Source organism: Natator depressus, chromosome 15, assembly GCF_965152275.1.
Source record: "Natator depressus isolate rNatDep1 chromosome 15, rNatDep2.hap1, whole genome shotgun sequence".
NCBI lineage: Eukaryota > Metazoa > Chordata > Testudines > Cheloniidae > Natator > Natator depressus.
Genome location: NC_134248.1, coordinates 649,859 through 720,485, shown reverse-complemented (window position 1 = coordinate 720,485; position 70,627 = coordinate 649,859). Strand labels below are relative to the sequence as shown.

Sequence of the window (70,627 nt, the reverse complement as noted above, 5' to 3'; positions counted from 1 at the left end):
GGCCGCTTTCAAAGCACAGGCTGGAGAATTTTCTATCAACCCAAGCAAGTTTGTATTGGTTTTTGAGGGATGTCTTAGTAGCTACAAGCCAGAGTGGGATGATTGTAATGTCCTTCTGCGAACATTATTGACTGAGGTTGAACGAGAACACGTCATAGCTAAAGCAAGGGAGGAAGCAAAGAGGCGATATGACCAGGACCGTAACAATATCCTGACCCCAGATGATCAGGTTTCTATAAAGGATCCTAGGTGGGACCCAAATGACAATCAGGCTGTGACCCACCTCACCTCCTATAAGGAGCTGCTACTGTACGGACTCCGTCACGCAGCTGTCAGACAGAATAATTGGACTAAACCACATGAGGTAGTGCAGGACCCAAAGGAAAACCCTGGAGCCTTTTTACAGAGACACGATCCGACAGTATACCAATGCAGATCCTAATGATCCACAAACTGAGGCAATTATTAAAGGAGTATTTACAAGCAGGGCAGCCCCCGACATTAAGAGAAAGCTACAGAAAAAGGAGGATTTGATGGGTATGACCATGGCACAGATTTTAGAAGCAGCAAATCAAGTGTATAGTTTAAGAGAAGTGGAGAAGGAGAAGAAGCAGGTGAGATTGATGGTAGCGGCGGTGCAGGCAGGCATGAAGGGAAGTGAACGAGAAGGAAGGGGCCGTGGACACGGACGTCCAGGCCCGCGGGAGAGACGACTGGGGCGCAATCCGTGTGCCCTGTGTCGGCAAGCGGGACACTGGAAGAATGAGTGCCCAAACAAGAAGGAAAGGGGGGGGGGTACCTCTATGATGGAGATAGAAGAACAGGAATAGGGGTGTCAGGGGAGACGGATCATCCTACCCCCGGAACCCCAAGTAAAAATGCGGGTGGAAAATGAAGAAATAGATTTTTTAGTGGACTCTGGAGCGGTGCGAACTGCTGTAAATCAACCCCTTCAGTTGCCAGTAGCAGACTCCCTCACTGTGACAGGAGCCACAGGCAAAGATACCAAGTGCCTAGTGTATGCCCCAGCAGAATGTGCTTTGGGAAACAGAACCATATCCCATAAGCTGGTATACCTCCCTGAATGCCCAACACCGTTGCTGGGACGGGACCTGCTGTGTCGCCTTGGTGCCACCCTGCATTTTACTCAAGATGAAATAACCCTTACCTTACCCCCTGAAAATGCATGGATTTTGGCCCTTGCAGTTGAACCCTCGGCTATGCAAGCCCCAGAATGGGACCGGTGGGAAGTCCAATTGTATCCCCTTGTGTGGGCATCAGGGATCCCAGGAAAAGCTACTCACCAAACCCCCATTCATGTCCAGCTCATCCCGGGAAAGGCCCGGTGTGGGTAGAGCAATATCCAATCAAGAAGGAAGCCAGAGAGGGGTTACAGGAAACCATAGATCGATTTCTGATGTATGGTATTCTCCGGGAATGTCAGTCAGCCTGAAACACTCCCATTTTACCCGTACAGAAACCTGATGGCATGTACTGGCTGGTACAAGACCTAAGGGCAGTTAATGAACGGGTTAAGCCTCTGCACCCTCTTGTCCCTAACCCATATACCCTATTGTCTTCTATATGGGGACAGTATACCCATTTTTCAGTTCTTGATTTAAAAGATGCTTTTTTTGCCATCCCAGTTGACACCTCATCACAGGAGATTTTCTCCTTCGAATGGGAGGACTGGAACAGAGTTAAAAAGCAACTTTGCTGGACAGTGTTAGCCCAGGGGTTTAAAAATTCCTCCACCCTCTTTGGCCAGGCTCTGGCCAGGGACCTAGAGGAGTGGGATAATGATGAAGCCCTCCTTTTGCAATACGTACATGATCTGTTAATTGCCACTGTGGGCTTAACCCCTTGCCTTAAAGCCACCGTGAGTCTCCTGAATTTTGTGGGACTCCGAGGATATCGGGTAGCACGAAGTAAGGCTCAGATTGCTCTCCCGCAGGTACAGTACCTTGGGTTCTACATATGGCAGGGGGAACGCCAGCTTTCAAATGAGAGGAAGGAAGCCATATGCCAAGTTCCTATCCCGAGCGGCAAGCTCAGAGCATTTCTGGGGATGGCAGGCTTCTGTAGGATATGGATCCCAGAGTTTGGACTATGGGCTAGACCCCTGTATGACTGTGTAAAAGGAGCAGACCATGACCCCTTTCATTGGACCCCAGAGGCTGACAGGACATTTAAAATCCTAAAAAGAAAGCTGATGGAAGCCCCTGCTCTAGGTCTGCCAGATCTCTCCAAGCCATTTCAGTTGTATGTACATGAACGAAAGGGGGTGGCCCTGGGAGTACTCACACAGCTGTTAGGAGCATGGAAACGTCTGGTGGCATACTTTTCTAAACAACTGGACCAAGTAGCCAAGGGCTGGCCAGCATGCCTGCGGGCAGTGGCAGCCACCGCCCTGACCCTGGCAGAAGCAGAAAAACTGACACTAGGGGGAACAATACAGGTTTTTACACCACACATGGTACGCGCTTTACTGGATGTTAAGGGCGGCCTCTGGCTCACACAAGCGCGTATAGCAAGATACCAAGCAAAGCTCTTAGAGAACCCTGAGGTCATGCTGCAGCCTTGTCCATCCCTTAACCCTGCCACCCTCTTACCAGAAACTGAGAAACAGGAACATGACTGTTTGGAGATCATAGATGCCCAATATTCTAGCCGTCCGGACTTGAAGGATGTGCCCCTCCCAAATGCAGATTATGAGTGGTACACTGATGGTAGCAGCATGGTGATAAATGGGCAAAGAAGGGCGGGTTATGCTATTGTGACCCTCAATGACACCGTGGAAGCCCACATTCTCTGGCTTCTAGAGGCTGTGCAACTCCCTTCGGAAGTGGCGGTGGTACACTGTAAGGCCCATCAGAGGGAGGATCAAGATGTGACCAGGGGTAATGTCAGGGCAGATGGAGAGGCGAAAATGCTGCCACCCTGATGTCCCCTCAGACTGAGAACACCTATATGCATGCCCTTATCCCATCAGTGGGGGAGCTCCCGACCCCTCAGTATTCTGGAGAGGAGAAACAGCTAGCTGACAAACTTGGTCTCCAGGAAAAGGAGGGATGGCTTCATTCCCCAGAAGGGAAAGTCCTCTTACCAAAGGGCCTAATTCTGCCAGTATTACAGAAATTACATCAAACCACTCATGCTGGCAGAGAGGCACTTATCCAACTAATGGGAAAGTACTTCATAACCTCCAGACTCCAACCCCTGGCTGCCCAGGTACAAGCAGACTGCTTAGTCTGTCAAAGGAATAACCCCCGACCAGGACACCCAGTACCACCAGCGGCCCTGGAACCCACTCCAGGCCCCAGACAGGTGTGGCAAATAGACTTTACTGAGTTTCCCCGGACCCAAGGGTTCAAGTATCTCCTTGTCATAGTGGATAGATTCAGCGGATGGCCAGAAGCCTTTCCATGTCGCAATTGCACTGCCAGGACAGTGGCTCTCAAGTTTGTTAAGGAGATTATTCCTCGCTTTGGACTTCCCCAGTGGATGGAATCTGACAATGGAACACACTTCACGTCAAAAATCGTCCAAAGCATCTCAGACGCCTTACAGATTCCCTGGAAACTCCATACACCCTGGAGACCGCAAGCCAGTGGGGTAGTGGAGCGGACCAATCAGACCCTTAAGCGACATCTCTCGAAAGTATGCCAGGAGGCCTCCCTACGGTGGCCTGATGCCCTGCCCCTAGTTCTGCTCCTCATCCGTGCTCTTCACAGGTATACTAAGGATTCCCAGCCTCTACCCTTGGATTCACCCATCCACTCCCTGCAGCCTGGTGATTCAGTGCTCGTATGTACCTGGAAAGACGAGCCTCTCCAGGAAAAGTGGAAGGGACCCTATACCGTCCTGGCCCGACTCTCACATGAGTTAGGGGAAGTACGTCAGGGGATGCTACAGAACAGACTGGCTGTGGACTAGTTGCTTCTACGCCTTGGTCACCTATGCCAGGAGTTTGCAGGCATGTGTTGCTTTAATATGACAGATGCAGGGCCGTCCGTAGAAGCTGATTTACAACGCCTAAAGCAGCTGGTAAAGGGCATTCATCAGCAAACTGGGGAGGATTGGCTAGGCTCTTTATTTCCTGGTTGGGGCCTTTCCCCGTGGCTAAGGGGGTTGTTTAGCCTATTATTTAAGGTTTTTTCCCCTGTATTAATCATGTTACGTTCACTGTGTTGTATGTGGTCCTGTGGTGGTTCCACTGGTTCTTAGAGGGGTCACACAACCCATTGCCAGACAGATCACCCTGCCCCAGAGCATGCCCTGATTGGTCACATCTGCTCTCGGGGCGGTCCTACGGAGCGTGAAACCCGTCCTGATTGGTAGAGGGCGGTGGGGGGAATTCTTAGCGGGGGTCACACAACCCTCTTCCAGCTCGGTCACCCTGCCCCAGAGCATGCCCTGATCGGTCACATCTGCTCTCGGGGCGGTCCTACGGAGCGTGAAACCCGTCCTGATTGGTAGAGGGCGGTGGGGGGAATTCTTTGAGGGGTCACATGAAACCCTTTGCTTCTGGTCATGTGTCCGTCTTGACCCTGGAAGTAAAACCCCCAGGGGGCGGGTCTTAGAGTGACAGATGGACATAGCCTTGGGGGTCAGGGAGAGGCACCTTTGTTTGATTAATGGTAGGCCCCTTATACTACTCCTGCAGAGTTCCTACCAGCCGTTGGGATGGATCAGCATGCCGGCCTGTTGGCCTGGCTGTAAGAGAGAGGTGCCATGCATGGGAAAAAGTAACCAACGGAGGCAGCCTCCTCCTGCTCCCTGATACGCCTGCTTTTCACGCTGCACCAACAGTCATAATACCGAGGGAGGCCCATAGGCCAGATGCTTCCCATCGAGTTCTAGAATAGGGTGCCGGAGACTAGAGGTTCCAAGGTTCTAGGGTGCCGGGCTGGACCATGACTGCAATCATCAGTCATGGTCCAGCCCGGCCAACACTCCTGCATGCTGGGACCCGTAGTCTCTGGAGGCAGCTCCTCCTGATTAAAGATGAGGACGACTACCATCTCCTCCAGTTCAGGACAGTTAGGTGTTGCCCTTGGGCTCCCACCATATTGTTAAATCCTCAGTTTAGTAGTGTTTGGGCCAAATCCCACTCTGAGTTACACCAGTATCAATCTGGAGACACTTCACTGAATCAGCTGAGTTACTCCAAATTTGCACTGGTGTAACCAAGAGCAGGAAGCAGCCCACACTGCTTACCATGACCCTGCCCATGACAGTAGTAATTCCTCAGCTGCCTCAGGCTCTTCACTATAAGCAATGGTTTGATTTGTGGTGTGTAAATGAAGGCCCCAAACTGAGCATTTATCTGGGGCTCCTAGAAATCTTAGACACCCCACTTGCCCCCAGCAGGACACTGGAACTGAGTTCCCTAGGATTTATGCAGCAAATGGGTCTTCTCCTTTGTCTCTGGACTCAGAAGACAATGCAGGCATCTATCAGGCTCATCATGTGAAATATGAGCGATCCTGGACCAAGTGTTCAACTAGAGAGGTTTCTACATAGCAAACCAATAAATATTCACGGGCCATTAACCCCAAAGTCCCCGTTGCTGGGTTCCAAGGGACATTTGCTGAGATTAGTGGCATTTATCCCCATTCCCCAACATACTGATCTTTCTCTTTCTTCCCCAACCCTCTTGAAAGGCAAATCAAACATAGTGAACGAGGCGCAGGCCCTGGGAGATGGGAAGGTTCAAAAGGAGACTGAACAGGATCCTGGGCGCTGTTAAATATCTCACTGACACACACACAGAAAGCTCCTCCAACAGGAGGAGGGAGACGAATGATGAATCTGAAAGGAGGAAGGCTTCCCTCGCCAGCCAAGGCTTGGCAGCTGCTCTAGAGGCCTGAGCTTCGCCCGTTTTCAAAGGTCGGATTCCAAGCAAGTAAATATTTCATTAAAACCATGAACACAGGACCTGGGGAACGCCTTCAGATTTCACCCTGAGCCCTTGCACAGGGAAGGGCTATGGTGCAGTTGTGAGGGGCAGAGGTACAGTCTGATAATCTGGACCTCCACTCCCTAAATCACTACACAAACCAGGCCCTTACACCCTTCTGCTTTACATGAAGACTGGCCAAGAGAGAGTGCGGTCGCGTTTTCCATTCAAGTGGGCAGCATCACTCACTCAGACCTGGCCTCTGCCCAGGTCTGGCCTGTGAGTGTCACTTGCTCATTTCAAATTAATTCACACAGCACAGCGTGCTCCTGGCTGGAGTTTCCTTTCCCATCCCCTGTGGGGAGATTTCTCTTTTTTTCTCACAGCTTTCCTGTGCCTCAGATTTTAAAGAGAAAGTGACCCTGATCAGACGCACACCCCAACCCAACTGAATCTTTCGCTTGAACGCAATAGCCTGTTGGTATAATTGTATCTCTCATCACCAAGGCACAGAAGTTACTTCATGGTGTCTTTCACAGACAGATCCCCAAATGCTCACTCCCTATTAAAATGCTCTGCCCTACTGGGGCGGAAGGTGGCAGCTATTTAGCAGTGCACACCCACACTACACCAGTTACGGGCAAGAAGCACAGAAATAGCCAACTGATATTGGCGGGGGAATGTAGGGAGGCAGAATGTAATGACCTAAACTGAAATTTTGCTAGGACACTAGCACAGTGGTTTTCAACCTTTTTTTCATTTGCGGACCCCTGTGGACATCATAAACATAGTCTGCGGACCCCCAAGGGTCCACGGACCACAGGTTGAAAACCACTGCTCTAGGGTTCAAGTATCAGAGGGGTAGCCGTGTTAGTCTGTATCCACAAAAACAACGAGGAGTCCGGTGGCACCTTAAAGACTAACAGATATATTTGGGCATAAGCTTTCGTGGGTAAAAATCCCACTTCTTCAGATGCATGGAGTGACATTTGATACATTTCCCTTTGGTAACAGAGAGAATGATTGCCTCCACTAGGGTGACCGGAACACCCGGTCGAAAAGGGATCCTGGTGGCTCCAGTCAGCACCACTGACCGGGCCATTGACTGTCCGGAAACAGCCGGCATGTCCTGTGAAAGTAGAATGAATTATATTGAAATTATAATTCATTAAAGAAATGCTACTTGAAGGGCTTGTTGAAATATAGTTGTCAGGAAGAGAAACATTAAGGAGTGTGAGACAATGGGTCCTCAAACTAATTAACTTAGAGCTCCTACTGAGCTAGGAGATTGGTAAACGTTAGTATGCAAATAAGATATGTATGTATATTTGTCAGTTTCTGCTTCCTTTTGTCTCTTATGTTAAATTGGCTTTGGCTTAGCTGTATAAATAGGTTATCTTGGGCCTCAGAGAGGGGCTCACATCTGGGTGCATTAGCAAGGCGCTTTGCTAATAAACAGAGTGGTCTGACAAATTATGTGAGTCCTGAATCTGACTTTGACAGTCCCCATTCCAGCTCCTATGTGTAGGGGCAGCCAGGGGGCTCTGCACTCTGCCCCCGCCCCAAGCACTGCCCCCGCATCCCCCATTGGCCAGGAACCACAGCCAAGGGAGCTGTGGGGGTGGCACCTGCAAACAGGGCAGCATGCCCCAAGCACCTGACCACTCCTCCGTGTAGGAGCCATAGGGGGGACATGCCACTGCTTCTGGAAGCTGCTTGAGGTAAGCGCCGCCCAGAGCCTGCACCCTGGATCTCCTCCTGTGCCCCAATCCCCTGCCCCAACCCTGATCCCCCTCCCACCCTCTGAACCCCTCAGCCCCAGCCCAGAGCCCCCTCCTGCACCCCAAATCCCTCATCCGCAGCCCCACATTAGAGCCCACACCCGCAACCAAAGCCCTCACTCCCCCCCACACCCCAACCCCCTGCTCAAGCCCTGATCCCTCTCCCTCCCTCCCATCCCCTCAATCCCAGCCCAGAGAAGCCTCCTGCACTCAAGCCCCTCAACCCCCACATGCCCCAACCCCCTTCCCCAGCCCAGAGCCCCCTCCCACACTCCAGACCTCTCAGCCCCAGCCCAGAGCCCCCTCCTGCAGCCCCAAATCCTTCATCTCTGGCCCCACAACAGAGCCCCACCCCAAGGTGGAGCCCTTACTCCGCCCCCTGCACACCAACCCCCTGCCCCAGCCCTGATCCTCCTCCCGCCTTCTGAACCCCTCAGCCCCAGTTCAGAGCCCCCTCCTGCACCCCAAATACCTCAGTCCCAGCCCCACACCAGGTCCCGCACCCCCTCTTGCATCCCAACCCACTGCCTCAGCCTGGAGCCCCCTCCTACACTCTGAACTCCTCATTTTTGGTCCCCCCCAGAGCCTGCCTCCCCCCCAGTGGAGCCCTCACCCCCTCCCGCACCCCAGCCCCCTGGGCCAGCCCGATGAAAATAAGCGAGCGAGTGAGGGTGGGGAGATCAAGCGACAGAAGGGGGGCGGGGATGGAGTGAGTGGGGCGGCGGGGCCTCAGAGAAGGGATGGGGCATGGGCGGGATCTCGGAGGAGGGGCGTGGCAAGGGGCATGGCAAGGGTGTTCAGTTTTGTGCAAGTAGAAAGTTGGCAACCCTAGCCTCCACTGCAGGAATCCCTTGGTGAAATACAATGGCCTGCACTGTGCAGGACATCGGATTACAGTGGTTCTTCTGGATCTTAAAAATCTATGGGCCTGCTTCTCATATACAGCAAGGCCCCTTTCCACCAGTTTGGCACAGAGAAGTGGGGACTTTAGTGTAAAGCATTTCAGGCCCTTTGAATCTATCCGTACAGTCGCCTTTCCTGCTCTAGAAAATTTCAAAATGTATTTTTTAATTTTATTTTATTCTATTTTTTCATATTTATATTATATCATTTGTACAGTATGGCATAGCATGTCAGTGCTAGCTGTGCGTAACTATGGCTGACAGGCCAAAATATAACACAATAGCTGTGACAGGCTTATTCTTATTTTTGTTTTTAAAATCATTAAGTGGCTAAGAATTTCTCAAAGTGCCACATAGTTTAATTACAATACAGACAGGAGACACTTTGATCTAGAAAAGCAGAGAAGATGTTTCCATCAGAACTAAGTAGCAAGCTGCCCTTACTGATTTTAAAAATAAAAGAATATTTCAGCTATCATATTATGCTGTGGCAGGAACAGACGTGCATATCATGCACTAACATTGTCGACATGTCATAAAGTAATGTAAGAAATAATACAAATAATATAAAAATGAAAAATAAAATAAAATTCAAGGAAAATTTGAATTAAAAAAATGATTTTGAAATGTCCTCGCTCCCCCTAGCCCCGGAAATGTCATCAAAATCAGTAAAATTTTGGAAAAAATTTGGTTTTGTTGAAATAGCTTTTTCTGACCAAAAAACTCTTTCAATGAAAATTTTCCAACCAGCTCTATCAGTATACTGTTCTGTGCCTCGGTTTCCCCATATGCAAAATGGGGTTAATATGCCCTGTGTGCACAGTGCTATGAGAGTGAGAAAGACAGAGAGAGCGAAAGACAGATGCTAACATCAGAGGGGACCACTGTGATCATCTAGTCTGACCTCCTGCATAACACAGGCCAGAGAACTGCCCCCAAATAATTCCCAGAGAAGAGCTTTTAGAAAACATCCCATCATGATTTAAAAATGTCATTGATGGAAACTCCACCATGCCCCGGGTCAGTTGTTCCAGTGGTTAACGACCCTCACTGTTGAAAAAAATAGCAAGCACGAGCGCTAGCTTAGGGGATTTCTGCGTAATTTAAAGAGATGAGCCAAAATCAGGGAACATCTCTCTTAGCCCCAGCCAGACACATCCTTCACTTAACTTTGAGAATTCAGCTAAAGTGGGATCTGAATCTTAATGATCCCTGGTTTGCCCAGCTCTCATTCAAATGCTCCCCATGACCGGTCCGGTGGGGGTTTGGGGCTAAGAAGACCAGTATCCAAACCACACCCAGTTTAAAACTGTGCCAAATAGGCCCTTTACTGAACATTTCCCAGTGCGTTTGGACTCAGGCCCTGCTGGACGGCACCAGAGACCTGTTCCATGCCTTTTCCCAAACTGCCTGGCTGTCTCCGTGGTTGAACTGAGATGAGCCCAATCAGCTAGCCCACATATCTTAAGGCATTAGTGGCAACAAATTTTACTTCAAGATCTGGAGCCTGCACTGATTGTGCCACCCTAGTTCTGGGGGTGTTTGGATCTGGGGTTCTGAACCAGGCCCATCTTCAGTTCAACCTTTTCCAATCCTATTGTCTGATTTGTTCCTTCCCAGAATATCTCAGGCTCTGTTTGGGGTTCATTAGACAGGGCTGTTGCAATCCTTCTCTGTGCCTTGGTTCTTTGGAGGACTCATGATTGCCATTCTTTTTGTTTTTCCTAATGGCCTTCCTGATACGGTTACGCCAAGCCAGACGCATGTTGCAAATCTAGCAGCTCACGTTTGGGCATTCCTCGACAGGAGAGGGATCTCGGACTCATTTTCTGGCCATGGCCTCTTGGGCTGATGCCAGGACTGCTCCCCTCCCCCACAGGACTGCAGTGGCGGTGTTTACGTAGCACATGGCCTTGCTCTTGTTATCTCGCCCCTCTTTCACAGTGAAAAGTGTCTAGGTTATCATCGCTGTTCACTGGGTAGTGAAGCACCAGGCTGGGATTAGTCTGTCATTAGAGCTTTGCATTGATATAGAACAAGCACGGTGACTGGGCAGCTGAAATGAACCCGACACTGACCGTCCATGCCAATTGCATGCCATCGCCCAGCTTCGGACCCTGCTGTTCTTTCACTCCAGAGCTCCGTTTGTGTGTCCTTTGCCGCTGCCCCAGCACTCCCCAGCTCCTACTGCCCCAGCGAGTGAGGCAGTCCCAGGTCTCTCATTATTCAGCTCCTACTGAGAGAGTTCTTTCTGATTATTACCATACAACGGGTACAACACTGACCATGTTGGTGCAAGCTGCCCCTGTCTCGCCCTGCTGGTCCAAAGTGCCTTAATGCTCACCCAAGGGCATCCTTGCCAGGAGTGAGAGGGGAATTGACTCTTCCTGGTCCTTCCTACCCTGAGCTGCTACACTGAGGGTACCAACTGGCATCAGGGCCAATTGTGGTGGGGTCTTCCGTGATGTTGCCACCTGTCCATGGGGCCGTGGATTGGGACCTGTTAGACTCCTTTCACGAGTCACTGCGTTGCCACCAGATGGTAGTGACTGTCAGTCACTAACCTCAGCTGGACTCCATAGAATCCAGGCAATGACACACTAGGACAGGGCCAGTCATGCCAGCCGTCCTCCAAATGTGCTGTGAGCTGGACATTCAGAGGTGAAAGGGTTTGTAGCTCATCCATCCCCCCGATGCCTAACGTCCGGGAGTAACACGTGGGTTGGATTAGGAACAATGGGCACCACTGAACAGTAACCATCTACTGCAGCTCAGAAAAGTCCCTTCACTACAGGCCACATTCTAAACCCAGGTGACACTGGGCTGCGATTCCCCGCCACAGAACTGTCATTTTCGAGGGGTGAAAGGGTAATGCCACCGAACTTGCCTGAGGTCTCTGCAGCCTGGTCCCTCCTCACATGTCTGTGCATTTGCTTTGAAAAATGGCCCAAACCCTCAATTGGTGTAAATCCTCCCAACTATCTACATCCTGAACCTTATGCTCCATGAAATGTCCCAGCAGGCCAAGGGAAGTGGTTCAGGCTCTGCCTACTTTCCACCATTGGGGAGATCCCAGGTGAGCCAGATTCCCACCATCCCACTCTGGATTAGGGATTAAACTGGATGCGAATGGACTCCATTAAAACCACTGCAGCAGAAAACGTGACAAGGGGATAGAGGAGGAAACAGTCCATGTACAAAGGAGACTTTCCTGGACGGACAGGAGCTGTTCTCTCTCTGCTGTGGCTGCTCGGTTTGAGTTGTGTTCCTGGGGTTATGTGCTAATTTCATTTCCGCCCCCTCATAATCCCAATATACCAGACCATTTGGGCAAGTTTCTCCGTAGATTCGGCCACAATGCTTCTTCCCCTGTCCCCACCCCCGGGTTCCTGGAGTCCATTGTATAAGGGTCACATCCTGTTCCTCCTGAGGCTCTGTCACCTCCAGTTAATTTGTCACGGATGGAGCAAGGATGTGCGATGCTGCTAGGGCCAGCACTGCAGGTCTCAACTGGATCCATATCTGCTTCTGGGATAAATATTTACAGAGCGGAGAGCGAGAGCTACCATCATGATGGCCAATAGGAAACCACATTGTGTAAATAACATTGGCAAGTTTGGGTCTGTTGGACTGTTATTTTGGGGAGAGTAAATTAAGTGCTCATAAAATTGACAGATTGGCCATGCTAGCCAGAGATGGGAATAGGGCAGGAAGGGTTCCCCCCACACCTCGGATGATGGACCTCAGTCCTGACCTGGCCGCACCCTGCCATTCATCCTGGGAACCCCTTACATCTTTGATAACACACCCAAGTTATGAGCACGCCTTACTATTTCAGTCCTTAGCAGAAACTGTATGCAATGTTATAGCCATGTCGGTCCCAGAACCAGAATAAGAGAGAGACGAGGTGGGTGAGATAATAGTTTTTATTGGAGAAACGTCTGTTGGTGAGAGAGACAAGCTCTGTGTAAGCTTGAAAGCTCGTCTCTCTCACCAACAGACGTTGCTCCCAGCGATGAGCTGCCAAAATCTTAACAACGGGTTCCCTCCTCAGCCCACGAGGGGGTCGTTGCCCACCCCCGCCGCCCAGGACTCCTGCCCCATCCAACCCCCCCACATTCCTTGACGCCCCCCCCCCAGGACCCCTGCCCCATCCACCCCCCTTCCCTGTCCCCTGACTGCCCCCAGAACAGGGCAGGAGGGTCTCGTGGGCCACGGAAGTGGGTGCCCACCCCACCCCTCAGAGCCAGAGGGACCTGCCGGGGGGGCGAGGTGGGGAGTCCCGGTGGTGCTTACTTGGGGCAGCTCCCAGGAAGCATCCGGCGGGTCCCTCTGGCTCCTAGGGGCGGGGGAGCGTAGCTGGGGGGAGCAGCCGCTCCCCCCACTGATCACATCAAAAGTGGCACCTTAGGCACTGACTCTCTGGGTGCTCCAGGGCTGGAGCACCCACGGGGAGAATTTGGTAGGTGCAGAGCCCCCACCAGCAGCTCCCCACCCTGCGCCTGGCCCCAGCTCACCTTCGCTCCGCCTCCGCCCCTGAACGCGCCACCCCACCCTGCTTCTCTGCCCGCCCCCCCGGCTTCCCACGAATCAGCTGTTCGGTGGGAAGCCGGGGAGGGCTGAGAAGCAGGCGACGGCTTCACACTCAGGCCGAGGGTGGCGGAGGCGAGCTGGGGAGGGGAGTGGTTCCCCTGCTGGCCCCCCTCCCCGGGTTACCTGCTGCGGCGCGGGTGGCCCTCCTCACGCCCCCCTCCCCCGAGCTCACCTCTGCCTCCCTGGGCCTGAGCGGGAAGCCAGCGCCTGCTTCTCAGCCCCCAGGCTTCCCGCGCGAACGGCTGATTCCTGGGAAGCCGGGGGGTGCGGAGAAGCAGAGCGGGGCGGCGCGTTCAGGGGAGGAGGTGGCGGTGAGCTGGGGCCGGGGGTGGGGCCGGGAGCTGCCGGTGGGGGCTCTGCTCCCACCAAATTTTCCCCTTGGGTGCTCCAGGCCTGGAGCACCCATGGAGTCGGCGCCTAAGGTGCCACTTTGGGCCGGTTAAATTTAGAAGCCCTTTTAGAACCTGTTCTCCCTCATCAAATAACCGGTTCTAAAAGGGCTTCTAAATTTAACAAGCGGTTCTCGCGAACCGGCTCCCGCTCACCACTGGTTGCTCCAGTAAAAGCTATCGCCTCACCCACCGTGTCTCTCTGAACAGGAGCTGTCTGTCAAGTCAGACCATGCAGTGAAACAAGTAGGAAGTAACACAGCAGTGGTGGGTTGATCGGGGACGCACTAGTCCACCCATAACTTTGCACAGGCCCCTGCTGCTTCGGTGAACGACGCCCCTGTAAAATGCTACCACAATCGCAGGGATGCTAAAGTGCTGCTCAGCAACATGGCTAGAGACAGGCGAACTGAAGAACATCCATTTCCGCCACTCACGCTGTGTGCTTGACTAGATCAGCTTTGTGTGAGACCTCCCGTCACCCCTTCCCTGGCTTCTTCTCACAGAGAAAGGAAGCAGAGGACCAGAAGTCCGAAGTGCAGACAAGGTGGGGACTCCTGGGGTTAGTTCCAAGCAAGCTGCTCCAGAGCCCTAGACACCAACAGAGTCTGTTCCCCAGTGTTCGCTTCCCAGCTCCCGCACCGCAGAGCGTTCACCCCCTGCGCCCCCTCCCCGGCTCCCGCGCCGCAGAGCGTTCACCCCCCCGCCCCTTCCCCGGCTCCCGCGCCGCAGAGCATTCACCCCCCACGTCCCCCTCCCTGGCTTCCACGCCGCAGAGCATTCACCCCCCCCCCGCACCCCCTTCCCCGGCTCCCGCGCCGCGGAGCGTTCACCCCCCGCGTCCCCTTCCCCGGCTCCCGCACCGCAGAGCGTTTACCCCGCGACCCCCTTCCCGGCTCCCATGCCACAGAGCATTGATCCTTCCCCCCCTTCCCAGCTCCGACGCCGCAGAGAGCTCACCCCCCCGTCTCCCCCTCCCCGGCTCCCGTGCCACGGAGCGTTCACCCCGCGCGCCCCTCCCTGGCTCCCACGCCACAGAGCGTTTACCCTGCGCCCCCCTTCCCGGCTCCCATGCCGCAGAGCATTGATCCTTCCCCCCCCTTCCCGGCTCCCGCGCCGCAGAGCATTCACCCCCCACGTCCCCCTCCCCGGCTCCCGCGCCGCAGAGCGTTCACCCCCCACGCCCCCCCCCCGGCTCCCGCGCCGCAGAGCATTCACCCCCCACGTCCCCCTCCCCGGCTCCCGCGCCACGGAACATTCACCCCCCACCCCTTCCTCGGCTCCCACGCCGCAGAGCGTTCACCCCCCACGTCCCCCTCCCCGGCTCCCGCGTCGCAGAGCATTCACCCCCCCCGCACCCCCTTCCCCGGCTCCCGCGCCGCGGAGCGTTCACCCCCCGCGTCCCCTTCCCCGGCTCCCGCGCCACGGAGCGTTTACCCCGCGCGCCCCTCCCCGGCTCCCGCACCGCAGAGCGTTTACCCCGCGACCCCCTTCCCGGCTCCCATGCCGCAGAGCATTGATCCTTCCCCCCCTTCCCAGCTCCGACGCCGCAGAGAGCTCACCCCCCCGTCTCCCCCTCCCTGGCTCCCGCGCCGCAGAGCATTCACCCCCCACGCCCCCCCCCCGGCTCCCGCGCCGCAGAGCATTCACCCCCCACGTCCCCCTCCCCGGCTCCCGCGCCACGGAACATTCACCCCCCACCCCTTCCTCGGCTCCCACGCCGCAGAGCGTTCACCCCCCACGTCCCCCTCCCCGGCTCCCGCGTCGCAGAGCATTCACCCCCCCCGCACCCCCTTCCCCGGCTCCCGCGCCGCGGAGCGTTCACCCCCCGCGTCCCCTTCCCCGGCTCCCGCGCCACGGAGCGTTTACCCCGCGCGCCCCTCCCCGGCTCCCGCACCGCAGAGCGTTTACCCCGCGACCCCCTTCCCGGCTCCCATGCCGCAGAGCATTGATCCTTCCCCCCCTTCCCAGCTCCGACGCCGCAGAGAGCTCACCCCCCCGTCTCCCCCTCCCTGGCTCCCGCGCCGCAGAGCATTCACCCCCCACGCCCCCCCCCCGGCTCCCACGCCGCAGAGCGTTCACCCCCCACGCCCCCCCCCGGCTCCCACACCGCAGAGCGTTCACCCCTCGCGCCCCCCCCGGCTCCCACGCCGCAGAGCGTTCACCCCTCGCGCCATTCCGGCTCCGACGCCGCAGAGTGTTTACCCTGCGTCCCTCTTCCCCATTCTCATTCCCCATTCCCTATTTCCCACCTCCTCCTCCTCAGTAGGCCCAAATACACCTGCCATGCACGCCCACAGTCTCACCCCTTACAACTTAGGGTCATGTTCAATTTTGGGTCTGGGGTCTTTGTCCCACCTCTTTTGTACCCCATGGGAGGGGTAAGGAGTGAGGTGGTGCTGCGGTCAGGGATTGGCATTTCTTTGGTCTTTTAGTGTTTTATACCTTCCCCCCCATGCCTCTTTGCCCCTCCCGACTGGTTGTTTGACTTGCCTTGAGATAGGGGTTGAGGCAATCTGGAAGTGTGCTCCGAGGAACACGTTAACGGCTCTGACCTGTTCCCATTGCACGTGGCAGAAAAGAGCCCACAAGCCAAAACTGGCCAAGGGAAAAATCTGCCACGGCTGTGGAAAGACGGGACACTGCAGCTCTTCACAGAAATAAAGCTGGGAAAAGTGCATGTGTCCGCGATGGTGGAGTCATCAGCGGATGAATGTACAGAGAAACAAGAGAGACGCTGAGGCAGAAAACATTTCAGCCAGCAGTGAGGTCTACACAGTTGCACATACTTACTGATGGAGGCCCTGCCTGTAATATTATTAGACTAGCAGCCAGGGAAGACCTGAAAGGTGACAGAGAAACAACCACAACTGAGACAGATCAGAATAAAGGGAGCTGTAGGGCCCCAAGAAAGCTTTGCCTATCACTGGGAAATTCCAAACACGCATCAAGTCTGAGAAAAAAAATTCCACACCAGACAGAATTCCTTGGACTGCCAGGGAAAGGAATTGCTCTGCTGAGCTGGAAAACTAGAGCCAGATCCATATATGGGATGGACATTCAAGGGCTATAGCAGAAGAATTTAAGGAGTGTTTTGTGAGGTCAGGGATAGTACATGGACCCAGTATGAAACGGTAGCTTTACGGCAGCTTACAGGGAAGCTGCTGAGGACAAATTAACCTGGAAAAGAAATATCATAAAATGGGTAGAAGAACCAACAGCCTGGCTCTCAGGTGTCAGAGTGGTAGCCGTATTAGTTCGTATCAGCAAAAAGAACAAGCAGTCTCCAAGAGGCCACAAGTGCTCCTTGTTCTTTTAACCTGGCTCTCATCACTCACAGCAGCGTCAATAGCTGAGGGGTCCGTTTTGGTGTTGACATGCCTGGAGGCTAATGAAACCATAAGCAGGGGGACACACTCAGTTCTCAGAACTGAAGACAGCCTGCAGAACAGAAATGGGCCATATATTCTTAATAAGCTTGATTTAAAATGGAGTTTCTGCTGGGTTAAGCGATCACCCCAGGTCAACAAGACGACCACATCTGTGACCCATACTCATAGAATATCAGGGTTGGAAGGGACCCCAGAAGGTCATCTAGTCCAACCCCCTGCTTGAAGCAGGACCAATTCCCAGTTAAATCATCCCAGCCAGGGCTTTGTCAAGCCTGACCTTAAAAACCTTTAAGGAAGGAGATTCTACCACCTCCCTAGGTAACGCATTCCAGTGTTTCACCACCCTCTTAGTGAAAAAGTTTTTCCTAATATCCAATCTAAACCTCCCCCATTGCAACTTGAGACCATTACTCCTCGTTCTGTCATCTGCTACCATTGAGAACAGTCTAGAGCCATCCTCTTTGGAACCCCCTTTCAGGTAGTTGAAAGCAGCTATCAAATCCCCCCTCATTCTTCTCTTCTGCAGACTAAACAATCCCAGCTCCCTCAGCCGCTCTTCATAAGTCATGTGCTCTAGACCCCTAATCATTTTTGTTGCCCTTCGCTGGACTCTCTCCAATTTATCCACATCCTTCTTGTAGTGTGGGGCCCAAAACTGGACACAGTACTCCAGATGAGGTCTCACCAGTGTCGAATAGAGGGGAACGATCACGTCCCTCGATCTGCTCGCTATGCCCCTACTTATACATCCCAAAATGCCATTGGCCTTCTTGGCAACAAGGGCACACTGTTGACTCATATCCAGCTTCTCGTCCACTGTCACCCCTAGGTCCTTTTCCGCAGAACTGCTGCCTAGCCATTCGGTCCCTAGTCTGTAGCGGTGCATTGGATTCTTCCATCCTAAGTGCAGGACCCTGCACTTATCCTTATTGAACCTCATCAGATTTCTTTTGGCCCAATCCTCCAATTTGTCTAGGTCCCTCTGTATCCTATCCCTGCCCTCCAGCGTATCTACCACTCCTCCCAGTTTAGTATCATCTGCAAATTTGCTGAGAGTGCAATCCACACCATCCTCCAGATCATTTATGAAGATATTGAACAAAACCGGCCCCAGGACCGACCCCTGGGGCACTCCACTTGACACCGGCTGCCAACTAGACATGGAGCCATTGATCACTACCCGTTGAGCCCGACAATCTAGCCAGCTTTCTACCCACCTTATAGTGCATTCATCCAGCCCATACTTCCTTAACTTGCTGACAAGAATACTGTGGGAGACAGTGTCAAAAGCTTTGCTAAAGTCAAGAAACAATACATCCACTGCTTTCCCTTCATCCACAGAACCAGTAATCTCATCATAAAAGGCGATTAGATTAGTCAGGCATGACCTTCCCTTGGTGAATCCATGCTGACTGTTCCTGATCACTTTCCTCTCATGTAAGTGCTTCAGGATTGATTCTTTGAGGACCTGCTCCATGATTTTTCCAGGGACTGAGGTGAGGCTGACTGGCCTGTAGTTCCCAGGATCCTCCTTCTTCCCTTTTTTAAAGATTGGCACTACATTAGCCTTTTTCCAGTCATCCGGGACTTCCCCCGTTCGCCACGAGTTTTCAAAGATAATGGCCAAGGGCTCTGCAATCACAGCCGCCAATTCCTTCAGCACTCTCGGATGTAACTCATACAAGTTTGGGATATCCTCTGCTCCACAAGCGTAGCAGCCAGTCATTCAGTGGGTTTCAACGGGTTGCAAAGGGACCAGAACATAGCCAATAGCACCATAGTCCATCACGTCATTTAATAGGCCCTAGGCCAGGGCCAGAACCAGAACCAAAAGAAATGCTACTAGCCTCCTGGGAGGAACTCTGTTTTGATCTCTGGGGCATTCCCATGGAGGCTCATTTACTGGTCCAATTGGCTATTAGTCACAGTGGCAGGGACTGTCTCTGGGAGCAAGGCTACTTCTGCTGCCATTAACAACCACCTTGGGCAAACATTTGTGGCACATAAGTGCCATAAACTCTGTGTACGTGACAATGGCTCTTCAATTGAGTCCAAGGACCTTCAAGTATCAGGGGGTAGCTGTGTTAGTCTGTATCCACAAAAACAACAAGGAGTCCAGTGGCACCTTAAAGACAGATTTATTTGAGCATACGCTTTCGTGGGTAAAACCCCCACCTCTTCAGGCCTTTTTACTGGAGAATAATGTTCCACAAAGACAACAACCCCAGACTGGTCTCACGCCACCAGGGAGGTTGAACATCAGAACAGGATACCTCTCAAAACACTTAGCTCTCCTAGAAATAAAGATTGGAAAAAGAGAACTTTTTCCATGAAACTACATCTCGTACCAACTCTGGGAAAGGTCCACTAAGGCTACACGGTGATGAGAGACCCCAGAAGGCCAAGTGTCTCTGCAGTTTTTGTAGAACAGGACAGTACCCATGGAGATGTTCTACAGACCAGCAAAACTCATGATGTCAAGACAACGTTGATCGAAGGGCGAGCCAGGCCTGCCATTGCTGAGCCAGGAGAACAAGTTTGTTGCAGTAAAATCACCACGCACAGCTGTCTTCAACCAAAGCTGTGTTGTGTGTTGGAAAAGCCTGGGAATAAGCCATCATTAGAAACCTCATGAGAGGGGACAGATCTTTTCCTGTGTAAAGGGGCTTGTGGAACCAAACCCAAAAGAGGAGGAGCACTGTGTTGAGGGGATCAAAGATACTCTACCAGAAGCAAGTACATCTTGCTCACAGCAGGTCAGGAATTCCCCCCTCAAATAGCTGCAAGCCTGTGTCTGGAAATAAAGGAGCACAGAGATACAGGCTGCCCACCGAAGCCAAGTTATCCCTTACCCTCTATCAGATGAAGGTGGAAAGTGTGGTTGAAGTACTTTGTTAAATGTAAGGAGCAGGAGTTGGAGGAAAAGAGGGACTGTATTCACACAGTATAGAACTAATATTGTTGAATTGCTCATAAGCTGCTCCCTTGAGGCAGCCGGCCCTGCCTGGAGTATTGCTGTGTAGGAACGCCACCTCCCATAACAGAGCTGGATACGTAGAAGCACCAGCTTCTGCCCTCCTGACCCAGGAGAGGGGTCTCCCCAACTGTCCTGTTGGCTTTTTCACTTCTGCTGTAGGTTCACTCCCACCCTGTGGGTCAGTTCTCAGTGGGGTGCAGCTTGCGAGTTGTTCCCTAGGGCTATGCTGGAAAACACCCATGGTGGCTCTGTCTGGGTCTCTGAGCCCGGCTCCTATTGATCAGTGCATACAGTCATAGCCCCAGCCTCACTGTGGCACACTGGCCAGCACCCAGGTAGGGCTTTAGCCTAGCATCACGCAGGGCAAAGCTGTTCCCATCCAGGGCAGGAGCTGGTTTACAGAGTATCTGGGCCCTGGCCCACGTTACAGTTTAGCCTCTTCGGTGCCGGATCCCTGCCAACCCCTAGCCCAGTCCTGCCAGCCTCTAGTTCAGAAGCACAAGCGAGGCCCAGAAACCGCCCTCACAGGAGCTTGGCTGCTGACTGAGCTCTGCAGCAGAAAAGCACATGCTCCTGGCCCCTGCACCCCCAGCAGCAGCCAGGCGGCAGGACCACGCTGCTTTTGCTGACACCTGGCTGGTGGCTGCTCCTGGGACTCCCCCCTGCCTCCCCCTGAGCAGCTGGGGGCCTAAGGGCCAGGAGCTACAGACAGTACTAGATCCTGCTTGCCGAGGCAGTGACGGGGAGGCCTGTGGTGGCCAAAGCCCATACTGCAGCCACCGGGATTTAAGAAGCCTCCAGAAAGCACTTGGTGAACCAGCTGGTTGAAGAGCCCAGCGCAGCTGGATTTGCAGCACGCACTCCAGAGGCAAGCTGCCTACTCTGCCTGGGACAGGCTGGTTAGAACTGCCCTGCTGAGGAGGAAGGATGGCCGAGTGGTTAGGGCACTAGCCTGGACCTTTGGTAGAACAGGAACTGGTACCCGAGCCTCCACTGCTTTGCTGGGGGCCCTGGCTGAATCAGTCTCCGCACCATGGCCCAGCTGTATCAGCAAGCCAGCAGTGACCAGCCTCACTGGGGAAAGGACAGAGGGAGAGTGTTGTCTAGAGTAACGAGGAAAATAATCAGACCTCCCCCCAATTTTTCAAGCCTTCAGTCAAAGAGCAGCAAGGAAGGGACACAAAGCTCCGACCGACCCTGTTCCCAGATCAGCCCCCTCCCGCCGTGTCTGAAAGATGCGGGAATTGCCCTTGAAGTGATGGCGCCCCAGCATGGCTCTGACCCACTACCCTTCTGGCCCTGGCTGCTCTCCCGTAACATTATGCCTGCCTTGCACAGCCCTAGAGGCAGCCACATTCAAGTGGGACGTGAAGCTTTAACAAATGGAAGATGATGGGGACAAGGGACCTCCAGGGCAGTCAGTTGGTCTGGAGCATTTGAAACACAAGGTCCAACCATGGAGCAGCCATGGAACAGCTGGGGAGTCCTGGCTAGGCCCATGTCCCTGCAGGGCTCTGACACTCCCTGGTTGAACAATTAACTAGTGTATAAGTACCCAAGACTTGCAACAAGGAAGGGCTTTATGCAGAGAAGTCGTGGCCAATTGTTTAGGCTCTTACAAAGCTGAAGTGAAAGCAGTCGCTGGGTCAGGTGAATTAATACCCTTGGATGACAAGGCAGGGGCTGGACTGCACCCTGGGCTCCTCACTCGAAGGAGAGGGAGAACCCCACTCCCAGCAGCACACGCCTTCTTTACACAATCTGCTTTATTGATTCTCTGTACAAAAACATTGCAACTTCATTCATGGATTTATTTTACACAGTCTCACCCGCACAGGCACGGTGTCCAGCATAGTTGAGGTGGGCAAGGAGAAGCCTCTCCAGTCAGATCCCTTCCACCCCCAGGAGGCAGTCTGCAGAAAGGCTAAGACTGAGTGAAGAAGTGCCCAGAGGATTCCTAAGAGACTCTCCCCGGACTCATTAATGCTGCGAGCTGGAAAAATAGACCCTCCTTTCCTTTCACCTTTGCTATCAATATCTAGGGCTCCCCAACTTCAGGCCACCCTAGGCTGCACCAGAACCAGCTAACACTGCGCCCCACAGTGTGGAAGTGCAACCTGCAGTAACTAATACAATATGCCAGAGACTTCCTGGATACGAGAGCTCTGCAGTCTGGGATCTGCAGGCTGCACCCCCATTGAGGAGGTAGTTGTTCCCTTCCACATCTGGATTAACCCTTGAATACACTTGTTCTCTATCAGCATTTAGGGCTGAGCTGCCAGGCCTAGCACCAGCTTTCATCAGCACAGCACATGCTCCAAGTGGCCTCATTTATCTGCCATACAGTCACCTGCAGGTGACCTCAGGAAGGGCTGCCCCTGCAAACCCAAAGCAGCAGGCTCAAGTCAGTCCCCTGCAAGCAGGGCTTTCACCCAGGTCCTGAGCAGCCAGTGCTAGCCCTGCCTCATGCAGACCTTGTCCCCAGCCCCTTGCATCCTGCCCAGGATTTGCAGGCACCCACCGGGGCAGATCTGACCTTTCCCTATATAGTGGCAAGGCTCCTTTTGAACAGTTATGCTACACAGACCAATAAATAGGCTCACTGCAGTAGAGAAAGTCAGTAATAAATGCTCAGGTCATTTCCTCCCTAACAACCCCCCCCCAGACACAGCAGGAGTTTGGAATCCGCTGCGCTCAGGCCAGGAGAGCCAACCCCTTGGGCAATAGAGACCCTCCTGCAGCACGGGCTGGGGCAGGAGAGACCAGCTCAACTCTTCCTCTGCAGCTCAGGGAGAGCATGTGCAACAGCTGAGCCTAGGATGCTCCTCCTGGACACTGGGTACACACTGCTCCAGCCCACTCAGCGATGGAGGATTGGCCCAGCCAAGACAGCAGCTGGGATCCTTAGAGGAAACTTCAGCAGGGAGAGAAGCCACATGGACTGCTCAGCCCCAGGCTGGGAGATCAGTTCTGCCCCCTGCTCTGCCTGAGGTCAGTTCATCAGCTTATTTCAAACATCAGCCAGCCCCCACTGGAGCAGCCAGCCAGACCCTGGACCTTTCCTGGGAACAGGGCTTTGAGCCTCCCAATGGAAGGAAGAGACTCATTCAGCCCTCAGGCAGACGCAGGTTCACAGCCCTTTGCCTATGGGTCTGAATAGCCGCCCCAGGCACAGCCTGGCTCCCTTGGTCTCCGCTCTGCAAATCAGCTGCGGCCAAACAATAAATAAAAACTTTACTCCCACAGATAAGGCTCCTTCCCCGGCACCAAGGGTGGCAGGAGAGAGGCCCCCAGACACACCCTGCTCCCCACTTTGGCTGCAACAGGGAATCAGTCCTGAGTCTAGGCCCAGCTGGCTGGCCCCTCAGGTGCAGAGGAGGCAACTCTGGGCGCTCAGCCACCACGGAGCTGGAATGTGCTGCAACCCCATTACAAGTAGGTGTCCTCGCTCTCGCGGGAACTCAGGCTCTCCTTGGACTGGTGATGCGGGGAGGCCCCAGGCTCGATGAAGGCCTGGGCTCCGTTCTCCTCAGGGATGGGGCCATTGGCCGGCTTGCCTTTCCCTTGGTCTTGTTTCTTCTCCTTCTTGTGGACCTTGGGTGGGAGCGCCTGCCTGGGGGGCAGGATAATGGAGGGCGAAGGGTCCAGCGCCTTGAGGGAATGTGGCTCCGAGTTGCTGATGGCTTTGGCGCCATGTAGGCGTGGGGGAGACCTGCACTGCAGCTCCCCATGGGTCTCCTTCCACTTCTTCAGCTGGATCAAGTGTTCCCGCTCGATGTGCCGCTCTGTCACTGGCAGCTCTATGATCTGTGGGGACAGCACATGCTCGTCAGGCCCCTGCCCACCCAAACAGACCAGGCCAGGCCAGAACTGGGGGCTGCCAGCACAGCTGTCTTCCCAGGGAGCAGTCCCAGCCACATGGGAAACCCAACAGAAACTCAGACCTTCCGACTGGATTGTCAGCCACCTGTGCTGTACAGTTTAAGAGACTTGGTCCCTGTGATCTAACAGGCGATCAGTACATGAGCCTAAGAAAATGTGACCCCTCCTGGGCCCCCCAGTCTCCTCCCTATTCATTGTGGGGTTTTCCTCCTAGGGACCAGCACAAGGGCACTGGAACAGGGGTGACCAGGGGGCCATGGTCCTCCCACTTTTTACTGGCCATAAGGGCAAGCGATGGGGGGGGGGAGGGGGTGACGGGTCCTCCGGGAGAAGGGCGGCATGAGGGCAGGGGCACGGTTCAGGCACTGGTGACCCCCCCCCACTTTTAGGGACCTTCTGCTGCTCCTGGACCAGCATCCACATAGTTCATGGTTTCCCTGGAAGGCCTGCAGTACCCTGATGGAGAGGACCTGCTTGTTACCCAAGCCTTCACCAGCAGAGGGCAGCACTGCATTGCACACGTCTGCCTCACTCAGTGCCTGGGGGGGAAGCCCTTGGATTTGAACTTAGAAGCTTTTAAGTCTGGGGCTCCTGAAAGCCCTTCACAGCAGAGCCAAGGGACCCTCCCCCAGCCAGGGCTCTCCCACGCTGAGCAGGCACCTGCTTCCAGCCCAGGGACCCTCCAGAAGGGGCTCTGTGGGAAGCTTATGATCTCGCCCCCAAAGCTACTTTCCCAGGGCTGGGGGATCTAAGCAAAGTGCACCGCAGGGAGTATTTAGCTATTTACAGCTCCTCCTGGGAAATGCCGCAGAGCAGCGTGGGGCAGCAGCTTAGTCATGGTCCCCAGGAACTGGTAGATCCCCCAAGCCAGGAGCTGCCCATCTGCCATGGCGGGATGTGGGCTGTTTGCCCCCATTAGGGAGCTCCCTCGCCTGCTGGAGCAGTAGATGGAGGGGAGAGCAGCAGCAAGGTGCACTGGGAGGGAGCAACCAGGGCCCCGCATCAATCCCTAGGCCTTCTCCACGCCCCAGCCCATGTCCATTAGAGGGAACGCGAGTGCCCAGCGCCAGCCAGGCGGTGCTAGGCTTTGATCACTGGATGAAAGGTTCAGGCCATGCTGTGGGGGAGAGGGCTGGTGAGCTGCTAACTGTGGACATGCACGTGCCAGGGCAGCCTGGGATCCCACCCCCACCCCGACAGATGTCTCCTCACCTCCTGCACCAGGAAGGCCTCTTGCATCATCTTGGGGTTCAGCGCCCTCAGCCTCTCCATGGTCTCGTATTGCCCCTGGCAGGACTTGAGCTTCTCGGAGGAGCCGAGCGTGTGTTTCAGCAGCACCAGGCCAACCCGGAACAGGATCTTCACCCCTGGAAGAGCAGAGCCACCAGCTGGTTAGTACCCACTCAGCCCCAGGGCTCAGCCACCCAGCAGCCAGAGGAAGGCTGCATACCAGCCTGCCCCACGCCAGCCATAGGGACTGGAAACGTTCTTTGCCCTGCTTTTCCCCATCGGTTTAAGGTATGTGACCTAAAACAGGGATCCCCACCCCCACATGGGCCAGCTGGGAGATGTAATAGACTCAATGGGCCGCAGCATGGCATGTTGGAACGTGATGCTCTGAAGATGACAGCGGGTGCAGCGGTGACAGTTTAGGGCAGTGACCCTCAGAGCTGCCCCCACGCTCTCCAATGGGCAGTTTGGGGTTAACAGCTGGCGGGAGGTTTCTCAGAGCCAGAGAGACAAAGGCTCAAATAGGAGGGGGATGATCCAATGACTGCTCCCCTCCCCAACCCACATACACCCACTAACTCAGTGACAGTGAGGGGAACTGACTTGCCCAAGGTCACAGCAGGGCAGGAGCAGAAACCACCTTGCAGGGGAGAGGGCAGGAGCAGAACCACCAGTGTTCTATCCACTGCACCATACTGCCTCCCCAAGACACCCCCACCCCCTACTGAAACACATGGCCAGAACACTCAGCCTGCCTGGGGAGCAAGGCCAAATCGTGCCCTGGTAACTCTCATGGCAGACTCAGGGCTGGGTAACCACAGCTCAGACTGACCCCATCTTTTGCTTCTACCACAGCTCAGACACAGCCTCTGTGCTGGGGACGGCCTTTCAGATCCATCCATCCCAAGCTGTACCCAGCCACCCCCCAGCCAGCATGGCCCCCCTCCTCCCTACCAACCCTAGGCCACAATCTGGTCTTCCTGAACACCCCTTCCAGAAATGAGCAGGCAAGCTGCAGCACCTCTGCCCAGCTCTCACCACTCAGAGACAGAAAGCACCAGCAGGTGCTAAGAGCTGGTTCTTTTTCCTGGGCTCTGAGACTCAGAACGCTCCTGCAGCGCCAATGCCCTTGAACAGGGGCAGCCCTGGCCCTTTCCCTGGCAATAAGGCAGGTTTTTTAGGTACCCAGTGAGGATACTGAACCAGCACGACTCATCCAGGGCTGGGGCAGATCTGCCATCACAGGTGATGTTTGCCAGCCAGACTGGACATGTCGTTACGACTCAGCTCAGGTGTGAATGCCCCACCCTCCTGTCCTAACAGGAGTCTCTCCACTGATGTCTCCCCGATGCAGGGGGAGGAGGGTCGGGGGCCCCCCCAAGCCTAGCCCAGGGGCACAGCTTAGCAGCAGCGTGGAGACAAAGGGGGCATATTCAGAGTCCTCTGGAGGTGGGTGAGTAGCTGGAGACCCCGGCAGGGGAGGGAGACTGAGACTTAGAATCATAGAATATCAGGGTTGGAAGGGACCTCAGGAGGTCATCTAGTCCAACCCCCTGCTCAAAGCAGGGCCAATCCCCAACTAAATCAGGGACCTCAAATTCAAATCACCACGAGGGCCACATGAGGACTAGTACACATTGGCCGAGGGCCGCATCACTGACACCTTTTCATATGAAGATATGAAAGCCTCCCCCCTCTGCCCCCATCCCCACTCCACTCCTTTCATGAGGCTCCACTTCTGCCCCGCCTCTTCCCACCCCTATTCCAACCCCTTCCCCAAAGTCCCCACCCCAACTCTACCCCCTCCCTGCCCCTATTCCAACCCCTTCCCCAAATCCCCACCCCTGCCCCTCCTCCTCCTCCCCTGAACACATGCCTCACCACTCCTCCCCCCTCCCTCCTGGAAAGCGCTAAGCGCCACCAAACAGCTGTTTTGTGGCAGGAAGCACCTGGAGGTAGGCAGAGGAGCGGGGACCGGGGAGGGAGAGAGAGCTTGGCGGCCGCAGGAAATAACTGCATGCAGCCCACAGGCCACGTGTTTGAGACCCCTGAACTAAATCATCCCAGGCAAGGCTTTATCAAGCCAGGCCTTAAAAACCTCTAAGGATGGAGATTCCACCACCTTCCTTCATAATCCATTCCAGTGCTTCACCACCCTCCTAGTGAAATAGTGTTTCCTAATATCCAACCTAGACCTCCCACACCGCAACTTGAGATCACTGCTCCTTGTTCTTCATCTGCCACCACTGAGAACAGTCTAGATCCATCCTCTTTGGAACCCCCCTTCAGGTAGTTGAAGGCTGCTATCAAATCCCCCCTCACTCTTCTCTTCTGCAGACTAAATAACCCCAGTTCCCTCAGCCTGTCCTCATAAGTCATGTGCCCCAGCCCCCTAATCATTTTCATTGCCTTCCACTGGACTCTCTCCAATTTGTCTACATCCCTTCTATAGTGGGGGGACTAAAACTGGCCGCAGTACTCCAGGTGTGGCCTCACCAATGCCAAATAGAGGGGAATAATCACTTCCCTTGATCTGCTGGCAATGCTTCTACTAATACAGCCCAATATGCCGTTGGCCTTCATGGCAACAAGGGCACACTGCTGATTCATATCCATCTTTGTGTCCACTGTAATCCCCAGGTCCTTTTCTGAAGAACTGCTGCTTAGCCAGTCGGTCCCCAGCCTGTACCAGTGCATGGGATTCTTCCGTCCTAAGTACAGTACTTTGCACTTGTCCTTGTTGAACCTCAGATTTCTTATGGCCCCATCCTCCAATTTGTCTAGGTCATTCTGGACCCTATCCCTACGCCTCCAGCGTATATACCTCTCCACCCAGCTCAGTGTCATCCGCAAACTTGCTGAGCGTACAATTAATCCCATCATCCAGATCATTGATAAAGATGTTGAACAAAACCAGCCTTATCGTCCATTCATCCAATCCAGACTTTTTTAACTTGCTGGCAAGAATACTGTGGGAGACCCAATCAAAAGCTTTGCTAAAGTCAAGATATATCACATCTACCGCTTTCCCCATATCCACAGAGCCAGTTATTTCCTCATAGAAGGCAATCAGGTTGGTCAGGCATGACTTGCCCGTGGTGAATTCATGTTGACTGTTCCTGACCACCTTCCTCTCCTCCAAGTGCTTCAAAATGGATTCCTTGAGGACGTGCTACATGATTTTGCCAGGGACTGAAGTGAGGCTCACCGACCTGTAGTTCCCCAGGTTCTCTTTCTTCCATTTTTAAAATATGGGCACTATATTTGCTTTTTTCCAATTGTCTGGGACCTCTCCAAATCACCACGAATTTTCAAAGATAATGGCCAGTGGCTCTGCAATCACATCAGCCAACTCCCCCAGCACCTTTGGATGCATTAGATTCGGCCCCATGGACTTGTGCACGTCCAACTTTTCTAAATAGTCCTTAACCTGTTCTTTCACCACTGTGGGCTGCTCACCTACTCCCCATGCTGTGCTGCCCAGTGCAGTAGTCTGGGAGCTGACCTTGTCTGTGAAGACCGAGGCAAAAAAGGCATTGAGTACTTCAGCTTTTTCCACATCTGTCACTATGTTGCCTCCTGCATTCAGTAAGGCGCCCACACTTTCCCTGACCTTCTTGTTGCTAACATACCTGTAGGAACCCTTGTTACCTTTCACATCCCTTGCTAGCTGCAACTCCAATTGTGCCTTGCCCTTCCTGATTACACCCCTGCATGCTCTAGCAATATCTTTATACTCCTCCCTAGTCATTTGTCCAAATTTCCACTTCATCTAAGCTTCCTTTTTGAGTTTAAGCTCACCGAAGATTTCACTGTTAAGCTAAGCTGGTCGCCTGCCATATTTGTTATTCTTTCTGGACTTCGGGATGGTTTGTTCCTGCGCACTTGAGGCTGTCTACAAAATTCTCAAGCTTCAGCTTCAAGTGAAGATGGGGCAGTGTGGAGAGCACAGTGAACCTGGTGCAGGGAGCTAGGCTGCCAGCAGGGGGCAGGAAAAAGTGGAGCGAGTTTGGACATGCATCATTGCCCAGTGCAAACACTTGAGGGAGGTCGTAGCAATCCCGGCATTGGTCCCAGTCAGACCCTGGCCACGATGGACGCTCAGCTCAGCCTCCCTGGCTCACGGACTGGCTCAGCTGGAGCCCTTTGAGGGCGAGGGGCCCTGCGTCTCCTACCCAGCGGCTAGACTCCAGGTCCTTGCTTCCGGAGAGTCGGCTCTCCACAGCTGCCCACAGGCACCATAGCCGGGGGATGCAGCCAGAACAAGACGGCACTTCCAAGCAGCCCCGACAGGGAGCAGAGATGCTGATGAGCCAGCCCCGGCAGGGATGAGTTCATGAGGGGGCTCAGCCAGGCCACAGTACCAGCTCCAGGGGCCTGAGAACCCCTCCGCTCCCCAGTGCTCAGGGTGACAGTGGACAAAGTACGGTGAAGGAGAGAGCCCAGCCCTTTGGAACAAAGGTCCTCAGTGTCATGGGGACAGGAAAGGGCCTGGGCTGCTGATAGATGGAGTATGTGGGATCTTGCTCCTGCCCTGGCCCTGTTCAGCACAGGGAGACGCCCAGCACTAGTGATCTGTATCCCCATGTTAAACGGCCAATCCTGTTTGTTCCCAAGGCGCACAGCAGCTCCTGCCCTTCCAGGAGTGAGCCCAAAGAGCAGCTGGGGCCCAGCTGAACCTGCCAGAAAGCAGCTCCCGCTGCACTGTCACTTGCCAGCAGAGGCCAGTTGAGCAGGAGTGTTGGTTTGATCATTTCCACTTCTGCAGCCAAAGATCTGAGAACTTCGTGACAGATGGGGAAACTGAGGCACAGAGGCAGCCAGTGGCAAAGGCAGGTATAAAACCAGGCCCCATAGGTTAGAATGCTACGTTAGGGCCATGAGAACATGGCTCCCCTCAGTGCAGGCAGCTGAACTGGCGGCCAGGCTTGCAAGACCCCCAGATGCCTGTAAGCTGGGTCCCAGACTGGAAGGCTCTGCCCCAAGAGCACAGAGCAGCCCAGGAGACCCATGCGCTACCTTCACAGAAGAACATGTCCCAGACGCGCAGCACGGAGCTCCACGGTAGGGTCCTGGAGAAGGCACACATGAACCACTCTGTCATGTACAGGATGGGATCGATCTTCTGCTTGCTCAAGTGCTTGTACGCCACGGGTGCGAACCTGTGCAGCAGTGAGAAGAGGATCTCCCCATCCAGCTGAATGGCCTCCTGCAGGGAGAGCGGCAGGTTACGGGAGGGGAGAGGCGCTGCTGGGGAGGACCAGCGATGGGCCATCCCTCCAAACGGTGCCCACCCGCCATCCACACACTTATGGCCACCAAAACACAGCCAAACAGCTGCCATCTGCCAGCGGCCGCCCAACAGGAGAGGCAGGGCCGACTGCACCCGCTCCCAGCTGGCCACAGTGGTGCTACCATGCTCCAAGTTACTGGGCTTTCCATTTTTCACTCTCTCCAGCTGGGACCCTGACAGGCTGCTGAGGCAGAGACTGGGTATTTGGGGCTGACCCAGGTGCCAAGAGGAAGGTGTCAACAGCCGTGAAGCCAGCCACCAGGCGCCACCAGCAGCAGCACAGAAGTAAGGTGCAAAGTCTGCTGGGAAAAGCGATACTGACAAAGTTTCTTCGTGTCCCCCCAGTATTAAACAGTAACTAATTAAAAAATAATTTTTGCTTATAACAATTCAATAAAAATGTATTTGAGTCTTAATTTAAAAGCGGTGAGAAAAGAAATTCAGTTTAAACAACAAGGTTATAAGTTTAGCAAGTAAAATAGTGTTAAATATAAAAATGTGTTTTTAATTCAGAAGGGAAGGTGGTCACACTCAGAGGCTTGCTGTGTGTAAGGGGCTGCCAAGACAGTGTTAGAGAACCACTGGTCTAGGTTTACATGCGCCCCACCAGTGCAGTCTCCAAGTGTGCCCCACAGCTGGGTCAGCATCACCCCCATTGTCCAGGAGGAAACGGAGGCGGGGGGGGGGGGGGGCAGTGACTTGCTAAGGTCAGACGACATCTGGCAGAGCCAGGAATCGGACCCAGAGCCACAGAATCCCAGTCCACGGCCGTCTTTCCTCTCTGCAGCTGCTGGAGCTCGGTCTCCAGGGCTGCCCAGCCAGAGGCATGTCCGACCAGTGCAGACACACACTGGTAAACCCCAGTCCCCCAGGACTCTCCTCCCCGGCCTCGGAGTGACCCACTCCCGATGCATTATGGGAACCCACTGCCCTCCTGGTGGAAGCAGACACTGCAGAATGGGAAGGGGGAGGGGAGAAGTGGTTTGGACTCCAGCAGAGAAGCCAGTCCTCGCTAGGAGGGTCTGGTGCAAGCCCATGGCCTTGCGCATGGTGGCAATGCAGTCTAAGTGAGGTGCTCAGGGCCGCGTGGGCCTGGAGGGGACTGGCAGGACTCCTGTTTGGGGAGGGGGAGAAAGATAGCCTGTGAACAGAGCCTCTTGCTGTGTCAGATAAAGATCTCAGTATGAGAGAGCGGGATTCACGCTCCACTGCGGCTGCACACAGATCAGCTACTGCAAGCGCAAGGTCAGCACACGGGACCCAGCTCCCCCCTCACCCCCGCATGAGCCACCTCCCCTGTGCGCAGTCACTGCCCCGGGCTGGCCATTGTAAGCCACAGGCTGCTGATGGGCCATGGAAGGAAACCCAAAGCAACTCCCTATGGGCGCTCTAGACATCCCAGCCTAGCCACAGAGCTGCTTTGGGAAGGCTGGAGCATCCACCTGCCTCTCTGATCCATCCAGGACAGGCCACTGCTGGACTAACCCGACGTGTAGCTCAGTAGCACCCGATGTGCCCATGAGGTCAGGAACCCACTGGGCCAGGCGCAGAACAGCCTCTGCGCCCAGCCTAGCGAGGCAGGGCCAAGGGAGCAGCATCCCCAGGGTACGGGGGAGGAACTGAGGCCCAGGGCCATACAGTCCTGCAGAGTGGGGCTGAACTCCTGTCTCCTAGTGCAGGGCCTAACCCTGTGGCCACCCTCCCTCTGGAGCAGGTGGCCCAACAGGGCCTTTGCTACAGACCCTCTGCAATCGACCCTCTCTGGGCTCTGCTCTGGTAAACCAGGTCTACCCGCAGCCTCTGGTGACTATCACAGGCAGAGGAAGCCAACTGGCCTCCTGCTGCTGACCCAGGTGACTACCAGCTGCTTTCTGGGGGGCAGGCTCAAGGGTGTCAGAGGGACCCCTCCCTCCCACCCACCCTCACTCACCAGCTTCTCACTGTAGTAGCCGGGGAGGTACTTCTCGCAGATCTGCACCAGGCACCAGAAGGCTTGCTGCAGGAGGGAACGGGCCATCAGTGCAGGACAGGGCAGAGTGCGCTGCAGCCCTCCTGGAGATGCCCTCCACACGCTCACTGCTGTCAGTGCAGCCCCAGGCCCCCCGCTTGCCAGCGCTGCTCCTCCCAAGCCACGGGGCCCAGTAAGGGGAAACGCAGCCCTATGGGCACCCTGCTTCTGTGTAGCGGTACCACTGTGCCTAAAAGCAAGGCCAGCCTGCGCCCAAAGGGCCTGCCCCCTTCCCTGTGGCCATGCAGCAAGCTCCCCCCCGTAGCACAAGTCACCCTGGGCCCTCGCCATCCCTCTCCCCAGCCTGCCCAGAGGCACCTCATTCCCAATTTTCAGAGGGCTGGGCACCCAGCTCCTACCCAACAGTGGGAGCCCAGGTTGAGCACACCAGAAAGCCAGGCTGGTTAGTGCTGGTGGTGGGGACACGTATCTGAGATGGGAAGGGCTCAGGGGAAGGAGCCCCGGAGAATTCAAGGCCGTGCTGTAACGCGGCTGCACTCCAGGAGAAGTTTATTAATCCCAGCTCTCTGCTAGAGCTAGTCACCAGCCATTCCCAGCGCCTCATGGAGGCCAGGCTCACTATTCCCATTCTGCAGATGGGGAAACAGGCAACAGGGAGGGGAAAGGACTTGCCCAAGGTCACCCAGCAGCAGAGCTAGGCATGGAACCCAGGTCTCCGAATCCCAGGCCAGCACATTAGCCATTATGCCACACTGCCATAACCCAGAGCCGGGAGAGGAATCCGAGGCAGGGAGCCCTGCCAGTTACAATGTCTCGGGCGCTGGGAAGCCCCATCCCCCAGAAGGCAGACAAAGCTCCTGGCGTTCTCAGGATGGGGGAAGAGATGACAGAGCAGAAGCCAGAACCAATGTCAGTGGGATGCCTGCTTTAGTGTTTCCTTAGGCTGACTCCATATCCTCCAGGCCCAGAGCATTTCCGATACCGCTGGGGGGTGCGGCAGCCCCGTGCAAGGGGCAGTCGGCTGTGGGGAGGAAGTGGGGTGGGAGATCCTTTCTGGGGAGAAAGGAACGAGCCCTCCACGCCGCCTCCTTAGCTCAGCCTGAGCAGGCACCAGCCAGCTGTCACACATTGCTGGAGAGAGGAGAGGCTCTGCAGCGAGCGCCCAGTGAGAGCTGCCGCTCGCTGGTGCCCCTGGCTGGGTGGCTGCAGGCCAATCCACACGTGAGCAAGGTTGTCTGCAGGGGCCAGACATGTCTCAGTTCTCAGCGGGCGGAAACTCAAACAAGGCAGCTGCAGCAGCTCCTCCACCATTATAAAAAGTTGGGGAGACCCAACAGCCCATCCCCCGTGGGCACAGGGTCCTGCAGTCCCTGGCGAACAGCTCCTAGGCCACTCCCTAGGTGGCTACTCCACTCTTGGGCTGAACACGAGGTTAACCCCCCATCGGGAGAGCTCCTTTCCCCTGCAACTCCTAGGCACAACCAGCACCCCAGGGAAGGCCCTACTCACTGGGGTTTTTCTGCCACAGCCCCTTGCCCTGCCTCTCCTCCTTGTGGGTGGGGGGAGGGGAGTGTCAGCCCTGCAGTCTCCAAACACAGTTGAGAGTCCTCGGTCCCTTCCCAGCCCCCTCGCTGGAGGACAGGGAGCCTCCCGAGAGGACTAGAGATTCCATCTCCTTAGCATGGGTCAGATCCCGCCAGACCATCGCTACCTGCCATTACACCAGATAGCAGCCCAAACCAGCCCTCAGGCCAATCTGTGCAGGGAGCACGCAAAGGGGGCCGCTTCCGTCGTGCTAGAAGACGTCGTCTCCAGGATCTGAGATCACTGCAGGCAGGAGATCATGCCTGCGGCAGAAAGGAAACAGGGACCCCCTCCTCACTCCCTCACAGCTGCTCCACCCCCAGCCTCCTCAACCACCTCCAGGGAGTTAACTGGGCTCTTTCCAGTGCAAGGGCCAACCCAGGTGGAAATACCGACACCGACAGGGCAGGGTGACAGGCCATGCTCTGGGCCAGAGTCCCAGGAGGGGCTGTGTGGGCCAGAGCCCTCCCCTGGCCCCGGCTGAGACGGTGTGCAATCAGTACCTCTGCAGGCATGTGCATGAGCAACACTGCTGCGACGGGAGCCTGGGCCTGGCAGTAGCCCTCCTCTGGCCGGTACAGCGTGTAGGCCTTCAGCACCCGGAACAAGTCTTGCTGCCTGCAGAGAAACAGCACCCTGAGCAATGGGCAGCAGGGACACAGACAGGAGGCACATGGGGGTGGTGTCTGATCTCCCACCTTTAGGCTCTGGAGCCCAGGAAGGGCACCTTGCCCCAGCATCTGTAGGTGGGCAATCACACAGCGCTGGGAACAAAAAGATCTACTTAGCACCTCACCACTACAGCCCCAGGAGCCAGAGGCAAACACTGGTTGGTTGAAGTCCTGCATGAGGACACCTCCCAGTCCACAGCAGCAAATCAAGTAGATGCCGACCTCAGCACAAAATCACTCTTCTTTCAGTCGGACACCAGGCACTAGTCTAGCAATTCCATGCCGCTGAGGACTGGAGTTCGCCCAGCCAGATGACTCCAGTCCATCTCAGCTCTGTTCCTGTACCAGGAGGGCAAGACACGGGCCGAATGCAGTCCAAGTCGGCTGTGGCACGGAGGGCCTTCCAGGCACAGCAGATCGCAGCCCAACAAGGCTTTGCACTGGGTTCTGCTCCACCACTCTTCTCAGAACCCGCCTAAGCCCTGACACCTGCAATGCCCTGCACCAGACAGGCAGCTGGAGTGCAAGGACTGCTGCTTATGGCAGTCACTTCACCGGGACCTGGCATTTCCCCACCAAGATTAAACTCTTTGGCCGGGGCTCTTATGCACACAAACAGGGCCATACAAGCACTACTGCAATGCACATAACCAGACTGAGGCTTTGATCTCATCAGCAACAACTCCACGGGGAGCTCTGGTGTCTTGTTCTCACTGGGCGCGTACAAGGCGGTTAGCCCCGTCATCCTCTCAGAGCTGGAGCCCTTCAACAAGGTTAATCATGTTTCATCAAGGGGCTGACAACCAGCCTCCGACTCCCGCCCTTGCTGATCTGGCTGGAGATGCTGACTCAGCATCTGACTCACGCACCTCTCCAGATGGCAGAAGGAGAACCTGCCTTGCCCTGGGAGCCTGGCACTAGTGTGATGGAGACCTGGGATGGAGCTACTCAGTCACGCTCTATTGGCCGACGTGCCCAGGCCTGTAGTTCTCTGCACAGAGGGACACAGCTCAGGACATGCCTGGTTACCAGGTCACCTGGAGAGGCCTCTCCCATTGCTATGTACACATCTCCCTTTCACTCCACACTTCATGTGAATAGCAAGCTCGCCCTGCCTCTGTTTGATCATGTGTCCACATCCCCCACCCCGTAGCATCCCTCTTGCAAGGCCCTTCACCAGGTCCATCAAGGGGCTTTAGCGTGACTTGCACAAAGACTGAATGCCAACATGGAGCCAGACAACCAGGACCAGGTGATCAACAGAGGGAGCCCGGCCCACATAAACTCTGACCACGTCCATTACTGCTGGGTCTGAGCACCAGGGTGGGCTGGCTGCGGGAGAGGCAGATGCAACACTGGAGAAGGGAGTAAACAAGACTCTACTGAGCTGATCTGCAGGTATCCTGGCTCAGCTGTGGTCAGCCCAGAGCCTCGGCTACCAGGCCCTATGGATGCTGCAAACAATCAAGTCACATGCCAGAGAGTGGGAGCACTTACCCGTGTCCTCCCCGAGACACAAACATTTCGTGGAATGGGAACTGCCTGTGGAGATCCCGCTCAATCACATCCAGCCACTTGGGGTCCCCCAGCGAGAGATCCAGCTCCTAGGAAGGAGAGCGAGCACATGAGTAACCACAGTACGTTGGGGGAGCTCACCACCCACTGGCCTCAAACGTCACATTCACCTCTCAGCGAGGTCATAGATTGGCTTGGAAGGATGAAACTGATGAAAAACGTTTCCATGGATGATGAAATTTACAGCTAGGCAAGTAAGAAAAACGCAGTTTGAGAACAGAGTAAAAACCCAGTGATTTCAACTTTTGAATGAGGCTTGTTACAAATGGACTCGCAACTGTATAGTACAAACAGGTGTGATCTGTTGATCAAGGGTATTTACTTTTGTCAACATCACATGTCAAAATATACAATGTGTTTTAACTGTTTATACAATTTAACTTCCTGAATCTCAGTGCCAGTCACTAAATAATGTCTAATGCTCCCATAATTCCCTGCAACTGTGAAATTTAAAAATCAATAAACACCAATATCCATCAAAATCATACAGTGTTAAAAACTCAATCCTGCCAGCCCTAATCCTAGTGCAGCTACGACCCGCCAGCGTGCACCAGGACCCATGGTCAATGGCTCATCTCAGCGCCAGCCACCAATACCACATTCCTTGGTGACTGCCTGTTCTGAAACTTCCCGAGTGCAGCCCCAGCAGGGAGAGGTTCCTGGCGCCCTGCAGTCAATGCTCACAGCATGGCCTGAATGAGCTCCATCTTATGGTGAAGCAGCTTCCGTCTCCCTAGATCATCCCGAAATGGGGTCGGAGGATAAGAACCCCAAGGACCAAGTGCCTTGCCCTGCACCTGTGCGGAGCCACGAGAGAAGAGATTTCAGCTGCACAATCCAAAGGCTCCCCTAGCCCTCATCAGCTGGGATGGGACAATGTTTCAGATCCACATTCACTCCCCCACACCTCACATCCCAGACACCTGGGTCCCTCCCCTGCAGCCCGTACGGGTGGGTGACAGCGGCTGAGTCAGACTGAGGCTACGGAAACCTGAATCCACGAGGAGGTGAGGTTTGGCATTTCTCACTCCCAACTGTGGTATCAGCTCTTCCTTTGGGCCATGTCCCACATGCAGGCCTTGGCAGGTCGAGGGGCTGTGGGAATGGCTCCAAGCAAGTGAGCCATAAACAAGAGCTACCCTGTGTGGCCAGCCTGGGACAGCCAGCTCAGGCTGCATCCACTCCACTTGGGAGCTCCTCCGCACTCGTCAGCCCCTGGGCCCCCACTACCAGCATCCCCACTGCTGCCACACTTCTCCCCTTGTCATCAAATCAGCCGCCACTCCCTAGTGATGGGCAAGGGATTCCCCAACAGAGCCACCAATCCGGTGAACTGGAGGAGACCAGCAGTGGGAAACTTGAGAGAAGGCCTCTGCGCAAGGCTGGCTGGAGCTCATCTGTCCTGTCAAAGCAGGTGGCCACAGAAGCCACGGCTGCACCTAGACCAGGGGTCTCAAACACATGGCCCACGGGGTTATTTTTTGCGGCCTGCCAGCTCCCCGCGGCACCCCTGCCCCTCCAGCATTTACCGAGAGCTGCTTCGGCCCGGCGCGCACCAGGAGCAGGGCAGGCTCCCTCCCTGCCTGCCCTGCCCCCTCACTGGGAAGCGGCGGGGACATGGGGAAAGGGGGAGCACAGGGGTCTGCGTGTTGCCCTGGCCGCTCCGCCAGGTACCTCCCCCGAAGCTCCCATTGGCCGGGGCTCCCCGTTCCTGGCCAATAGGAGCTTCAGGGGAGGTACCTGGACCCTTGTGCCCCCTCCCAATCCCCCAGGTCCCGGCCGTTTCCCAGAACAGCGCAGGGAGCCTGCCCTGCCCCCAGTGCACGCCGGGCCGGACCCGCCCCCGAATCCCTCTTGCAGCCGAACCCCCTGCCCTGAGCCCCCTGCCGCACCCCCTGGGGGCAGGGAGGGGGCTGGAATGGGGGCAGGGGCAGGGCCTCATGGAAGGGGTGGAGTGGGGATGGGGTCAGCGCAGCAGGGATGGTCAGTGGTGCGGCCCTCGGGCCAATGTATTAGTCCTCATGTGGCCCTCGTGGTCATTTGAGTTTGAGACCCCTAACCTAGACCCAGCACTTGCTCTCCTGAGCTGGTGAATGGGGGGCAGATGAAGCCCCAGCTAACCTCAGCCCAAGTACAGCACACAGCAAGTGCCCCCTCCTGCCCCCCAGCCTTAAATATGGACCTCAGCCTTGACCTAGAGGGATCGGTCTCATCTTCTACAGCAGCACCCACCTGTCCATGCTACAAGAGTCACCCAGCACAGACTGGCAGCTGAACGAGCTCAGGTGCCCTCTGCCAGCAACAGGTAGTCTCCAGAGCCGACAGGGCTGCAGAGTGGAGTACAGAGGCCCATGTTTCATTTACAGCAACTCTGACCTTTGTTTCACTCCATTCAATTCAGGTTTCTGTGCTAATCCCCTGGAATGTGTTTATCACCAGCTGGTCAGGGTTAAGTGATCCATATCCAGGGATTAGCACAGCCCAGCAGGAGGGCAGCTGGCATTATGGGGTGGGAGGGGGGTGAAGAGCCCTGGCTTTCAGTTTTGCTGCAGTAGCTCCCAGCAAGAAGTGGAGGGGAGACCAAAAATCCCCTTCCCACACCTCTTCTCCGAAGGGGGGGAGGAGGGGAGGGGGCTTGTTTGCTAGTTAGCTCCTTCTCCTAAGCAAAATTCACTGCACAGAGGGAGTGCCTGGGAAGCACGTGTGGGTGGCTAGTTACACTGAGTTCTTTGGGGCAGGGCCCCTGGGGGCTGTGTCTATACAGCACCTGGCACAGTCCTGGGCCACCACTGGGGCTGCTATGGGTGACGGTACTAAAAATAGATCTAGTTAGTGCTGGCTCTCCCCATTTCCAACTGTGCATGCTAAGCAACCCCTAACTTTACTGCTGCTGGAGCAGCAGTTGCTGGAGGTGCCAGTAGGACGTTATATCTGGGGAAGGCTGGGGCAGTGGGGTGGGATCGGGGTGATGGCCACAAGACGCTAGCACTACGAAGCCTTGATTTTGGGGTTGTCCCTCTGTGTTTCAGGCCGTGGGGGGAGAAGTGCAGAGAGCTCTGGGAGAGGAGGGGCAGCTGGCCACCTGATCGGAAACAGACACTACCCTACAGCGTCTGCCCCATTGCTACTGCTGTGTTGGCACTAGCTGCAGCACCTGCCTCAACTGCAGCCACACGTGTCTATACCCAACGTTTAATTCTGAGCTATGGAGCTGCCACAGAGCCCTTCAACCTCGGTGAGATCAGGCATGGGCATTCTGCATCCTCACCTGAGAGCGTCAGCAGAGGAGGGGGAACCGGCCACTGCACCGATACAAGATGGGATGCTTGCACTGCAGCTGGTGGGGTTAGTGTCTGCTAGACACTGGATCACGGCCACCAGGAGTTTAAACAGGAGATTGACACAGCTTCTCAGCCCTGCCCAGTGGCAGCTGGGCGAGCGGAGATGGAAGAGGATACCAAAAGGGCAGGATTGGAGCCAGAGAGAACAAGCCAGTCAAAATATCACCACTCAGACTGGCCCCCAAGCCTCTCACCTCAGCCTCAGGGAGGGTGCCAACACCAGACAGGCTGGGACCGTTTTGGTCTTGTAACGAAAGGTCAGATAGGTCGGGGAAACCCGTGCAAAGGCCCAGAGTGGGTAGTTTGTACCTTGAATTGCTAACACTCTGGGCAGCACGTGTAGGTGTGGGCCCTTCGGCTGCTGGACGGAGATCCAGTCCCAGTGGTGCAAAGGGCAATGTGGAAGCAAGAGCTGCCATGACCTGCTGCTGCAGGCGACGGGCAGGTCATCCTAGTTAGGGAGGCCACCCAAGATGCCAGCAGCGTCCCACATGGGCACATCCTTTGGGCTCATTTTGCAGCCAGCACCACTAACCCCTGGGGAGCTGCAGATCAGATCGGAAAAGGAGAAAACGAGAACAGCTTACTTCAAACCTGCCAGCATTCTGTTCCAGCTTGACCTTGCCCCCCGAAAGGTACTGCCAGGCCCGGCCCCGCAGAGAGGGTGGGATCCCCTTCTGGCAGCGCAGCCGGATCTGAAAGGCAAAGGAGGACAGGCACTGAGACCAGGCGGGGCCCGATATGAACGCAGGGGCTAACCACAGAGAGAAGCGCAGCAATCTAACAGGCATCCAGCAACTGGCACCCCAGAGTGATTCACTAGCCCAGTCGGCAATCTGCGGCCAAAGGCGGCACACAAGCTGATTGTTAGTGGCACTCTGCTGCCAGCCAGGGTCCCGGCCTGGACGGACGGAACCCCGGGACGGCAGAGGGCTGAGCGGGGCCAGCGGACGGAACCCCTCAGCGCGCTCAGCCGGTCTGGGATCCCGGCCACCAGCCCCACTCAGCCAGTCTGGGGTCCCGGCCATCCAGGCCGGCAGTGGGATGAATGGGGCTGGCAGCCGGGACCCCAGACCAGCAACGCGGGTGACAGACGGACCCCAGAGTGGCAGCAGGCTGAGTCAGTCTGGGGTTCTGGCTGCTGGTCCTTGCCAGCCAGGGTCCCAGCCGCCGGCACCACTCAGCTCGCTGCCACTCTGGGGTTCCATCGGGAGGGGAGGGGGGGCCTGTAAATTTAAAATTTATTACTGGCACACGAAACCTTAAATTAATGAAGACTTGGCATGCCACTTCTCAAAGGTTGCTGACCCCTGCACTAGCCAGACGCACACTGGCTTGCTTCACTCAAAAAGCAGCCAGAGAGGCAGCAGCGGATTGAACAGAGCACAGTGACACTGAGCATGGCAGGGCAGCGAGCGAGGCACACTGCAGGGGACTGGAGAGTAGCAGAAGGAAATTTGGCACAGAGGCTGAGGCTGGCTCCCCAGCTGCGTGGGAAGCACCACAGGCCCCGACTGAGCACTGGGATGAGGGGCTTGGGCTGACATCCCGCTCCAAGTTCTGGCCAGGCTGGGCTAGCACCTGACAGAGGCAACGGGACGGGCATGCAGACAAAATGCTGGCCGACGCTACGGCATCTTGCCAACACTGGCACTGTACAGTTCAGAGCACGCTATGGAGTGACCCTCAGGCACACAGAGAACCAGACCACTCCCGCCCTCCTGCACCAGCATTCAGACTGGGGATCAAACTCACAATTTGGGGCAGCCGCAGCCAAGGCTTCGAGTTGCTCGGGAAGCTCAGGGGAAAATTTCCACAGCACCAGGAACCAGTTCACATTAGGAGCCCTGACGTTGTGGGAATGATCAGCCCAGCTCCAACACACTCTGGGATCTTTGAGGCAGCAGCCACAGCATGCCAGCAGAGATGCCAGGCTGCCTGCAGGGGCTGAGGGCTTGCAACTGCTTCGGTGGCTCTTCCATCCCCCCAGCCCTGCTCCTGAATGTGGCCTCAGCTTTGGGAGAGGGACCTGGCTGCTGCAAAGCCCAGCCTATCCGAGGGAGCTGCCATTTTACGCCAGGAGCCAGAGGGACAGGGTTTTGGTTTTGCAGCCAGCTGAGCAGTGGTCAAAGAGCCGCTCGAGCCCTCTTCACCCAGGATGTGGGGCTCTGGAATCTGCATTTTGGGGGTGTCAGGGAGGATAACGAGCCACTTCCCTGCTCCCTGAGCAAGGCTAACAGGAAACCCCAGGAATTCAATTCAGGCCACCACGGCTTCATTAATGATTTCAAGGGAATCATGCTACTATGCAAACCCCTCAGCCTCAATGGCTCCCTGCAGCTCCGGGGAAGGGTGGCTGCCCAGGGCAGCACAGGGGAAAGTTTAAAGGTTCAGAGACAGCAGCCGGGGCTGGGGATGGCTGCAGTTTCACAGTCCACATCAGCAGCAAGACAAAGCAGCGTCTAGATCAGGATCAGCCCTCCCCAGGACTCAGCCAGCCAGCAAGACTCAGCCACAACACAGACTAGGCTGGGGCTTTGTATTATGAAACAAAACAGAGCCCTTCCTCGGCTCCTGGGGCACACTGACCCTCCCAGCCTGCACACAAGCTCTGCAGTGCCAGAGAGCAGCTGAGTGCCTGGACACAGAGGAAGAGTGGAAGGCAGTCAGGCATATGGAAGCTGCTGCTTCCCACTGCTTCCTTCTTGCAGCCCTGGTGCTGAGCCAGGGCTAGAGCTGCTGGGCACGAGGTGGCACGCTCCAGGGAGGAGAGGCAGCAGTGCTGCAGGAGGGGTCTCCCCACTAGGGAAGGGGAAGCTTGACTCTACTGTAGCTTTGGTGCACCAAACCAATTGTCAGGGCTCCCTCCCCACTCTGAACTCTAGGGTACAGATGTGGGGACCTGCATGAAAGACCCCCTAAGCTTATTTCTACCAGCTTAGGGTAAACCTTCACCAAGGCACAAACTTTTTGCCCCCCGGGGGGCGGGTACGCTGCCACTACCAAGTGATTTAACAAAGAATCAGGGAAAGGACCACTTGGAGTTCCTATTCCCCCAAGCCCTCACACCCCCTTTCCTGGGGAGGCTGGAGAATAATCCTAACCAGCTGGTCACAAAGTGATCACAGGCCAAACCTCTGGGTCTTAGGATCATAGAGAAATCAGTCAGGTTCTTAAAAGAAACAGAACTTTATCAGAAAGAAAAAAAAAAGGTAAAAGCAGCAGCTCTGTGACATCAGAATGGAAGATAATCTCACAGGCCATCAGATTCACAACATAGAGAATCCCTCTTGGCAAAACCTTCAGTTACAAAGACACAAAATCAGGAACACATTCCCTCCAGCACAGCAAATTTCACAAGTCAAAAACAAAAGCAAAATCTAACTCTTTCTAGCTAGATTACTTACTAATTCTATAGGAGTTGAATTGCTTGCTTTCTTGATCTGTCCCCGGGCAGAGGCATCACACAGACAAAACCTCCCCCACCCCACCCCCACACTCAGATTTGAAAGTATCTTGTCTCCTTATTGGTCATTTCGGTCAGGTGCCAGCCAGGTTACTTGAGCTTCTTAACCCTTTACAGGTAAGAGGATTTTATAGTACTGTATCAGAGCTTTTTAACCCCTTCCCTTTAAATTCTGACACCGACATACTGTTTGGGGGAGCTCAAATGATCAGCCCCGCTCCCCCCATGACAGCAGTGCCAGCTGGCTTCCACCACAATGCCCACCTTTGCAGAGACAGAGCCGGGAGGTGGAGGGCCCCAGTGACCCTTTTTTAGGAGCCTAGGAATTGCCACAGCACATCAGACCTTAGACCCATCTAGGCCAATACCCTGTCAGACAGCAGCTAGCTCTGGCTATTTCAGATGCAGGTGCAAAAAACCCACCAGCTGGCAGTTCAGGAATAATTTTTCTCCCAGGAAGTTTGTTCCCAACCTCCATCAGTTAGTAGTTGGCATGAGGGTCTCTCTCTTACCCTGTGTACTGCAATAGTAGATACTCATTGTGGCAAGTGTCCAGTCCTTGTCTGAATCTAAGCTATTGGCCACATTTTGTGGCAGTGAGTTCCACAGGTTAACTGGGCATGGTGTATCAAAAAGGACTCCGCTGAGCCAGACTGTCTTGTAGGAGCCAGCCAACATTCAGTAGCTCTGTGCAAGAGGAACAAGGGAGCATGTCCATCAGAACATCCTTTGGCTAAGCGGGATCCATTAATCAAGGCTGCAGCATAATGGCAGTGGCTGGAGCCAGGCAGGAGCAGCGACAGAGACCTTCCCATGCCAGCACCGCCAGTGCATTCCCATCCAACACCCCCTGCTATCCACATGCCAGGCCAGGCCTGAGGGGCAGCAGCAGCCACCACAGCTGCCACCCGAGTCAAACGTCCACAACCTGCAGTAGTTTTTGGATGCACGTGTTCAGTTGGGACCAAAGCCCAAATCATGAGGCAGCTGGCTGCTTCCCCATGAAGGGGAGAATCAGTAGAGCTCTCTAGCTACCAGGAAACAGGCTGAGGCACAGAGACAGCTGCCCAATGGGCTATTCAGCCAGATGAATTTAGAGCCTGAGAATGATTGCAGGGTTAGAAGACACCTTAGAGCAACAGATCCCAGGAGCTCCATGTTTAGCTTAGAGAAGGATAAGGGTGACGTGATCAGTCTAAGTACCCACATGGGGAACAGATATTGGACAATGTGCTCTGCAGGCTAGCAGAGAAAGGTATAACACAATCCAATGGCTGGAAGCTGAAGCTAGACAAATTCAGATGGGAAAATAAGGCATAAGTTTTTAAACAGCGAGAGTAACTAACCACTGGAACGATCCACCAACAGGTGTGGTGAATTCTCCATCATGGGCAGATTTTAACCAGCATCGGAAGCATCTCCAACAGCCACACCAGTTCAGACAGGAATTCATTCAGGGCAGTTCTCGGCATGTGTTAGGTCAGACTGGAGGGTCCCAGGGGTTCCTTCAGATCAAGGAAGTGGCCGTCAGTGGATTGCAGCGGAGCTGATCTAGTTGCCCCACCCAAGCCACACCACATGGAGGTGGCTCTGGGAACGCAGGAAGGCACCCTGAGGTTTCCTTATGCAGCCCTCTCACAGTACATGGTCTGGCCGGGAACCTGCCACACATCTGCCACTAGGGCTACCAAAGCCAACCTGTCAGCCTCCCCAGTGCCCTAGAAGCACCCGAGGCCCCCAGCCAGGAATTACCCACCAAAGCCCAGAGCTGCCACTCAGATCTTGTAACTTAACGATGCTAGAAACAGCTTCTCTGTATACAACAGCGACATTAGGAGGAGACGGGGGTGGCAGCAGGGGGAGCGCAGCCCCGGGCTATGGTCCAGCCAGGGGGCAGAGGGTAGATTTAGGGGGACCTCTCAGCATGGCCCAGTCATTTTATAGCAGCTGCTTCCATCAGGAGTCCAGCTGTCTGAGACTGCGCTGATCAGCCCAGCAGACACCTTCTCTACCAAAGACCCCGATGCCCCACTGGCCAGGCAGGGGGACATCTCCAGTAGGGGGAAGGCAGATAAAGCTGGAATCGCAGCACCCCCCCACAACCCCACTGGTACTGGGGGGACTGGAGGGGTGCAGTCAGCTACGTGAGAGGACAAATCCGAACTCAGTGACCCCTATGTATAACCAGAAACCTCATCCCATACAGGGTTCTAGACCCTGCTTCGCCATTGACTTCGCATGACCTTGGGCAAGCCAGTACAAGTAGGGAAACTGAGGCACAGAAGTTGACCACTGACCCCTTGGAGAGTTCGGAGAGATGCTCTATTGGGCATTATCCAGCAGGCTGCCCAGATCCCAAACAGAAGGAAAGCACAGCCCTGCAATCCTCAGCTGGCTGTGCTCCAGCTGCATTCCCATTAGATCTGCTTCTACTCCCTAATGGGCCAAACTGAGCAGTTGTCAGGAAGGCGCTGGAGGGAGATTGTCACCAGAACGAGCTGGAACTGGGCTTGTTTGCTCACTGCAGTTCTTAGAGCGAGATCTGTCCACCAGGCATGCAGGGAAGCACCAGAGACAGACGGAATGCAGAAGGGAGTGCAACCCAACAGAGAGCCCCAGATCTCAGACTTCTCTTGCTTTTCAGAGCCCAGTAAGGACAACACCTGGTCTCCAAGGGAAGCCAGGAAATCAGGACGCAGATCTGAGGGGAGGACAGGTGCAACTCCAGAAGCCCTCTCAATGACCCACTTCACCGCTATGGAACACAGCGCTCCTCAGTTATGGGACAGAGAAGATTTCTCTTGCATGTACCCAGTGCCACCAGTCAGAACCTGCACCTTTCAGAGAGTATCAGCGTTGGAAGGGACCTCAGGAGGTCATCTAGTCCAACCCCCTGCTCAAAGCAGGACCAATCTCCAATTAAATCATCCCAGCCAGGGCTTTGTCAAGCCTGACCTTAAAAACCTCTAAGGAAGGAGATTCCACCACCTCCCTAGGTAACCCATTCCAGTGCTTCACCACCCTCCTAGTGAAAAAAGTTTCTCCTAATATCCAACCTAAACCTCTCCCACTGCAACTTGTGACCACTACTCCTTGGCTCTGCCATCTGGTACCACTGAGAACAGCCTAGATCCATCCTCTTTGGAACCCCCTTTCAGGTAGTTGAAAGCAACTATCAAATCCGCCCTCGTTCTTCTCTTCTGCAGACTAAATAATGCCAGTTCCCTCAGCCTCTCCTCATAAGTCATGTGCTCCAGCCCCCTAATCATTGTTGTTGCCCTCTGCTGGATACTCTCCAATTTCTCCACATCCTTCTTGTAGTGTGGGGCCCAAAACTGGACAGTACTCCAAATGAGGCCTCACCAATGCCGAATAGAGGGGAAGGATCATGTCCCTCGATCTGCTGGCAACGCCCCTACTTATACAGCCCAAAATGCCATTGGCCTTCTTGGCAACAAGGGCACACTGTTGACTCATATCCAGCTTCTTGTGCACTGTAACCCCTAGATTCTTTTCTGCAGAACTGCTGCCGAGCCATTCGGTCCCTACTCTGTAGCGGAGCATGGGATTCTTCCGTCCTAAGTGCAGGACCCCCGCTCTCCTGCTGGCAATAGCTCACCTTAAGTGATCACTCTGGTTACAGTGTGTATGGTAACACCCATTGTTTCATGTTCTCTATGTATATAGATCTCCCCCACTGTATTTTCCACTGAATGCATCCGATGAAGTGAGTTGTAGCTCACGAAAGCTTATGCTCAAATAAATTTGTTAGTCTCTAAGGTGCCACAAGTACTCCTGTTCTTTTAACATCCCACACTAGCTGCAACTCCAGGCGTGATTTGGCCTTCCTGATTTCACTCCGGCACGCCTGAGCAATATTTTTATACTCCTCCCTGGTCATTTGTCCAATCTTCCACTTCTTGTAAGCTTCTTTTTTGTGTTCAAGATCAGCAAGGATTTCACTGTTAAGCCAAGCTGGTTGCCTGCCATATTTACCGTTCTTTCTACACATCGGTGTGGTTTGTTCCTGCAACTTCAATAAGGATTCTTTAAAATACAGCCAGCTCTCCTGGACTCCTTTCAGCCCCTCTGCCACCGCACAGCAGCCACCGTTCTGTTTCGCCGCTGAGATACTGGCCAGTCATATCTGGCTTAGCAGAAGCTGCTTTGGCTTAAGGCAGCATGGCTGAGGCTCCCCAGCAATGGGCAGTAACAGCACATGCTAGCCCCCACCCCAGGTGAGGGCCGCGTTCCTGGAAACACAGCACTTCCTGGTCTACGCGCCAGGGCAGCTTCCAACACAATCAGCCTGAACAAACAGCTCCCGAGCAGAGCAAGGCCCTGGGCAGCGCAGAGCCTTCACACTAACAGGAAGCACTGTGCACAGCACCCAGAGCGGCGGGCCACCTCTGAAACGCTGATGGCTTCTTTTAAAGCCACAGTCCCCTTCCCACTGGTTTCACAGGCAAGGCGGAAGCAGAGCTGGGAGCAAGAAAGCCAGCAGGATAGCTGACCCAAAGGTGAGGTGGCACCTGAGCCCGGCCCTGCACCGACAGCTGGAGGCTGAGGGATTATCCATGCACTGGTCTCTACTCAGCTCGGCAGCACCTGCGCAGCTGTACAGTCACCGCCAAGCTCCGCTCCCCCCACCTATGCACGAGGCTGCACACAGGGACAGTGGGAGTAAGGACCGGGTGCAAGCCCTGCAGCGCAGGGAACGAGGATGCAAATCTGGGTGCTGAACACAGCCCTGAGGAGATGGCAGCCCAGCCACGATGCCTGAGATTTTTAGGTCGCGAAAGCTCACCTGGAAGCTCATTCACCGCAGCCCTTTGGGCCAGGGATGGGAAGAGCAGAGGCCAGAGCTGCAGCATCCCAGGCTTCACAGATACTGTGCCTCAGGCTCGAGGGCTGAACCGATTTTGGTAGGCATAATTTTAAGCACAAGCAACATCCAGAGTCCTGCTGTTTCCATACCACACTGGGACCTACGCTGGTGGGCAGCCACGAACTCTGCACTGTCCTCCCACGTCTCCCAGCACCAGCACTGTCTGCTCGCGCCATCCCGCAATAGTGCGGCCAGCTCAAAGCTCGGCCTTCACCTCCTCTCACCTCAGCCCACCTCCCACCCCCAACAGCGAGGATTCTCTGGGTCCCAGCTCTCGACTCCAGACTGTGCACAGCTCTGCCAGCCATCCTCTTCCCCACTTGCAGCCCCGCGGCTTCCCCATTCGGATCAGGAGCCAGTTCAGAATCACCCCCTGCCAGGATTGCTCAGCGGGCCTCAGCGCCCCTCTCCTTCCTGCCCGCTCAGCCAGACAGGCACCAGCAACCCCTGTCCCTGCTGGCGGAGAGCGCCTTCTCTGCAGCACCTGCCCAACCTCCCTTTTCAGGGTCGCTGCTGACTAAGTCTTGCCAGTTTCACTGGTTACTTTAACTCTAGTGTTTTGGGGATACCGCTTGAATGAGTACTTCTCCCCAGGACACCTGCCCGGATCCTTTCTGGGGGCAGTGAGAGACAGGAAGGGGCTCTGGACCAAATGCGTGGTGGGCAAAGTCTGACAAGATAGGAAGCGATGCACAGCAGGGAGATGGTGAAGCTAGAGCAACATGCCAAAGCTGCGTGTCTGGAGGGCGCACGGGAAGGAAGAGCAGGGAGAAGCAGAAGTGAGGGGTGCAGGCACCTGGGATGTATTGCTGAGCAAATTCTCCAGAGCACTTGAGAAGAGCTGAGCGAGAACAGGCTCAGAAGGGAGTCTCGGCATGCCAGGAGACAGAGAATCCTGGTTAAGTCTTGGGTGACAGAGACTCGCACTCCCCACCCCCCAACTCTACACACACCTGACAGAAGGCTGCAAGCCCAGAAGCAGAGCAGCGAGGAGCCTCAGTGCTGGGATTTTACAGGGAGCCCCCAACCCCAGGAACAGACTTCCCTCCCCACAGCCTTAGCCCAGCCACCGATGTTCAGCAAGAGGTGCTGGCAGCCCTCTGTTATTCATGGAACACAGGCCAGAGCCTCTGGTCGGCTTGAGGAGAACAGTCACATTCTGAGGCAGTGAAGATAGGAACTGGCTTCTGCCTAAGCCCAGCAAGCCCTCCCCAGCAGAGACCCTGGGTTTATCAATCATCTACCAGCCCTTTGCAATGGGATCTGGACAAGTGTTTGCTCCACGGAGACATGTGACTCTGCTGGGCTGTGGCAGAGCCATAAATGCTGAGCCTGGCTGTTGGCTTCATGCTCTGGCTCCATTCAATGGTCTCATGGCACTAGCATTAGAAGTTCCCCTTTCCTGCATTGCTCTGTACAGAGGAACAGTGGAACGGACAGGTCAGGCAGAAGCAAGGAATGGGAGCTCAGTTCAGACCTGCCTGTGCAACTGCCTTTGCCCAGCCCCAAAAGGGAAGAGGATTTGGAGAGTTCGGTGCTTGGGAATGGTGTAGAGACTAAGCAGTCTGTTTTCTCCAAATGCAGCAGAAAGATCTGGAACGAGAAGGGAGGGCAGGCTTTGGACTAAAGCAATGGGACTCGCTTTCCAGTAGGACTTGTCCATTTCAGGCTGTCCCACCCTGAAAATGTGCACAGGAAGGCAGTGAAAAGATGCATGAATGGCTCACGTACAATGCCCGAGCTGATCAGTGAGGCTGGGGAAGTTTGAGGGGACCCTTACCACAGATGCACATGTGCAGTGTGTGATCACGTTTCCCTTTAACCAGTCACACAAGGTGAGAATGAGGTGACACTAAAAAGGAATGCTGAAGCCCAAGGCACGCACAGCATAGCGTGATCACAGCTGGATTTCAACAGGCCAGGATAAGGGACCATTGACATCAGCAGCTAAAGATAAGAGACGTTCAGTCTTGATGCTTCGAGGTAGGGAGGTCTGCATGAAGGGAGTTACCCCAAAACAGCCTTGCACAGACTGGACAGCTGTGGTCCCGCCTGAAAAATCACTCCCAGCTTGGAAGCAAGCTGGGACCCTTCTGCTCCTGACAGCTAGCCCTGGACACTCAGCCCCCAACTGCAGCACTAGGAGGCTGCTCGGCACTTTCAGTCAGACCCTGGGTGCAGTACTGCGGAGATCTGCGCAGGGATCAGTCCTAGCTGCAAGGAGGAAGTCTCTCAGGCTTGCGAGCAGGCAGGTGGGGCACCACCGCAAGGCCGGAGCTGGCGTTACTAGCAAGAGGCCTTGGCAGAAGCAGTTTGATTGCCCAGGAGCTTGCCTGGCCTGCTCATCTGCCTTCTCCTGGGAGCTCTGTGGACTCAAGCAGTAAAATGAGTGATTGCTCTGCTCAAAGAAACAGCACAAGAGTTAGGAAAGATGCTACCAGAAGCATCCTCAGCTGCATTTGGTTTTTTTAGGGACGGTAACAGAGAAACAAGTGGGAGCCAGGTGGGCTCTGCACTCCAGACAAATCTGCCAAGGGGCAAAAGAAGAGCAAGAACCTTGTTTGCCCCGTACCAAGGGCTCACAAGTAACAGCAGGGCCCATCTCTCAGATCCCAGCGACAGGGATGGATGCAGATTGGAAATCTATGAGAAATCTCACTGACCTAAATAGAGAGGACGTAGGAATCTAACTTCAGGGCAGAGTGCCAGTCCGCATTGGAGCTGGGTGCTGCTCAGTGGGCTCCAATGGTCCTGAGCCTTTGGGCACTGCAGCAATACGAACACAGACCTAGCTAAGACACTGCACTGAGCTCTGCAGTTCTGTTCTTCATTTTTAAACAGTTCAATCCCCTCCCAGTAATGACAAAACAGACCCTGGCCCAAGAGGAAATGGCTCCTCAGAGGGGTTCAGCCAGCAAGTGGCTATACTGCCGCCAAGCCCTTAGCCATGTCCATTCAGGTCCAAAAAGGAAAAGTTACAGACAAATGCTCAGAGTTTGAGATTCCCATGATGCCAATGAAGTTAAAGGTGCCATTGAAAACGCCGTTTGAGTTCCCGTTGCTCCGTACTTGCAATGCAAACACTTCAGCACAGGCGTAGGGAACAAAGAGCCAGAGGTGAAACTGACCAGCACATTGACATTGTCTGAGCAGACCACGCAGCAGAGCAAGCAGCATCAATGAGGAAACGTGGATTTCAAACATTCAGGGTTAAGTCAGGTGTTAGACTCAGAAGAAATTTTGTTTCTAACCTTTAAGCACCCCTCCCCCCATGCTAAGACTGGGCTGTGGCTCAGCTCCCCAGAGCTGATGTCTGAACATGGGACACTGCCTTTGAAGACCCTGGGGAGATGGGAACAAAGCGGGCCAGGCCCCTCTCCCCTTCACATTAGGGCACCTCCCAGTGGGGGAACAGGAGGCTGTTAAGGCCAAGCTGCCGCGCTACTAGCTGCTCCAGTACAGTGACGCTACAGCAGCTAAAGCCAAACAGCTCCCAGGAAGGCAGGAGAGGGCACCACCCAACCCCGCCGTTCTCTCCCTGGATGAGAGAGGCCTGTCAGAAAAGCTCCCAACCCAACTCCCAGGACGAGTCAGCCCATGATCAGTCCTCTGCTCACACCTCTGAGCGCCCTGCTTGGATGAGCACAGCTGAGATATCCGGAGAGGGAACTCACACCAAGGAAGAACCCCCAGCCCAGGGGGCATTTACACAGACCCTCTGGATCCCAACACCCCGAAGTGAGAACTACCAGAGCCAGGGTTACGGGACAGCTGGGAGAAGAGCACTGGAGCTCTCAGGTGCACTTACCTTCTTATGCTTCTTGGCCATCCATTTGTCCCAGTTATTGAGCATATCCAGCCATTTGGACTCCCTCTGCCTCAGCACCTCCAGTGGCACCTCCTCCAGCCTTGGGGACAGGGGAGAGAAGAGAAAATGTCACATGGGGCAAAGCCGCTCCAGTCACAGCAAGTGGAACTGGGAGCCTGCAGCCCTTTCAAGGATTTCACCTCCAAGAGCGCCTGCTCCATGTGCCCCATCCCCCTGTGCTGCTGCCTGGATCACCCAGGAAACTGCTCTAACCCACCCAGACTCCCTAGGACAATGGGGTCTGGAGAAGTGCTTGCTGAGAATCCCCCTCGCATACAACCCTCCGCACTCCCCATGCTTGCGACACAGACCTCTAACCCGGGGCTCAGCTTCGACTCCCCCACCATTCTCCTTGCACATCCAGGCAGCATCATACCTTGCTGCATTCCTACAATCCAGGCTGCTCTGTCCTAGCCCCTGGCGCTCCACCTTGTTCTTCCAGTCTGCGTACAGATTCCTCTTCCCGGCCTGCTGCTCTGCCACCTCCACTGGCTCCCACCATTTCACCACCGGAGATGCCAGCGCCTCGGTCCCATCTTCGAGAACCCTCCCAAGTGCCCCTTCTCTACCTAGCCTTGCGTCTTGCCAACCCCCACCTCCACTGCACCAGCAATGACACCAGCCTGGCCTGCCCATTCCTCTCCTTTCACCCTTCCTGACCCACCCCCAGCCAGTTCCCCACGTCTCTGCCTGTCAGACACTGGACAGCAATGGCCTGAGGGGGCGGGGACAGCTGCCACTAGTCAGATTGTAAGCTAAGCAAGGCAGGCACTGCGTCTGGATAGGTCTGGACAGAAGCTAACACAATGGGGGCCCAGGCCTGATTAGGCCCCAAATACTAAACCTTTAACAGCAGCAATGTAAGTTAGTATTTGGTTCCTGAGCCAGAAGCAGGAGAGAGAACAGGATACAGGCACCATCAAGCTACTCCAGAACCCTGGAGCATGTGGGCCACTCTGCACACAGAAACAGGCAGCAGCCCTTGCCCTGCTCTGCTGGGCAGGAGCATTCTTCAGAGCTCTGAAGAACAAGACAGGGCAGGGTGCTGCACTCTGGCTGTCAGTGACGACTGGCAGCACCAGTTTCTTAGGGTGCACCTACACTGCAACAGGGAGACGCAATTCCCAGGGCAGGCAGAGGAATATGCACTAGTTTTGATTGTGCCCATGTTCTAAAACCAGCAGTGTGGCCATGGTGGCCCAGGCTAGCCATCCAACAGGGACTGGAACTGGGTAGTTAGCCTGAGCCAGCACCCCCTCACATTGCTGGTTTTAGCGCACTAGTTGGATCCAGGTAAGCACATGCACGTCTACCAGAGCTGGGCATTACTCACGGGTATCCACTAGCCCGATCCTGACCTCGGCAGCCCAGGAGGCCTTCCAGCTCCTCTGCAATTCCTACCAGTCATTTTCTGCACTGCCTCTGCTCCCTGCATTTGGGGGATGGATTTTGAGAGCCTGGGCTGGAGTCAAAGCCAGCTACCAGACATCACTCCAACCCCCTTTTAACAGCTTCAAGTACTGCCAAGGGGATGATTCAAAGCCAGGGTCCAGGTCTGGCAGAGATCTACCTCCCACCAGCCCCAGACTGTCCTACAGAGCAACAGGCTCAGGCCTGGGGATCCAACGGCAGATCAGCCCTGGCTCAGAAGGACGCGCTCGGGACAGGAGGGACTTGAGAGAAAAACTGCTGCCAAGTTCAGGAGCTATCTCCACCGGTATTAAGACTTTTTACTGGGTGTAAAACAAAGCCAGAGCCCTCTTCCTCCGAGGCCAGCCCCCTGTCCAAAGGAGACCAGCCTGCCAGCACAACACAGATACTATCCCTCAGCACAGCACAAGCCCTGAACTAGGGAAGCTAAAGAATTGGCACCAACCCACTGCACAGAGGGGCAAGAGAGATTGAGTTAGATCCTGCATCCAGGAATAGCCTGTGCTGTGCCCACAGGAGTAATCCACATGCAACTTGGATGGCACCTGCAATAGAAGGGAGAGAGGCCTTTCACACAGGCTCCTTGCCACTCGTGCACCAGCCTTTAACAGCTGTGCGCACCTCCACCAACCCAGGAAAGATGGAGCCCAGCAGGCGCTGGGCTGGGAACAAGCAGCATGTCATGAGAAACTCGATTCAATTCAGATACCCTGGGGGAGATTTTTAATGCACATCAGGAAAGCCTGTAACACAGCCTTCCCCCACCACCAGGTATTACTGTACACGGCTTCCTGCAAGCGTTACGGTGTGGTGCTGAACCTTGGAATGCTAGTGCCCGTGTCACCCCAATACCGCTGAGCTACAAAGCAGATACTGGAAACCTCAAACCAGCACAGTCTGAGTTTAGCCCAGATCTGATTTAGCCCTTGTACTACACAAGCTCAGGCAGAAGGGGGGCAGTTTGGTCACTGCGCAGAGCGAACAGCTATAGTCACAGGACGTGTGGAATAAGCATGTCCCCCATTAACCTTCTGCAAGAACCAGACACACCACAGCCGCAGTCACACCCTCACTTCTGCTTTCAGTGCAGAGCCATCATAACCAGGCTGCGCCTCTGCCTGGTGCCGCACAGGCCCTGGCTCCGCATTTACTGGCTTTGCCAATACTGGAGCAATTTGACTCCAGCTCTCCCCCATTAGCCTGGGCTCCCACCCACCTCTGTTACACAGCCCTCCTCACCATAGTCTGAGGGCCTCACAACCAGCCACCTATTCCTCCCACAGGAGGAGGTAGAATTACCTCCAGTTACACACTGGGACTCTAAGGGACTAGCTTGAGGTTACACAGGATGTCCATGACAGAGCAGCATTTGAACCCAGGCCTCCACAGGCATCTGTCTGACTGCAGGGCAGCAGGGTTTCAGGCATGTCCTGAGCTGGGTGAGGGGGCGGGGGCAGCCCTACACCAACACAGCTCCCACAGAGCAGGTGCACCAGGCATAGCACAGAGCACAGCAGGAAGTTTGGTGCAGCCCACGGGATGATGGCCAGGCCTTGCTCCCAAATGACCCCAGCCCGATCCGACTGACACCAGACCCACCAGCTTTCCAAGGGCCTGTCCTCCCAGCAGAGGGACTCAGAGCTGCAGCGACTCCAGGAGTGGGGGTTTCAGTTTGGTCCAGTCACATGACGACAAGCTGAAGAGGCAGCTGCCAACTGGCCCACTCCCCTCCACTGATTTCACATGCTCGGAGCGCACAGCCAGCAGCTTTGGGAATGACTGGGGTGCAGGAGGGCTTGGCTGGACCCTTTGGGCTCTTCATCACCTGTGTTCAGCAAGATCAGTAGCTCCCACCACATGGGGAGAGACAAAGCCTGCACTAGCTGAGCTAGCCCTCCCTACACACAGGCCTGCTCGGGGCCTCCGAGCCTCCCCACCGGGCCCCGGGTCACAGGACAAGGGCACATGCGTCCAGCAGGCAGCGCCATGGGACCCAGTGGAGGCGTTACTGGGTACCAGGGTCAGGAAGCAGGACTGCCCCCAAAGGGGAGATGCTGGCTGGCTGGCCAGCTCCTGGAAGGGAGGCTGGGCAAGGCTGTCCCCGAAGAGGCAACTCCAATGCTCGAGTGAGCTGGGGGCTGAAGGGTCCCATGCAGAAGAGGTAACTGGGGAAGTAGGGCATGTGGGGGACCATGTCAGCACCTCTGTCCCGGGGAGACAGAGGGTGGTTTCTTAGTACATGGCGCATGGTTAACTGCCCACCACCCTGTGGTCAGAGCTGTCTGTGCAGGGTGACCCAGCGAGCCAGCCGCTGTCACCAGCCCTCACACTGTGCATGCAGGGACACATCACCTCCTCCCCACACCACATGGGTCCCCATGGCAGGAAAGTAACGCAGACACAGCAGAGAAGCCGCAGGGACAGGAGGACACTTCAGCCCCTAGCGCTCCAGTGAGCTGATACCAGCTCACGCTGCAGCTGCCTTGGGCAATGGACTTCATTCACTGGCACAGCTCAGAGGCAGTTACCCTGGCAAGCAGCGCTTGTTAGTCTACAGCCCCAGAGGCCAGCAAGGCTGGCTCCTCGTGGGCGGTCTGCCCCACACCTGCAGGATTCAGCTCTCCAGGCCACCAGGGCAGTTCAAAACCAGCGACTGGCTCATGCCAGCTGACTCCGGCTAAGGGACTGTTTAATCATGGTGCAGATGTTCAGGCTGAGGCCAGACTCCAGGACCCTGTGAAGTGGAGGGGTCCCAGAACTGCAATTAAACAGGCCCCCCAGCCCACCCCGCAAGCCTGAGTCAGTTATCACAGGCAATATGCTGGCATCTAATTGCAGTGACACATACCCAAAGTCTACAGCTCTTAGAGAGGGGTCAGCTGCTGTGACTCCAGCTAGCAAGGAGCATGGGCCTGGGGCTCCCTTCAGAGGAGCAGGAGATGGTCTACTAGGTCAGCAGGGGGAAAGAGCACCCGTCCCCTCTCCTGAAACCCACAGCCCAAGCAGCTCCCCTCTGCAGCCTCCCATGCCACAGCGTCAGACAATAGCAGGGAAGGTCATTCCAGGCCAAAGTCATGGTTTTAAAATAATTATGCAAACTTATTCCAAAACTCTGCTTCCCTTGAACAAAACAAACCTCCCCCCACTCCTAACCCCCCCCCCTCCACCCACACACAGAGCTGCACAGGATGCTCCCTTATTCTCTGTCTCTCCCCCCCACCCCTCCCCCAAGCCCAGTAGCTGCTCCCTTCTTCCAGGTAGTTAATGGGATTAGCTGCCTCACCTTCGGTGGGATGTTTGGAAGGCTGCATTATGGCACACTCCTCCAAGTGCCTAGTATCACTACGCAACAGGCCTGTGAAGAGCATGCCAGTGCCACGCTGAGCACACGCCAGGCTTTCTGCAGGAGCAAGGAGTCAAGGAGCGGGAGGTGCTGGGGATTGGTCACTGGATACAGAGCCTGTGCTCTAGCCCGCTGGGCCCAAGACAGCACAGGCTGGAAATCGTTGCTATCTGATGGTTGTTTGGCAGCCTGCATGAAGTGAGTTTTGTGGCATCTCAGTCCAGTTCCTAGTGAGAGGAGTCACAAGGCATCCCTCCCACAACCATGAGTTGGCAGGCTCAGCAGAGACTAGGAAGGAGCGGGTGGAAGGGCAGCCTAGGGCCCAGACGGGGATTCCGGAGACTGGGTTCAATTCTTTGCTTTGCATGAGCTGGGACAAGTCATCGCTCTGCGTTGCTTCCCCAACTGCAAGCTAGGAAACATACTGGCCCCCTTCTCCACCCTTCCCTTTGGCTCCACAAGCTTATGGGAGACAGCACAGAGGGATAAACAGCCATTCAGTGTAGCACCTTTCACCAACACTAAATCTACTCTGGAAAAGCTCTGCAAGACAGGCATGAGGACCAGGGCAGAGCAAAGTCTAGACCCTTGACACTCTGCAATCAGGCTGGCACTTCAGAACGCCCCTGCACCTCACTGCTCTTTGCTGATGCTGACTGCACACCCAATAAGACACCGCCAGAAGACATATGGCCCAAAGCAGGGAGGGAGAGCTCCCTACCCCAGCAGATCAACACTGCTTCTGGGGTGGGCACAGCAGGGCCCCTGTATTGCTTTGCAACCCTGAACCAACCTCAAGCCTATCAGAACAAAGAGGCATTGTGCAGCATCTCCTGGGTGGCTCCCCCTTGGCACCAGGTGACTGGCTAACCTGTCTCAGAGGTACACAAAGGGCTGTTCAGTCCACATTGGGGCACAGCAACGGGGGAGCTTGGCTGTTTCAGCTCACTCCACACACAGCTGGGAGCTCTGCTCAGCTAGTGAGCACAGAGCTTCATCCCATGAGCTCTGCGACTTCAGCCATCCATCCAGAGGGGGGCGCTGTGACCATGACCCAGCCCAGGGCCCTGCTGATGGGCCCCTGAAACAGCAGCCGATGGCATCGCTGATCCAAGTGGGGCGTCTATGGGAGATGAAGGGTCAACGCCAGAGATGGCAGGTGACCCTTGCTCCCAGCTGCCATTCGAGCCCACCTGGCCCAGCTTGGGGATTCGGCCCAGCTATCCAGGTCAGCTGGCCCCCAACACCCAATGAAGTCCAGGGGTGAGGAGTGTGCTCAGGGGGTTAGGCCCTGTCTGTTGAGCTGGAACAAGCTCAAATAAGGGGGTTGCAGGGTCCAGATCCATCTACCATGAGGAGGAACCCACCATACGGGGTCAGGACAGTGGGCGGGGAGGGAGGACTCGGCAGCTGCTGCTGAACGCTCTGTGAGCTGGGCCCCTCGGGAGGCTCAGGTGTCCCCCGAAGGCAGCTGGCACAGCTGTGCGCACTCAGGGATTCCTGCCTTTGCGTCTGCTTCTCCATGGCCAACCGCACGGCCATGGCCTGACCCCGCAACTCCAGCACGTCAGCACATGGCACTTGAACCATGCAGAACCGCCCCGATGGGACAGGGCCACAGGTTTAAAGTTCCACATGCGCATCAATATTTTGCTGGATCAGGAGGATATAGCACATGCTGCCCAAGCCACCAGCCTCGGGGATCCCAAAGTTCCCCACACAGCCCATTCTGATACCAGCTGACGTTCGGGGACTGTCGAGAGCCGTCACCCTCCAGCGAAGTCGCCTCCCCTCTGCTCTAGAAGCTACCCTACACATGGATGCAGCGGAGGGAAGCCTAGATTACAGGGCAGCAGCTCTGGAACCCCCCTACAGAAGAGCCCCTCCAGCTAAACCATTAGCCTCTGACCCAGGCTAACTTGCCTGCGAGTGCTCCTTACCATGCATAATGCCAGCTCCCCACTGCCAGCCCCTCGCAACATGGCAGCCACACAGGAGGAAGTGAGCCACCTCTATTAGAATTCTCTTAAAAAGCATTCACTTGTGGGGGAGGGGAGCTCTGTTCCTGGAAAGAACTAAGGGTCCTTGTACAGCCCTGACTCCATGGGGATGGGCACATGAGAAGGGACGGGTCAGTGTGACCTGGCAGCTGGTTGGTTGGATGGTTTAAGAATCAGCCTTTGCCCTGACTCCGTGCCAGCACCCACACAAGGATTCCCCCCGCCTCCAAGAGGGATTACACTACCCAGAGCCAAGCTTCCCTTTACAAGCCAGGGCAATCCCCTCTCACCGAGATGCGCTGGAATGGCAGAGGAGCCTGTCCATAAAATGCTGCCATGCACCAGCCCAGGGTCCTGTATTGCTGCTCCCACAGCACGTGGCAGAGGCAGCAGCTCCTTCCCTGAGGAGTAAGCCCCTCACCCCCCCACAAATGACACTGACTGAAGGAGCAGCATGAGGATAGGTGGGAAGCTAAAGGCTGCAGACGGGGATCTGAAGGGGAGAACACGAAGCCCAAATATCCCCCATCTCAAAAAGCAAAGACCCCGTGAGTTGTTCCCAACTATTTGGATTACTGCATCCTAGCCCCGGAAACTAACACAAATAGCTTTGGATTGACATCAGTCCTTTCGCACCCACAATCCCAGCAAGTCAGAAACACAGGGCCAAGGCTGCGCCAAAGGGAGGGCCAAGGACCAGGAAAACAGAGCATTAGCTGAAGCGGATTAACAGAAACAGAAACCAGTTATTGGAATTCAACGACATGCCACAAGCAGAGAAAGCTCCCTGTATGGAAACAGGAACTGCATGCGAGAATGCCATCAGTCATGAGCAGGGGATGCAGGAGAGGCACAAGAGCCCTACGACTGTTCTCAGCAGGAGTGTCGCTGATCAGATCGCCTGGAGGGGGAATTGTATAGCCCAGAGCCAGTGACAAATCTCCTGGCCCCTGCGTTAGGCATGCCAGTTCCCATGGGTCCTGGTGAGGGTAAGGGAACTCAAAATCCTGGCTGTAGCATCTCCCAGAGGAGGCGATGCCTCACACTGCCTGATCCAGCACAAGGCACTTCTAATTCCCTTGGCTCTAGCTAGCAGAGCTTTTGGAACTGCCCATGCATCTTCCAGGTATGTCACAGCCACCTGCAAAGGCACTCCTTGACGGCTGGCTGATTCTGATTGGGGTTTCAATCCTTGAGGGGGCCATTTAGGGATGGGGGAAAAATTGGGGATTGGTCCTGCTTTGAGCAGGGGGTTGGACTAGATGACCTCCTGAGGTCCCTTCCAACCCTGATATTCTATGATTCATACAACTCAGCAGCCTCGATCACAGTCTCAGACCGAAAGATCTTTGGTGCAGCTGGTACAGCGCTGAGCCCACTGACGGCCAGAGGCCAGGCTCAAGGACAGTTTTAAACAATGAGTTAACACCCTCCTACAGGCACACAATCACAGCAGCATTGCACCAGGATTCCCTTTACAAGAGGAAAAGGATCGAATGGGCTTCTGTTAAAAAAAAAAAAAATGCCATGAGACACCTTTCCCCCCCATTACTACATCGAGGCTGGTGTGTGGGTATTAGGCATGCCTTTACTGCAAGAGGACACCTATACCTCCATTTTACAGATGGGGAAACAGGCATACAGCAGTGATTTTCACAAGCCAGTGAATCTGTGGCAGAACATGGACGAGAACCTGAGGGTCCCAGCTCTACCCACTAGACTGCACTGCCTGGCATTTTAGAGAACTTTACACTCATGTTCAGAGTTCTAAGGAATAACTCGCACAAAGGGGTGAAACAACCTTACGAGACACCCGAGCTGCTGACTGTGCCAAGCTAGATGGGCCCTCTCGCTGACCCACTATCAACCCCATCAGCAGCAACGGCGCAGCGGCACAAAACAAATGGGCTACTAGCGGCTTCTCATGCCCACAAATTACAAGGGTGCCAATCACAGGTAGCTACGCAGCCAGCTAGAGGAACATGTTGTAGTTTCCACTCCTGCCCCAAATGAGGTCACAGCTAACACATCCGGCCCGGCTCACTTTCTCTGGGTGTCGCCATAGAAATAACTCTGGAAGCAACCATGCTGCAAAACCGGATTCCAATTAGAGTGGGGGAGACAGAGCACATTCCTTACCGTTCTACAGCCCAGTCAGGGCCATTCCATCTCTACAAGAGGTGGGGCCCGCAGCCTGCAACACTCCGCCATGAGCGGAGGTCACAGTGCATGCTGGGATACGGCGTGCATCTCTGCTAAACAGGAGAGAATCCAGCCTGTTCTATACAAACTCAGTGCAGCCTTTGGGCTCCCAGCAAGCTGTCAATGCTGCCCCTCAGCCGGGCAAAGTTTGAGCAGCTCCTAAAGAAAGCCGAGTCAGACTTAAGCAGCCAGATTTCCTCGTGGTAGATTAGCTGCAGGAGTTGGGAGAGGGGGCGTGCGGGGGTTCAGCCAGGGAGCCGGCTCATGGAATCTTTCTTCTGCAGTTGGGAGCCCTGACAGCCCGCTTCCCCGTTACTGCAGCCCTTCTGGATCACTTCAAATAACCTCTGGCTCTTACAACAGCTACAGATGTTCCGTTCCCCTCACAGGAAGCCAGCACCCATGGGAACCAGAGGATAGGACAGTTTCCCCAATTACACTATGGCCAAAAATGCACAACCATCTAGTGCTCGGAATTCAAAACAGGTCTCAAGGTAACCAGAAGTTGCCATCACTGGATGGAAGGGGAACACTCAGGCCTTGAAATTATTTACAAATTTAACAGAAGCCTCCTCTATTCTCAGCTTCCTCCCACAGGGCCAATACTTTACTGTTAAGACCCTCCCTGAGCTCGCTCCATCTTCACATGTAGGGGCCACCTCCCCTGCTCCTGCAGAGTCCCACCCCCTAGGGCAAGAATGCCTTCTCCTTCACAGCCTGTGAAGATCTCCCAGCTTCTTCCTCTCCATCTTTTCAAGGCTTGGCCCTTCTTTGCATTGCAACTTGGGAGCACTGTCCGCACAATAATACCAGCCACAACAGAGCTACCTGAAGCTTCACTAAGTCTCACATATCCCTTAAAGCATTTGCAAGGAAGGACGAGATCTAATGGTTAAAGCACAGGTCTGGGGTCAGGTGCCTAGGATGTATGCCTAGTTCTGTAATCTTGGGCACGTTAAACCATCCATTTACACAGTTGTCAGAAGGAATACAACCTCACAGGGGCAACGTGTGGCTTAGTCCATCAGTGTTTATAAAGGTTTCAGAGTGGCAGCCTAACATGGCTGTATTCGCAAAAAGAACAGGAGGACTTGTGGCACCTTAGAGACTAACCAATTTATCTGAGCATAAGCTTTTGTGAGCTACAGCTCACTTCATCGGATGCATTCAGTGGAAAATACAGTGAGGAGATTTATATACACAGAGAACATGAAACAATGGGTGTCACCATACACACTGTAACGAGAGTGATCACTGAAGATGAGCTATTACCAGCAGGAGAGCGCGGGGGGGGGGGGGGGAGGAAGAGGGAGAAAACCTTTTGTAGTGATCAAGGTGGGCCATTTCCAGCAGTTGACAAGAACGTCTGAGGAACAGTGGGGGGGGGGGAAATAAACAAGGGGAAATAGTTTTACTTTGTGTAATGACACATCCACTCCCAGTTTCTATTCAAGCCTAAGTTAATTGTATCCAGTTTGCAAATTAATTCCAATTCAGCAGTCTCTCGCTGGAATCTGTTTTTCAAGTTTTTGTTGTTGAAGAATTGCCACTTTTAGGTTTGTAATCAAGTGACCAGAGAGATTGAAGTGTTCTCCAACTGGTTTTTGAACATTATAATTCTTGACGTCTGATTTGTGTCCATTTATTCTTTTACGTAGAGACTGTCCAGTTTGACCAATGTACATGGCAGAGGGGCATTGCTGGCACATGATGGCATATGTCACCTTGGTAGATGCACAGGTGAACGAGCCTCTGATAGTGTGGCTGATGTGATTAGGCCCTAAGATGGTGTCCCCTGAATAGATATGTGGGCACAGTTGGCAACAGGCTTTGTTGCAAGGATAGGTTCCTGGGTTAGTGGTTCTGTTGTGTGGTTGCTGGTGAGTATTTGCTTCAGGTTGGGGGGCGGTCTGTAAGCAAGGACTGGTCTGTCTCCCAAGATCTGTGAGAGCGATGGGTCATCCTTCAGGATAGGTTGTAGATCCTTGCTGATGCGCTGGAGAGGTTTTAGTTGGGGGCTGAAGGTGATGGCTAGTGAAAGTAATTTTCTTTGTTGGGCCTGTCCTGTAGTAGGTGACTTCTGGGTACTCTTCTGGCTCTGTCAATCTGTTTCTTCACTTCAGCAGCTGGGTATTGTAGTTGTAAGAATGCTTGATAGAGATCTTGTAGGTGTTTGTCTCTGTCTGAGGGGTTGGAGCAAATGCGGTTGTATCATAGAGCTTGGCAGTAGACAATGGATCATGTCATGTGGTCTGGGTGAAAGCTGGAGGCATGTAGGAAGGCATAGTGGTCAGTAGGTTTCCGGTATAGGGTGGTGTTTATGTGACCATTGTTTATTAGCACTGTAGTGTCCAGGAAGTGGATCTCTTGTGTGGACTGGTCCAAGCTGAGGTTGATGGTGGGATGGAAATTGTTGAAATCATGGTGGAATTCCTCAAGGGCTTCTTTTCCATGGGTCCAGATGAAGATGTCATCAATGTAGCGCAAGTAGAGTTGGGGCATTAGGGGACGAGAGCTGAGGAAGCGTTGTTCTAAGTCAGCCATAAAAATGTTGGCATCCTGTGGGGCCATGCGGGTACCCATAGCAGTGCCGCTGATCTGAAGGTATACATTGTCCCCAAATGTAAAATAGTTATGGGTAAGGACAAAGTCACAAAGTTCAGCCACCAGGTTAGCCGTGACATTATCGGGGATAGTGTTCTTGACGGCTTGTAGTCCATCTTTGTGTGGAATGTTGGCGTAGAAAGCTTCTGCATCCATAGTGGCCAGGATGGTGTTATCAGGAAGATCACCGATGGATTGTAGTTTCCTCAGGAAGTCAGTGGTGTCTCGAAGGTAGCTGGGAGTGCTGGTAGCGTAGGGCCTGAGGAGGGAGCCTACATAGCCAGACAATCCTGCTGTCAGGGTGCCAATGCTTGAGATGATGGGGGCATCCAGGATTTCCACGTTTATGGATCTTGGGTAGCAGATAGAATACCTCAGGTCGGAGTTCCAGGGGTGTGTCTGTGCGGATTTGTTCTTGTGCTTTTTCGGGAGTTTCTTGAGCAAATGGTGTAGTTTCTTTTGGTAACCCTCAGTGGGATCAGAGGGTAATGGCTTGTAGAAAGTGGTGTTGGAGAGCTGCCTAGCAGCCTCCTGTTCATATTCTGACCTATTCACGATGATGACGGCATATCCTTTGTCAGCCTTTTTGATTATGTCGTCAGAGTTGTTTCTGAGGCTGTGGATGGCATTGTGTTCTGCACGGCTGAGGTTGCGCTGCATCCCCCAACCCCTCCCAGAGCCTGCACCCCCTTCCCACACACACCCTCCCGCTCCTAAACTCCCTCCCAGACCCTGCACCCGTTCCCCCCCCTCCCCTTCCAGAGCCTGCACCCCCACCCCAACCCAGAGCCTGCACCCAGCACCCAAACTCCCTCCTAGAGCTCGCACCCCAGACTCCCTCCCAGAGCCCAACCTCTCACCCCTTCTGCACCCAAACTCCCTCCCAGAGCCTGCACCCCAATCCCCTACCCCAGACCACCTCCCCCACCCAAACTCCCTCCCAGAGCCTTAGACAGGTGGGAGACGGGGCAGGGGGGTTCTGAGCAGCTTGAGTGACATTATTGGCTTGCTGGGAGGATTTGAGGACTGGCACTGGCCCTAATATAAATTGAGTTTGAGACCCCTGACCTAGAGACTTTTAAAAAAACAAAAGCTGAGATTCTCAGGTGATCACCTGACCCCAGAGGCAGGGGATTTAAGAAAAACACCAAGTGTCACAAGAGCTGGCAAAACACTGCTCATGTGATGCATGTGATTCTACCAGCCCTACAGGAGCGTCAAGGCACCAGTCGTGTTTGCAGAGTAGGTGAAAGGTGCTACAAAAGGGCAAAGTATTATTAGTTATTTCTGCTATGTCAGAAATGAGAGACTGTCCCCTCCTGGAAAACAGCAGTGTAACATGTGGGCTCCTTCAGCAAGATGGAGCGATCTACTCAGTCCTTTTAAGGCAAGTAAAGCAGCTAGTTACCCAGACCCAAGTAGTAAGGAACATAGCCAAGGAAACGCTAGTAGAGAGATTCTCAGGAAACCACTGCCAAGATGTTGTGGGTAGGAACTGACCCTCACAGTGCAACTATCCATGCAGGAGTGCCAGCTCCAAGACAGAGGAAGTGACTTGCATCCTTTCTGAGCAGGATCCTTTGACTGAAAGAGCTGCCCCGAAAGGCCAAGTACAAGCCAACTCCAGACCCCCTAAAGGTAGTGCCCCTAACATACAACTTCTAAGTACACAGCATGGGGGTCACAGCAGGCTGGTTTCACGGCATCTGTGTGTTAGGCATGCTCTCTCCCAAGGCAGGTCCTGGGAGGCTCCCATAGACTGGGAGTTGCACTGAATTTCCCCTGAACGAGGGGCTGCATCGATACAAGGTACAGCTCACGGAGACTGCTTGCCTTAGCGCATGACTGTCGGGCTTGATTCGAGCTCTGTCTTAGAGGACGAAGGGGGGGCTGCACAGTAGAACTGCAGGGGCCACGCTCTGACCACTCAAACTCTCCAGTACAGAGCTCAAATCAGGTACCCACAGTCAGCCTCTTTCCATCTCCAATCCGGGCGCTGGGATTGAAAGCACCTATTACACCACCACAAGACCAGTGTCGGATTCATCCCTACAGCATGTTTCCCCACAAGTTAGTGCTTTGTCCAGTCTAGTTTTAAAACATCCCAACAGCTGGGGCTTCCACCCCTTCCTCTGGGCAATCAGCCAAGCTCATTCAGCCCCCTGATCTTTTATTTGGTGCTTCCCAAACTCCCTTCAGGTCATCAGTCTCTTTTCTAGAAACAATGTGCTTAGAAGCAAATAATCATCCAAGAGCAGCTGGGCTTGAACTGTGCAGAACGGCTGTCCCCTTCCTGCTCGGGGACATGATGCCATAGATTGGAGACACATGCTCAAAGTACAGACACTGTAGTACGGTATCTAGAAAAACTCTGCAGATGCACACTGCAGAGTTAATAGGATCAATGCTTCCTCCAATGCACTCTTCATGGATGTTTTACTTCCCCATTTTATAAGCCAGGGCTGCCAAGAACAGTTTGCTGGCTGTGAAGCTGTGATCATGGCAACCAAGGGCTGTCTGCCCCACACACCTTTTGTGTCCCACTCTCCCTCTTGTCCAGGATATGATGAAGCAAGGCAGGAAAGTTAGCAGGTTTGCACCCAGTTGGTCCTGGGATTGTGCTCGGATTTGAGAAAAACTCCTGAGAGCCCTCCCCCTCTCCAATAAAGCCAGGACAATCTTTGAGAAACAAGACAGCCCAGACCCTCTCCGCTACCCAGAGCGCAGGAGCTCCCGACTCCACTCTGCTGGCAAGGAAGCTGACGGGTGGGGTTCACTCTCCTCCACTCCTCCCCAAATACCAGAAGTGGTTGTTTATTCCCCTGGCTCTCACTTATCTCCTGTTATGTGCTCCAGACTCTTTTCTTTGCAGACATTTGTATGTGCTTTCATCACCCAGAGAAAGCTTCCCACAAACCTTGGTGCCAAGCCCCTTCCCCTGGAGCCTGTGCCAACCTCACACCCAGGCCTTTCTGAGGTCAGACCCTGCCAGACATAAGCCACCCTCCCACTCTTCAGTTACATGTCCATCCGTCCCCCCCCACTTCCTCCTGGCCACTTACCCCCCTCACACTTCCCAGGGTTACATGGCCTCCAGTCAGACATGAGCTCCCCACCCCCAAACAGGTCATCCCCTTCCTAAGAAACCCTCACAGTTACACCCCCACAACAGCATCAGCCTCTGCCAAGAGGGGGTAACACCCTCCCCCTTGCCCATCACGAGCAGGAACAGAGGGAACCTCAGTCTCCCAAACCCAGGCCAGAGCCAGACCCTCGCAGGAGGGGGCTTCTCCCTACTGACCAAAGGGGAACAGGCTCAGGAGGGGCGCTGGCCACAGGGCTTGCAGGCAGTATGCAGCAGAGTTTCTCGGGGGTGCGAGCAGGCTTGGGGTCCCTGTGTGGAAGCAGCAAGGCTCACCCAGAGCCACCCCAGGACAATGCTGAGGGCAGCGTGCAGGCCCTACTGGGGTCCAGGAAGGTGTTCCCCACAGGAGTCTCCCGCAGGGCAGAGGCTGAGCAGGGTGGAGGGGTCCCCTGGGGGGGCAGAACGGGGTCTCTCCCCGGGCCAGCGCTCACTGCCCCGCAGCCTTTGGCAGCTTGGAGAGGAGGGTCGGGGGGGGGGGGTGCCGGAACCAGAGGTGGGGGCTCTTCCACGGCTGCTCCCCGCCTGCCAACGCTTCCGGGGGGGGGGGGGGGAAGAAACACGCTGCCCCTCCCCCCATGCAGCGGGCTGTAGCCCACGGAAGCTTATGCCCAAGCAAATGGGCTCGTCTCTAAGGTGCCACGAGTCCTCCTGTCCTTTTTGCGGGTACAGCCTGACACGGCTGCTCCTCGGAGACCTCCCCCAACGACAGCCAAGTAAAAAGTGGGGGGCATGGCCCCCTGCCTCCGGCAATGGTGCCCCCCAATTCCACAAAGCTGTCAGGCCGGCCCGGGAGGGGGGGGGGGGGAGGAGGAGGTCCCGACAGGCCGGCCCGGGAGGGGGGGGGGGGGGGGAGGAGGAGGTCCCGACAGGCCGGCCCGGGAGGGGGGGGGGGGGGGGAGGAGGAGGTCCCGACAGGCCGGCCCGGGAGGGGGGGGGGGGGGGGAGGAGGAGGTCCCGACAGGCCGGCCCGGGAGGGGGGGGGGGGGGAGGAGGAGGTCCCGACAGGCCGGCCCGGGAGGGGGGGGGGGGGAGGAGGAGGTCCCGACAGGCCGGCCCGGGAGGGGGGGGGGGGGGAGGAGGAGGTCCCGACAGGCCGGCCCGGGAGGGGGGGGGGGGGAGGAGGAGGTCCCGACAGGCCGGCCCGGGAGGGGGGGGGGGGGGAGGAGGAGGTCCCGACAGGCCGGCCCGGGAGGGGGGGGGGGGGAGGAGGAGGTCCCGACAGGCCGGCCCGGGAGGGGGGGGGCCCGGCACTCACGGCCCCTCGGCGCTCTGGCTGCCCACGATGAAGCCGAACTTGTCCACGCGCCGCTCCCCGCCGTTGGCCTCGGAGTCGGACCCCAGCGAGCTCAGCTCGTCCGCGGCACCTGGGGCCCCGGCCAGGCTCTCGCGGCTCCCGGCCGCGCCCGGCCCGCTCGCTCCGCGGCTCTTCGCCATCCCGCCGCCAGCCCCGGCCTCCGCGGCCCGGGAGAGGCCGGCGGCCCCGCCCCCAGCCCCGCCCATCGGCGCCCATGGGGGCGGGCTCGCCTGGCCGCCGGCACCCGCCTCCTCAGCCGCTACCAGCCAGTAGGCGAGCAAGGCTCGCCTCTGCCGGACTCTGATTGGTCTCTCTCGGAAGGAGCCGCACCAATCGCTCACTGGTTGGGGTGTCAATCAACAAACCTCCATCCCCTCTCCGTCAGCCCGCGGCCGACCAGGCTTCTGCGGCTGCCCGCGAGCGGTGGGGGCGAGAGGAGGCGCGTGGGCTGGAGGGGCCGGGAACAGCGGGGGGGGGTGTGGGCTGGAGGGGCCGGGAACAGCGGGGGGGGAGGGGCGTGGGCTGGAGGGGCCGGGAACAGCGGGGGGGGGCGCGTGGGCTGGAGGGGCCGGGAACAGCGGGGGGGGGCGCGTGGGCTGGAGGGGCCGGGAACAGCGTGGGCTGGAGGGGCCGGGAACAGCGGGGGGGGGCGCGTGGGCTGGAGGGGCCGGGAACAGCGGGGGGGGGGCGCGTGGGCTGGAGGGGCCGGGAACAGCTGGGGGACAGGGGCCCCTGCAGAAAAGCTTCTCTCATCCTCCACTGAAATGCAGCCACCTCTGGGGTGGGACGCGGCAGGTGTTTAACAGCAGGGGATGGGACTGCTGGGGGAAGGGAGCCGCCAGCTGAAAGTGGAGGCGGCAAGGGGGAGGAGGTGATTCCTTGGGTCAGGTGGTCTTGGGTCAGACCCAGTGGCCTCACTCCTTTCCTTTCAGAAGGAGCATTTTACAAGCAAATACATTCTGAAAAGGAAACCCCTGGAAAACAGCCCCACCCTCCGCTTAGTAGCTGAGCCCTGAATTCCAGGATCTGACCTGCACTCTGCCATGAATGGTGATGGGGAAATGACTAGGAGTCAGGATACCCGGATGCTGCCCTTCACCACTGACTGTGCCATGTGTTCGTTCTAATACCCGTTCGCCTGGCCAGACTGTTGAGAGGCTAAATGAGTACTGGGGTTTGGAACATGCTGTGAAATACTCGGAGGAAAGGCCCTGTTCATCTCAAAGGTGCCACAAGTTTTCCTTTTCTTTTTGCGGCTACAGACTAACACGGCTGCTCCTCTGAAACCTGACATGATGATGTCTCTAGGCAGCCTGAGTTGCGGCCTTGGCAGGTGAAGACCTGAGGCTAGTTCAGCACTCCAGTTGGAACATAAAACATCAGTCGGGGAAGGGGAACTTGAGATTTCACTGTCTGCAGTTTTAGCCTTTGAGGGGTTGAGAGACAATACCTCATCCAGTGGCAACCCCTTTAATCAGTTCAGAAATGCCATTCACAGCCCAGGCCCCCTAAACTGGCAGGATTTACTGCTGTCTGAACACTGGGGAGTGAAGGTAGTACAAGGGCAATCAGGGGGTGGGGCCAGAGGAATTCCTACTTCTCCCCCCAAAAAGCAGAAGTTCCAACAACTACATAGTCAAAGTAGGGCAGGGAAGGAAAGGGATGGAAGCAGGGATGTGTTAAGGAGAAACAATGCCCAGATCCAAAATCTTATGGCATTCTTGAGAGACTCTTCCTTTCACCTTATCCCCAGTGGACTCATGTCTTGTTCCTGAGTCCTCAATATTCCTCCTCGTCCCAAGTAAGGAAAGCTCAACTTGCCCACCCTAAGAAGCCTCTGGAATCCTGGTCCTCCCCGACGGATACCTTGCTGCCTGGAGGCCAGGCCTCTTGTGAGAACTGCCGGACAAAGATTCACTCCTGGCTAGGATTAAAGTTCAGCAGGTCCTTTAAAGATTTACAGTCTTGGATAGAGAATAAAGTCCTTGTTTGTGTTCAGAGTATCCTCCTCTAGAGCAGTTCTTCTAGGGCTGATTAAAAAGATACACACAAATGAGCAGGGAGTGGCTATGTACCATGTGCTCTCATTGGATGCCAGCCTGAGTGCCTCCAGCGAAAAGGCTGCAAACTAATGGCTTAGATGAATTCAAGTCAGTCTATGAAGTTGAGTTTTTTGGTACCAGCCCTGGAGCCCCCAGAGTCATGCAGCAGAGCAAGTCCCTCCTCTACCCTGCCACACCCTGGTCTCCAGGGACTACCCATGCATATGAGAAGTCGATTCAATTTCTATGACATTTTGATCCTCTGAGACTACCACCCAACTGCTAATTAGTATCCACTGGGGGTGTCCATCTTTCCATTCACACAGGCCCAGGCCTATTACACAGCTCCCCTCTTTCTCACAGCTCCCAAGTGAGGCTAGGGGGAGGACAGCGTTGGGTGCTCTCTTTCCCCCCCACCCAGGCCAGGGGAGGCAGATTGCCTGGTATTGGAGCTCCCATGTACACCCTCCTTGCTCTGGGGCTGGTGCAGGTGGAGCCCCGTAAGCACAGATCAGAGCTGCAGCCAGCTGCCAGTGCCCTCTCCTCCCCCCATAAATCAAGTACCTGGCAGGGGATGCGATGGCTGGGGCAGAAGTGTCCTCTTACTACTCCCAGACTTTGAGTCAGGCCATTCCCCTCCTCTCAGTGGGGCCAGCGACAGTGGCTGGCTGGGAGCCAGCCAGGGACGTAGCTGTGTGGGGCTGCAGAGGCTCCCCAATGCCCCGGTGCAGGAGTTACGTGGCCTGCTCAGGAGGCACGGCTGGGGCTGGCTGCGAAACACTGCTGTGAATGATTCACAAGGTGCAAGGCAGTGGAGAATCAGTGCCTGGGACCAGATCTGGACAGGGAACTTACAAATTCAA

General features: G+C 55.3%; 1 protein-coding gene across 1 annotated transcript; it reads right to left on the bottom strand.

The window, feature by feature from the left end:
• Positions 1-21,692: 21,692 nt before the first annotated feature.
• TBC1D10A (TBC1 domain family member 10A) lies at positions 21,693-67,862 on the bottom strand. The gene is made up of 9 exons (XM_074973181.1): positions 67,684-67,862; positions 51,644-51,743; positions 40,069-40,176; positions 36,063-36,169; positions 34,398-34,512; positions 32,272-32,337; positions 30,068-30,257; positions 25,031-25,185; positions 21,693-23,743 (listed from the first exon to the last, which is right to left on the bottom strand). The coding sequence occupies exons 1-9, from the start codon at positions 67,860-67,862 to the stop codon at positions 23,366-23,368; spliced, it is 1,398 nt and encodes a 465-aa protein (XP_074829282.1). The 3' UTR covers positions 21,693-23,365.
• Between the last annotated feature and the right edge of the window lie 2,765 nt (positions 67,863-70,627).

Bases quoted from the DNA above. Each gene is read 5' to 3' on its own strand.
- TBC1D10A (XM_074973181.1), bottom strand. From the start codon at position 67,862: ATGGCGAAGAGCCGCGGAGCGAGCGGGCCGGGCGCGGCCGGGAGCCGC. The intron at 34,513-36,062 runs GTAAGTGCTCCC...GTTTCTCTGCAG, and splicing joins GTGTCTCGGGGAGGACACGG to GCAGCAAGACTTGTTCCGGG. The intron at 25,186-30,067 runs GTAGCGCATGGG...CTGCTCTTCCAG, and splicing joins GGACATGTTCTTCTGTGAAG to GGGTGAAGATCCTGTTCCGG.